Raw genomic sequence first — 72,089 nt, 5'->3', positions numbered from 1 at the left:
TGGGGGCACAAATTTTGACGTAAATGAAGGAATTGACTGAGTAGATGTGGATGCAAAAGACATAGCTGCTAATTTGTTGGGCACATAGCCTTCGTGTCCTCTACCTCTAAAAATCAACAACAAGAACAATAAAAGTGATAAAAAGAAATCAATTTGTTGCTCGCAAACTAATGAAAACTACTACTATATTGGCTCATTTTGTCAGACAATGAAATGAAACACATTCAATGAAAACAGCTACAAACAATAAACTGTATCCTCAAGGCTAATATATGTGAAGCAGCAAATCAAATAAACTGTATCAATAGCTACAAACAATGAAAACAGCTGAGATGTGCACTAAAGCAAAAGATACTTTAATAATAGCAAATTACAAGAGGGGAAAAGGAAGACTAGGAAGGATTAAGCGATGAAACATTCTTGAAAATGAAGGGGTCTCATGGGGACTTGTTACATATTATTAATAGTATACGCATCGAGCAATAAACCATTGATGTGACACCAGAAATGATATAATTATGTTCAACACATACAAAACATTGAAACATTTCCTTACCAAATGGAATACATAAACAAAAGGCCTAATCAGAAAGTTTTGGACAATCTCAAGAGAAACATGCTCCAATTTACAATTACAGTTCAATTCTCATAAAGCAAATTGAATATCAAATGTTCAAAAAAAAATGATAAATGCAATATTAAAACAAAGAAAAAGAAGATGGAAAATAAGTTGATGACCCATACAAGACTGAAATAAGACAAAATTAAGGCTAGCCCAAAATGAACAACTGTATTGGAACTCATTCAGAGTCAGAGAATAAAGTAAAATTCTCCCCCAAAATAGAAACATAAAAAACATGCATAAACATATATATCCTGTCGTACCATCTATCAACCATTTTGAGCCTGAATATGATATAAACAATTCAATTCCATAATTGCCTATTTTCTTTGGAACATTTCAGTTTTTATTCATTATTCAAAACCCAAACCTCCAGTCAAGTACCCCATGCAATCACTCAGCTCATTAAAACACACATGCACAAACAAAATCCAAACCACTTCCCAAATTTTCTCAACGACCAAACAAAACCCAAAATTATATTTACAGATATTCAAAACAATCTCTAATAAGCTAAAAATAGAACACAAACCTGAGCTCAATCCAATAAAAGATCAGCAGATTGAAATGAACCAAACAAATTTTTTTTTTTGTAAAAAAAAAAAAAAATCAACAAAACCCAGCAAAAACCATCAGATCAACATGGAAATAGCTGATACATTTTCGATCAGAATGCCCAAACATATACATACACTGTACGAGGATCGAAAGATGGATTGTGAGAGACTTACGAGTTCGTTCATTCTACTCCGAAGATCTAAATATCCCTAGAGATGTGAAGATTCTGATATAACAGTCCTCTCTCTCTCTCTCTCTCGCTCTAGGGTTCTTGTATTATTTCATAGTCCCCTAATTAACTCGAACCACACAATTTCACAAATACATACACGTGTAAACTCAATAGATATCGTTATACAGAATTCAAGAAATGAACGACACTAGAATGGAATTAGGAATTCTGGGTTACCTGAAATCAAATGAGATGTGAAGTGAAGTGAAGTGAAAGCCCAACTGACACCAATTGTATTCTAAGAAAGGAATTGCAGAGAGCAGATTACAAATGAACTTTACATTTTCAACTCTACATTTTCATGCTCTATTTTCCATAAGTTATTTACATAAGTTATTTAGTTCATGGTGAGAGCCTCATTGTCATGACTCACCAAACAGAAAATGATAAAGTCAATTTGTGTTCTTAGTGAAGATGATAAACTTAATACGCCAATCAAAACTTCACAAATTGAGGCATTTTTTTTTCCCTGCCATACCTTTCGTGGTGAAGTTTTTCTGCCATAGGATCCAGTGGCACTTCCTTCACAACTTCAAGAATTTTTCCCTTCTGTACACTCGCTTTTGCATTTGTCTTCTTGACGACCTTTTCTGCAGTAGCTGCAGGTACAGGTGCCTGAACATATCACATGAAAAACAACAAAAGACAAGTGAGGATAATAAATAACAAAATAGCAAAAAAATTGGGTCAGATTACAATGCCATCAACAAATAATACATACAATGCCATTACAATTCATATGAATTTTGAAATGCAGAAAACAACAACAGACCCATTTATTTTCTTAGGTCATCAACTGTTGTTGGCTACAAGTACATCTTTCAATTGGCCTTTAACTATTCACATTTCACATATTTAACGAAATGAACATTTCAGCAATGCAGAACACCTTTTTACTAAAGATTGAACCATTAAACATTCAAATTAAGAACAGAAGACAAAAAATGACACCAGTGAAGAAATTGCAAAATAGTCTAAATATGACACCAGTGAAAGAATTGCAGAAATTACTAAGATTCCTTATTAATATATAATAAGGAATGATGCTTATTGATAGTACCTTTGCAGCAACAGATTCTGTTTCACGCTTCCTCTATAGATCAGCTTTCCGAGTTTCAAATTCCTCTCTGCTCATGATGGGGGGTCCAGGATTGATGCCCATCCTAAAATCCGCAAGAAAATTAGTCAAATTTAATTATAAAAAAAGAAAAAAATATGACTTCAAATTTAATTAAAATTATTTTTTGGTTGTTTAATTCAAACAGCAGCATCAAAAACAAGATTTGGATTCTTTGTAAGAAAAAAATCCTGTTGAAGAGAAATTCTAAGCATTTCTCTTGCTGGGTGCCTGCATTATCTTTTCCGGCCAAATTGGTGTTCTACCAAATTGTTGATCGTAACCCACCACCAAGAGTACCTGCTGCAATACATATAGATAATGAAAAATAAATAAATTTAGACAACAAAAAACATACTTATTTTGATTTCAACAAAGAAACATCGCCACTGCTGCTCACTTCTCTACTGAATTCCTGATCTTTAGATAACTCCCTGCCGCAAGAGGAAGAAGTTGAACTCGTCAATCAAATAAAATACCAAATGGGTAATTCAGCTTGAATACACAATACAGGCCAAATGATCATACATCATAACAATTATTGAACCATAAAAGCTTCAAATGATTCATAAACACAGAACTTGGTTAAAGGCTCTTCCAATATAACTAAAAACTTTTGGAGTACACTATCAGCCACAACCAAACAAAATATGATAACGTTGGAAACAAGACAAAGTATTAAAATGAAATAAGCAACAAAACAAAGCACACTTTTTTTGACAAGAAAACTTGAAATAGAAATAAGCAATAGCAATCATAAATCTTACATGACGTTAAAATGGAAATCATTTGGAAACAAGACAAAATATTCATCGATAGATATAATCTTCATCAATTTCATCTTCCGGATCACTATCATCATCAATCATATCATCATCAACTTGATCATCCATGTTAGTGTCATCATCATCCGCATTATTATCATTAATGAGCACTTCATCATCAACTTCAAGTTCCTCCTCATGAAATTCGCCAGTAATATCAACACATATCATTTCCATGTCTTCTTTGCATAATTCTATGGGTTGATCATCAATGTGCACCACATCCCCAAGTCCATACGACTCAAATTGTTGGTATGGTTCATCTTTGTCTTTGTCTTCCTCTTCCGCTTCCTCTTCATCCTCTTTCACTAAGATGTCATAAATAGCCCATGGTAATACTCTTTGTACAACTCAATAATTATTGCCCCACTTGGTATCTTTCAAATAAAACACTTGTTCCGGTTGGCATGCTAACACAAATGGTTCATCTTTGTACCAAGTCTTTGTAACATTTACACTAATGTAGTTAAACTCATCAACTTGTATTCCAATTTTTTCGTTACCAACATCCCATCAATCATACTTAAAAAGAAACACACTATTCCCACCTAGATATTTCAACTCAATTATCTCTCTAATAACACCATGAAAATCAATAGGTTTCCCTTTATGATCTCCCTTCACAACCACGCCACTATTTTGAGTTTTTCGGTACATGTCACAATCTTGAGTGCAAAACCGAATTTCGTTGATGATACAACCATTGTAGCATGTCACTCGGTAATCGGGACCTCGAGCTAAGTTCATAAGTTGACTGGAAGCATCCATTGTCCCTTCAACTTACAGCTTTGTGACCTAATTCCATTGTTAATATGAAATGCATTAGCATACACTTAAATTCATTATTTCAATACACAAATAATGTTCAAAAATTATAACTCTTAGGTATTTTAGAAACCATGTATGGAACTCTGATTCTAGCCTCTCTTGCATATTTGTCAAACCTTGTCCTTCAAGTTCATCCATGTATTGCCTATAAATTATAACAACATTATTCGACACAAATGGTTGTGAAAATAATATAATTCAAAAAGTAAAATATTCTAGTGAATATAATCATATGGTAGTTTACTTACAGCATATATGGTCGAACTTCATCACAATTATTCAACACGTACCATTGAACTTTTTTCAAATCCGCTAAATTCAACACATCATTAATTGCAGCTCCTAATCCATGAACTTTTTGCCTAAATACAAACAAGTTTCCATCTTGTGCTGCCTCAATAGGCCCACCATAGTTTCGTTCAGGTCTATTAAATCTTGTCTCACCTTCATGGAAGTACATAGAGCAAAAAGTGAGAGCCTCATTGTCAATGTAACCTTCAGCAATAGATCCTTCTGGATGAGCTTTGTTGCGCACATAACCCTTAAGAATATGCATGTACCTTTAAAATCCATACATCCACCGGTATTGCACCGGTCCTGCAAGGATTGCTTCACGCGATAAGTGAACGGATAAATGAATCATAAAAGATGGTGGAAATATCTTCTCGAGCTTGCACAAAATTAAAACAATATCTTTCTCAAGTTGTTCTAAGACATCAACTCTCAATGTCTTTGACGATAACTCCTTAAAGAACAAGCTAAACTCAATTAATGCCTTGCTCACATCCTTTTTCAAACATCCACGTAGAGCAATAGGAAACAATCTTTGCAAGATAACATGGCAATCATGGCTTTTCAACCCCGTAATTCGACAATCACTAGTGTTCACACAATGTGATATGTTTGATGCATAGCCATCTGGCAATTTAATTGAACTCAAGAATTCACAAAAGTTCCTCTTTTCAGTTGGAGACAACATGAAGCAAGCAGGAGGTAGGAATTTTGGCGATGTACTTCCCTTGGATGTAATTCAGGCCTTATACCCATATCCATTAGATCAAGACAAGCCTTGTATGTGTCCTTGGTTTTTCCATCAATGTTCATCAATGTTCCTAGAACACTATCACATACATTTTTTTCAATGTGCATAACATCAAGGTTGTGACGAACTTTGAGGGTTTTCCCATAAGGTAAATCAAACAAAATGCTCCTCCTTGTCCAATTTAAATATTGAGGAGAACGTTTTCGCTTCTTCCCACGTTGATCTATTTTCCCAAATAATGATGGGTCTATATGCCCTAATTGTCGCAAAACCTCCTCTCCTGACAACAACTTAGGTTCTAACCTAAGCTCTGGCTCACCATTGAATGACTTGCTTGTTCGCAAAAAATGATCATGAGGCAAAAAACGATGATGTCCCATGTAACAAGTTTTTCTACAATGATGCAAGTGTTGGTGAGATGCATTCTCATTGCATGACGGACAAGCCAATTTGCCTTTGGTGCTCCAACCGGATAAATTACCATACGCAGGAAAGTCATTGATAGTCCATAATAATGCCGCACGTAATTGAAAATTAGAGCCACTTGATGCATCGTAGGTCTCTACCCCTACCTCCCATAACTCATTTAGCTCATCTATTAGCAGTTATAAAAACACATCAATGTCAAATCCAGGAGCTCTACGCCTAGGAATAAGCAAAGGCATCATAAAAAATAGATCTTTCATGCATTTCTAGGGTGGCAAATTGTACGGGACAATAAAAATTGGCCATATCCTATATGAGGTACTCATATTCCCAAATGGATTGAAGCCGTCACTTGCTAATCCGAGCCTAACATTTCGAGGATCTTTGGCAAATGATTCATGCTTTTTGTCAAAGTCTTTCCATGCTTCAGAGTCTGCCGGATGGCGCATTACATTTTTCCCCTCTACGCGTTTATCTTTGTGCCACCTCATATCAGTAGCTGTCTTCCTTCATATAAGTAACCTTTATAGCCTTGGTTTTAAAGGAAAGTACTGCAAAACCTTGTGAGGGATCTTTTTACCTTTACCTTCACCTTTATGAAATTTGTATCTAGGCTCCTTGCAAGTAGGGCATTTATCTTCATTTTCATACTCCTTCCAAAAAAGTACACAATCGTTCTTGCATACATGTATTTTTTGATAATCAAGGCCCAAATCTCGAAGTATTTGTTTAACTTCATTGTATGAGCATGAGAGTGTTTCACCAATGGGAAGTGCATCCTTCAACAGTTCTAGCATCATCGTGAGTGATTTGTTGCTCCATTTATTGAGCACCTTTATATGTAGCAGCTTAACAATGAATGATAATTTGGAATATCGCTGGCAATTCGGATACAATTCTTATTCTGCATCCCTCATTAATCTTGCAAATATATTTCCTTCACTACTATGAGCACCAAACAAGTCAGGATTATGACTAATAGATGCTTCCCCAGTATAAGCAAATGTGGCTGGTCCACTATGTATGTCATGGACAATTCTCGCACCTCAGTATTGGGAGAATTTGATTTCTCTATCACATCATTGAAATATTCGTCATTTTCATTTTCCGAGGGATCACTGTCATTCAACTCAAAATCTTCCCCATGATACACCCACCTAGTGTAAGTCGTGACAACCCCATATGCAAACAAATGAATTTCAACTTCATCTATGATTTTTTGGATACGGTTGTTGCATCTATTACACGGACACCAAATCTTACTCATCCCTGATTTCATATGATCACGAGCAAACATGATATATTCTTTTACCCTATCAATGTATTGATGTAACCTTCTATTATGAAGTTGCATCCAACTCATATCCATCCCAAAATCCTTATTACAAAGTACACAAAGACATTATCCTTCAATTCCAATATCTTGTTACTTTCTATATGTGGTCTTAAAGGAGGAACACAACTAAATTCTTGAAGAAGTTTCACTAATATGTATATCTACTTTTGACTATGTGATTCATATCTATCTTTTGACAAACAAAAATTCAGGGATGTATTGCCAAGGCACACCACATAAAACAAAAGCAAAAACAAAAGCAAAAGCAAAACATTAGGACACATAATAACATTGATAACAATCATATCCCAACTTTAAAAAATAAATAAATAAATAATCGCAATGTTAAGTTAAATAAGGTCATAAATCAAATAAGGTCAAACCCTATAAAGAGAAGAAAGGTTTGGCAATGTTAAGTCCAAGTGTAATGGCTATAGCATACCAAATGGCTTTCTATAGGAGGCTGGTGATTACGGCAGTAAAATCCAACAAGTAAAGAAAGAAAAACAAAACATAAATTGCAAACATGCATACATACACTAGAAACAAGTAGAGAAAGAAAAACATAACATAAAGCTGAAGGAGAAGAGTAAGAGTGCTTTTGGGAGCTGTGATTTGGGTATGTTGGGCAAAACGTGCTTAAGATCTCGAACAATACCATTTCGGCTAGTTGGGATTGAAGATGTTGAATCTAAGCGTGTTTTGATTGAATTGCCTGGAGTCTTAAGGGATAAGAAGCAACATGAGGAATTTAAGACGAATTCGGGGTGTTTTGATTAATTAGGTTTAAAAACCTCATAACTATAAAAGTTTCTTCCTCTCTAAACATTATTCAATACTTTCATATATACCACGGTATTATATTTTTTACTAATAAAAATCTTTGTTTTGTTAAATATTTTTGATTGGTTGATTTTTTTCTACATAAACAATACCCAAAAAAAAAAAAAAAAAAAAAAAAAAAAACGTAACCACCCTTCCAAAAAAATTAATTAATTAATTAATTAACTAAGAAAATTATTAAAAAAAAAACTAAAAAAATATTTAATTTTTTGACACATCCCTACATATAACCAACCACCCTTCAAAAAAAAAAACCAAACACAGCCCAACAAATAAAAAAAAAAAAACAACAACCAAACCAACACAACCTGACAAATAGAAAAGAAAAGAAAAAAAAAACAATTGGAGGCATTCGAGCCTCGATTTGTCAAAGGCGCCAAGCGTTAGTCTTAGTGGAAAGTCCAATTCTGTTTTTGATTTTAACTTGTCAAACACAAACTCAACCTCCCATCTAAGAAAGAACAAAACACAAACTTAACCTAAATAGCTACAACTATTACTCTGATGATATTGTTATTGTAGCATGAATTTATAAGAGTTAAGTGTTTGAACTTGTGGTGATATATTGGCCTCTTTGAAATTAGAACTCAATGATCATTTATTTTTAAAATCTATCAACTGAATATCTTTTCAAATTAGTAAAATGCTTCAGTTTTTAGATTTCAAAACAATCCTACATCCTCCAATCTTATTTCTTTAAACAAACTATCGCTTGTTGATGTATGTACCACAACTTCTAATGTATAGATAGATAGATAGATAGATAGATAGACAGATAGATAGATAGATAGATAGATCACGTTTGACAAACCTTGCTAAAACTGAATTTAGTTCAAAAGATCAAAACTTACAACCATTGCGATTTGGTACAACATGAGAAGAAGAACCGGAATGCATATATTACAACTAGTGATGAATTTGTATTGATCTCACAAAAGATCAGATGAGATCACAAGATGGTGCAAGGATGTGTGCATGGCTCGTAAATTGGCTGGTAAAAAGTAGTATAGAACGGTGGCAGTGTATTAGGGTAGTTGTGAATATATGGATTATCTCCTTCCTACAGGCTTTCTAGTTTGGGATGGCGGTAGATTAGGCTTTCACAAGATGGGAGAGTCCTTGTGTGGACTATGGCGAATGAAGGGGATCAATGGGATGGTAAGGTTTTAAAGGATTTTCAGACCCCTGTTTGGGATGGTAAGGTTCTGATTTCTTAAATGATCTGTTTGTTTGGCACAATAATCTATTATAATGCAATTCTGTTTGACGCGTAGATTTCATTATTGATTTATAACAAAAATGGTAAAAATAATCAAAGAATAGATGATATTCTTGTGTCCTTTTTCTCTTACGCATCCCCAATTCTTCATCTCCAACACGCAATAGATTAGACATACATATATACATACACACAAGTTCAATATATGTAAAGAATTGTTCAATTCCAACAAGCATGTTTGTTTGATGGGCATGTTATTATTATGAGAGCAGTTTGTTTGATGGGTATGTTATTATTAATTTTAAAATTTATGATAGATTGATTTTTTTTGAAAATATTATATGATTTTTCTTGTAAACCAATTATGTAATTAATGGTTCCAAATTGAACCGAACCATATTTAAATAATTTAGTTTGGATTGGTTCCATAATATTAATGGTTTGATTTGATTCCAATTTTTATGAAATCGCAGATAATGGACTTAGTTTTATTCCAAACTGATCCAAATCGGACCATATTCACTCTTACTCTTCACTCTTACTCGAGATTTGAGCCTTATAAAAAAATAAATTCTAAGATTTTTTCCTCAGACACCATTGTCAGGTAATTGTTATTTTTGTCAAATTAATTTTCGGCAAAATTCGCTTTCCCTCTTGTGGTTTGGGACTAGAGCATTTTAGCCCCTTTTTTTTTTTTTTTTTTTTTTTTTTTGATAAGTCAGGCATCCCCAACCCTCCGATTTAAGCCCTTATAGTTCAAATGTAGAAAAAGAATCCCCTTTGATTTTGGGTTAAATTGCAACAGTTACCCTTTCTATCCAAATTAACAGAAATTGTAACACAGTCTCCAATTTTGAGAGTGAATTTCTCTTTTTGTTTAAAATAAAATGAAATTAAAATACAAAACTACAATTATACCCTAATCATCATCTTCTTCCCTTTCTAAACCCTAAAAACCCTAACCAGTCACTTTCTCTCTCATCTCAATAACCCCAACCCATCTTTTTCTTGCAAATTCTTTCGGTCTCCGTCTGTTCATTCCAACCATTGCGACCTCCTTTTACTTCTAGATCATCACAGCAACCTTTTCTTCCTTCTTCGAACACCACCGTCGAGGTCTCTCCTCTCTCTAAACACGATCGTAACCCTAGCTCTCTTCTTTGAACACCATCGCTACCCGTTTTCCTTTCACTAAACATAGACCCTCTCCCTTTACCCCTTTGCAAAAATTGTCGAAATTGAAGGATTTATAATTGAAATGTGAGGATTTCATGGTTTATATTAGGAATTTTGAGATTCCCGGGGAGGAGATGCCGGGGTTGCCACCGTTGAATTTTGATGATTTGCCCAGGTTTTTAAAGTCGCCGTGGTGTTGGGTTGCCCCTGTTACGTATTCCTATACATATATGTATGTATGGGATGTATATATCATATATATATATATATATATATTATATGTATGTCTAATTTAAAAAGAGAGAAATTAAAATAAATGAGATATTTATGAAATTTTTTGGGTGAAGCACCAATAAATCTCAAAATATGATCTTATGAACTGTTTAGCCCTCCTTTTTTTTTTTTTATGAACCCAAAGGTTCCATTAAAGTGAAAATTATATAAAAATGTAGTCATTTACATATTTGGGTTTATTTTTTTAGGGATAAAAGTAGAGTTCTCTAGATGTAAAATTACACATGTGGGCAATCTACAATATAGATGATTTGGATTTTCCGTCCTAGAACAAATCTCACATTACAAACAAAAATGTCACACTCCAATAACGTAACACTCTAATGTAACACATTAAAAAACTCATTGGTACACTTTTCTCAAACGTAACAACATAACACTTCAAAAAAACATATTAGTGTACTTTTTCCAAATGTAACACTCTAATGCAACATACAAAAAAAACTCCTTAGTATATTTTTCCTGAACATAACACTCCAATCAATGTAATCCCAAACGTAACACTCCAATATAATACATACAAAAATACTAAAAAATTCCTTAATGTAATTTTTCCAAACGTAACACTCATAATTTGAAATTGTACATTGCTCAAAGTTTACTAAAGAATTTTATACTCTTTTTGGAATGGTTTGAAGAATTTCACATCCTTTTGAAATGGTTTGAAGAATTTCACATCCTTTTGAAATGGTTTGAAGAATCCAATAATTCTTTTTGGACTGTTACATTGGAGTATTATGTTTGGAAAAAATACACTGATGAATTTTATTTATTTATTTATTTATTTATTTGTGTTACATTGGAGTTGTATTGCCCTCAAAATATGATATAAATCAACCATTCATATAATCTATAGACATAATAGAAATGTTATATTCTCATTCATCAAAGTCTATAGTACAAAAGATATTACATGCATTGCACTTTCATCAATGTTCATCTTGAAACTATAGCATGTAACTCTAATTGTTAACAACAAAAATAAGTGCCCTGCGGGCTTATATCTTTCCAAGTTATCACTTGGTTACAACAAAAGAAGAGTCTTAACTCTATACATATAAAGCCCTCTGCTTGAATGTACATTAAACACAAAATGGAGTCTTCAACCCCTGAACCTTCCAAGCTATGTCCTTGGAGGCGACATGTCACCTGTACCTGAAAATTATTTCCCAAGTAGTGTGAGCCAAAGCCCAGTAGAGATATGCTAAACAATATATGAGAATTAACTAAGCTATCAGCATCAGATAAATGTTCAATACTAGTAGACCAACTTATACCTTTTTCATGACCAATCAATATCAACATCCGTATTTCAGTCCATTTTTATTCCTTTACCCAAATCAATTCATTGATATAGTTCATTGTTATCTAAACAATTCAAAACGAGACTACAACTCATTTATTAACACTTCAATAATAAACATTATTCACCACTTCCATTTTCTTGCCATTTTACGGAATCACATCCAAGGGAACTGGCACCCATAAATATATAAGATTTCGGGACTTTCACCCTGGACACTCTGGCCAACTTAATTCTTAATGGAGTCCATCCCTTATCTCCTCCCACACAATGGAGTGCAGCCCCTATCTTCTCCCAAACAATGATATATGTACAATGTATTTAAAAGCATGTCATCTACAATGACTACCAAAATTCACATATTCAACAATTTAATCAATCTATCATATTCAATGACAATATTCATATTACTAGTTCCAATTTACCTAGTCCTCATGCAATTTCTACAACAATCATAGCTATCCTCCACCGATAGCCCAAAACAGATATTTTCTAAACAGATAAACAAATCTATCAACAGATAAATTATCAACTTTTTCATAGGTGTGTGATTTATTAAACCACACTACACCATTCAATCACATATTCCCTAATTTCATAATTCCCAAACCAATTTCATTATTTACACAAATAGTTATTTCAACTTAACTTAGGGCAATTTTTTCCCTATTCCAAAACATCAACCCATAGGTCCAAATCTCACCATTTCAACAATAAAAAACCTCATACACAAACCCCCAAGGTTACTTTGTAAAACAACATGAAAACCTCTATTTAGTTTAGAGCCCAAACCTTAACTTTTACCCAAATCACTCCTAAATCCATCCATTTATACAAATGACAAATATCTAGGTTAAAACCCATATCAAAAAGTAGAATATCCCTACTTCAAAGTTAAGAGACCAATGGAGATGATGAAGAGCTTCAAGAATGCCCCAAATTCAGTCTTGCTCGGATCAAAGGAAAGCCCTTGAGATGCTCTAACACTTTAACAAAGGGACTAGGGTTAAGAGGTGCTTAGATCTAGGGTTATTTGTAGAGAGAGTGTGTGTTTTGGAGAGAGAGACAGCCGATCTAGGGTTTTTAGGAGAAAAGAGATCGAAAAGTGAAGTAAAATCACTCTGCTGCGAACTGATATATGTGACCTTCGCTCGAGCGAAGGAGTTGTCGCTCGAGTAACCAGACACAACAAGTATCCTCGCTCAAGCGCAAGAAGCGTTGTTCGAGCACAGAATGCAAAGCTTCAGGTCTACCATAGACGCAGACGCATGCTCGAGCGCAAGAAGTCTCGCTCGAGTGAAGAAACAATTCCACAAAGCTCATTCGAGCACAAGAAGCCTCGCTCGAGCGAAACACTTTAACTTTCCAAAAAAGCTGCGTCTGGGAAACAAACCTAAAGACCTTCAATCCTCACTTAAGCGCAAGAATCCTCGCTCGAGCGAAGAAGCAAACTACTCAGGGCTCGCTCGAGCGAAGAGACCAAAATCTGGGCAACAACTATTTATACCAACTAACAACCAACCTGTTCCAAACTCACCCAACAAGTCCCAAAACTCAATTTCAAGGAATTAAAGGGAAGAAACAAGACATAGACAACAACATAGAATCATGGGGTCCAAGTCCGGAACACAACAAAGGTCGGGATAAAACCGGGATCGCTATAACCTCCCCTCCTTAAAGAATTTTGTCCCCAAAATTTTAGCACAAGTTTCAAAATCATGATTATCCCATTTTCAAAATGATTACCATTCCACTCTCATCGCCATGGCCCACCCACCAGTCATACAATCTCTTCACAAGAGAGTAAATCCATGATATATAGCTCAACATATATTTACTAATATGCATCTTCCAAAATTTAGCTAATTTTAACACATACATCTCATGTTTTCCAAAACATATTCAATGTTTATGACAAGTTTACATTTTTTCCAAAACATAAGCAACATATACAATGTTCTCATTAAACTTGCATTTCCGAAACACATTTAACCTTTACAATACTTTCATAATCCAAAACATATATAATGTTTTTTTTTTATAGTTCATAAACAAAGCTAAAATTCCAACATACATTCAAACATCAATAAATAAGTCCAGATATTTCTCTCGAACTTCCAATTCACGCTCCCACGTTGCTTCCTCAACCCCATGATATTTTCACAGTACTTTGACCAAGGGAATTGTCTTGCCTCGCAAGACTTGGCCCCGTCTATCCAAGACTCTCGCCGATCTCTCTTCATACGAGACATCCTTATCTACCTCTAAGTCAGTCCAATCCAACACATGTGATGGATCCGGCTTATATTTCTGAAGCATACTAATATGAAACACGTCATGCACTCCGGAAAGTTGCGGAGGCAATGCTAAATGGTATGCAACCTCCCCAATCCGCTCAAGGATCTCAAAAGGACCAATAAACCGAGGGGATAACTTTACACTCTTCCCAAATCTCATCAAACCCCATATAGGTGATATTTTCAAAAAGACATGATCACCCACCTCGAATGACAAAGGTCTCCTCCTACGGTCGGCATAACTCTTTTGGCAACTCTAGGCTATAACCAACCTCTTACAAATAAGTGCCACCTTATCCGTCGTTTCTCAAACCAACTCTGGACCTAACAAAGGTGCATCACCCACCTCGGCCCAACACACTGGAGATTTATACGGTCGGCCATACAAGGCCTCAAACGATGCCATGCCAATACTCGACTGGAAACTGTTATTGTAGGCAAACTCCACTAAGGGTAAGTGTCTCTCCCACGACCTTTTAAAGTTGAGGACACAGCCTTGAAGCATATCCTCAAAAATTTGAATGGTACGCTCGGACTGTCCGTCAGTCTGAGGATGGTAAGCTGTGCTAAAAGTCAATATAGTGCCCAAAGCACTCTACAAACTCTGCCACAACCGAGCAGTGAAACGCGGATCTCTATCCAAAACGATCGTCACAGGGACCCCGTGCAACCTCACTATGTCCCGAATATACAAGTCAGCAAGGTAATCTATTGAATCTCTCACGCGCCTAGAAATAAAATGCGCTGACTTGGTTAACCGGTCAACTACCACCCAAATGGCATCACTACCTCGTTGAGTCCTCAGAAGACCCACAACAAAGTCCATCGTGACATGCTCTCATTTTTACTCGGCTATAGGCAAGGATTACAACAAACCCCCTAGCCTCTGATGTTCGGCCTTCACTTGCTAACAAGTAAGGCACTTCGATACAAACACTGCCACATCATTTTTCATATCCCTCCACTAAAACTGGTGACTCAGATCATGATACATCTTTGTGCCTCCCAGACGCACCGCAAGGTGTGAATAGTGAAACTCTCAGAGTACTTCCTATCGGCAAGACTCCGGTACAAACAAGCGGTCACGGTGTCTCACACTCAGGTCAGGATACACAGTTAATCCCTTCTGTATCTTCCCACTGGAGATCTTCTCCTGGAGGGATTCTACCTCTAAGTCACCCTTCTGTGCCTTTAACACTCGGTTCACAAGTGTAGGTTGAGCAACTACAGAAAACAAGGCTACAGACTCAACAAACTCGCTCAAATGCAAGTCAAACTCGTCAAGAGCACCCAACATCTCCCATTCCCGGATAGCTATACAAGCTACACTATACAAGGGCATCAACCACCACGTTGGCCTTTCCTAGGTGATAATGCAACTCAAAATCATAATCCTCTATGAACTCCATCCACCTTCTCTGCCTCAAATTCAAGTCCTTCTATGTAAACAGATACTTCAGACTCTTATGATCAAAAAATACCTCAAATCTCTCACCATACAGATAGTGTCTCCAAATCTTCAAGGAAAAAATTACAGTTGCTAACTCTAAATCATGAGTAGGGTAGTTCCTATCGTGTGTTTTCAATTGCCGTGAGCCATAGGCTACTACTTTCCCTTCTTGCATCAATACACAACCCAAACCCTCTCGCGAGGCATTATAATACACTGAATAGTCCAAATCCCTCTCCAGAATAATCAAGAGTGGAGCAGTGGTAAGTATAACTTTAAGTTCTTGGAACGACTTTTCACAAGTCTCACTCCACACAAATTTGACCCCTTTCTGCGTCAATCTAGTCAAAGGCAAAGCTAGTTTGAAGAAATCTTTCACAAACCGATGGTAATACCCAGCCAATCTTAGAAAACTACGGATCTCAAAGGCATTCTTAGGCTGTGCCCAATCTTGCACTACCTCTATTTTGGATGAATCTATAATCACCCCTTCCCCGAATAATACATGGCCTAAGAACTCAACCTCCTCCAGCCAGAACTCGCACTTCCCGAACTTAGCATACAGCTTATGGGCTCTAAGAAACTCAAGCACCACTCGTAAGTCTTCCTCGTGCTCCTCCTTAGAGGTTGGGTAAATCAAAATGTCATCTACAAAGACGACTACAAAATGGTCTAAGAACTCTTGAAAGATTCGGTTCATCAAGTCCATAAACACAGCTGGTGCATTGGTTAGCCCAAAAGGCATCACCAGAAACTCAGATTGGCCGTACCGCGTATAGAATGCCATATTCGAGATATTCTCCTCCCTTACCCTCAACTGGTGGTAACTCGATCTAAAGTCTATCTTAGAGAAACAACGGGATCCTTTCAACCAGTCAAACAGATCATCTATACGAGGCATAGGATACTTGTTCTTAATCGTAACCTGGTTCAACTTTAGGTAATCGATACAAAGTCTCGAGGCCCCATCTTTCTTTTTAGCAAAGAGGGTCGGTGCTCCCCAAGGCGAAATACTAGGGCGAATAAAGCCCTTATCTAGTAGTTCTTGGAGCTAAACCTTTAACTCACTCAACTCAACTAGCGCAAAACGATATAGTGCCATGGAAATCGATGTCGTGTCAGGCACTAAATCAATGGAGAACTCGATCTCTTGGTGAGGTGGTAAACTAATAAGATCCTCGGGAAAGATGTCTGAGTACTCACAAACCACTCTTGGCAATTCAACCCGGGCCTCATCACACTCACTACTTATAAAGCTAGCAAGAAGACAACTAAGTTCGTTCCGCCCACGTGAATCATATACCAGCGATAAGACTCTATCCACCCGGTCCCCCAAAAAATAAAAGCAATCACCGCTCAAGGTACATAGAGTAGCCCTCTGACGGTAGCAATCTATAACAGCCCAGTATGACGATAACCAGTCCATACCCAAAATAACATCAAAACCAGACATATCCATCAATACAAAAGAAAAAGAAAGCCGACGATCGGCAACCTCTATATCACAACCCTAACACCCCTGTTTTTAAAACCATCTCGCCCCTAATAGGTGATACTACACAAATAGGAGATGCTAACTGTGCCAACTCCGACCCCAAAATAGATGCAAATGCAGACGAAATAAATGAATGGGATGCACCCGTATCAATCAACACATTAGCAACCGAGTTGCAAAACAAAAAGGTACCTCTCACAACTAATGGAACAGGTACAAGATTTGGTGCTGTAACAGCATACACGCGCCCAGCCTCTGATCAACCTTCTCCCCTCTCGGAGCATAAGAATGCTGTACAGACTGACCCAAAGAGGCTCCCTGATTGGCTCTCTAGGCCTGTACTGACTAAGCTAGCTGGTGACTCTATGTCTGCCTCGAACTAAACGCACCAAGTGTGCCACCCAACTACGGGCAAAACCTCTTCAAATGCCCCGCCTGCCCACACTGATAATAAGTGAGCGGTGGCCTCTGCTCAAACTCTGGCCCTGAGAACGAGCCGAAGATAAAGCTACTCGTTACCCTCCTCTCCTTTGCGGGCAAGTTGGAGATTTGTGGCCCAACTGACCATATTTGAAACAAGTAACGTCTCCCTGACCGCCTCTCCCAGAACCCGAGCTCGGCACTGGAAAGGTAGATCTAGAATGCGCTTCTTGAGACTGCTGAGGGTTAGGACCCCTCTGCCTCTTACTGTCCCTCTGACCATCCTAACTCCTCCTGGAGCCCCTCATTATCTCCTCATCTGCATGCATAATAGTCTCAAGATGGGCTGTAGCCTCCACAAGGTGCCCATACTCCCTAATCATGGACCCGGCTACTCGAAACATGAGTCCGGTCTGCAACCTCTTCTCAAACTCCAAACATCGGCGTTCCGTAGTCGCTACTGACTCTAGTGTAAATCTAGAGAGGCTAGTAAAGGTGGCCCCAAACTCAGCCACTAGGGTGTTCAGCTATACCAACTTGGAGAATTGATCCCTCAACTTTTCCCTCACTGTAGCAGGTAAGTACTTGTCTTGGAAAGCTTCAACAAAGGCCTCCCAAGTTCCTCCAATGCGCCCCCGCACATACTTCCACCACTGACCGGCGTCTCCTTTTAGCTGGAAGGACGCCAAGGTCACTCTCAGAACTCCGTCTTCGATGCCAAGCATCTCAAACGTCTTCGATGTCGAGCATCTCAAACGTCTTTGTCATCTGTTCAAGCCACTCATCAGCCTTCAGTGGCTTCTTAGGGTCACCCAAAAACTCGTCCGGATTCGACCGGAAGAACTCCCTCTTCAGAAAAGACAGCCCAACTTCAGTTACTTGGGCCTGGACTTGATTCTCAGCCCTGAGAATGTCCAGAGATTCCCATTTCTAAGAATGTCCATAGATTCTCTCAATGCTCCGGCCATTTCACGGGCTAAGGCACTCATGGCCTGCTGACCTACTGGCACGGCCACGTTAGCCTAACCCACTCATTCCTCCTGCACTGGAATCTCATCCGGTATAGGCGTCTCATGCCTCATAGGCCTACCATGCCTACCGCCACGACCTCGTCCTAACATCCTAATGAAGGTAACAAAGAGATTAGCACATTTGCAAATGTGCTGAAGTTAGCGTCCTAATACGATGGACAACTGTAATTCACTCTACATAAGCACATAATCACATAAACACATACGAATTTCATTTTTGGATAATGACTGTCCCGTGGCGTCGCTAGAGTTCCAGTTAGAAACGGCAGTGATCAAATGCCTTTCCAACAGGACTCCCAGAAACCCATAGACCTGATCAACATCCTAGAAATTAAATCTCATACCCATATAGTCACATAAACATGTTATCATATAAGCACATAACATCATACTTAAGCCTCTAACAAGCGAGACAAACCAATTGTGGTAATAACCACTTCCTATGTACCCAAAGTATTCAAACCCAGTACGCTCTAATACCAAGTTGTAACGCCCTCAACATAAACTTAAGTTGAGACCCTCTCTCTCTCTCTCTTTCTCTCTCTCTCTCTCTCTCTCTCTCTCTCTCTCTCTCTCTCTCTTTATTTTTACCTACTTCTAGTGATTTTCTCACCCTAATCCCTTTGATAAAAAGGTAGACCAACACAAGATCTCCATTTTGATCCGAATAGAGTTGGACTTGGGCATCTTTGAAGTTTCACTCTTGCTTGGCTCATCTTCTCTCATTGAGGTAAGGATTTTCTACACATTCATATTGTGACACCCCAAAAATCGTGTACTTCAGAGAATATATTGTCAATTAAATACAGGGTTTATCTAAGGTTAGGAGTCTAGGAAACAGCACTAATGAGTCCTATGGCCAATAACCGAGTAAGATCCCAGATCGCCGGAAGAGTCAAGTTAGCCTCCCTTCTAAGTCCAGCTTTCTGAGGTAGCGCACTACCCTTTTGACAGATCTTAAAAGGCATTGACACAAGGTCTCATAAGAAACGCAAAGATAGGCATAGGATTACAAGATAAATAATAATTACAATGTCTCAAATTTTAAATTTACAAAACGAGTTCTATTACTATTACAATCCAAAAAGAATAAATAAAGGCACAATTGGACTAATGAGCAAAATGGTTCCAAACTTTCTCTAAGGAAAACTTACATCTTCAAATACCTTTGACTCTTCGTTGGCTTCGTACGTTTCTTCGATACCTGGCACGAAACGCCATGAGCTTTGAATGCCTAGTAAACACACACACACTCCATCCGTTTTTCCAAATCCAATACACCATCACAATTATAACAAACAAGTAATGAAGCATGATAATCATTCAATAATAAGGGATTATAAGGTTAGATGTTAGAAATCTAGAAATCCCCCAAAGAGACTTCGTCCTCCCAACCACAAGAATCGGATGCGGATTATTCGGTATGCTCCCTCTTTTGCTACTTTGTTGCAGAACTAACCTCAGATGCCTACCAACGGTTATATACCGCGTAGCGCCAACCGCAGGGCCTCAAAAGAAACGGTAATAATGGGCCTTGCCCAAATCCCTCCTTACACCAAATACCTAGGGTCCGAATACAACCGCTCCATTCAAGGGTTCTGAAAACCACTTGCGCAAGATTTTAACTTCCAAATAGGGAACGCAACCTGTCAACCAATCAATATCTTAGTAATCTTGTCCAAAAATTCGCAACCCATTACCACCTATCAAGTTTCCCGTTTGAGTTAGATAATTTAAGTCAGAGTTAGGACATACTCTTGAAACAACATCTATTGCGCAAGTATGAACAACTAAATAGTACAAATAGAAGGAAATACAGTTACAACACATGAGATCCACATATGAAGATAGGCACAAGTAACTCTAGTCATATTCATGAAGTCATGGGGATAACTTCGCACAAGAATATAATTTCCAGATTTGCGTAAGTGTGAGCACTATCGAAGGATTAAAATAAAATACATAAACCTTATGGCACGTGTAATATCATACCGAGACATGATCATAAATTAATAAGTATATTCATAAACACAAGAGCATAAAACACCAATGAAAACAAAATTTCCAGATTCAGTACTACCGAAAGATTATACACAAAAGGGCTATTTCAGATTTTTTTCAGAGCCCAGCCTTCCTATGGTTCGTAGGGAATTTTATCTAATTTTCAGAACATTTTTCGGAAATGGAATAGCTTTTCCAGATTTGTAGTTATTTCAGAAATACTCTAGGTCTGTCTAGATTCATCGATCGTTATGAAAATCAAATTTTCTCACAAACCGCTCACTCGTTTTCAATGAAACCAATTTTCATTGAAAGAAAACTCCTTAATAAAGATTTTGACATAAAATGGAGGTCTAGAATATTTTTATACATTTTTCTACAATTTTTGTAAGGTGGCTGCAAAATAGATTTTTCTGGCACAATTCTTGAAAATAGAAAGTTGGTGAGAAAAGAGGTCAGCTAAGAAAAATTTTCCACTTATCTTGTGATGAAAACATGATAAATAATATGTATTAAACTCAGAAATTTAAGGTGAAGGTGTGCCTTTGAAAATTTTGAGAGATTGATAGGGAAAAATATAGTCTTATACCATTTAAGAGAAATAGAAGAATGGTAAAATCAAGGCTCAACTCCTTTCATTTTTGATACAAGAATACCATTATAACACATCTGAAAATACCATTTTAAACTTTTAATAACATGTATTTGAAAAAGGAAAATGGAAGAGAGAGTTGTGTTGTGGCTTACTTGAGAGTTGTTGGAATTGCTAGCAAACTTCTTCTCCTATCTTCCACCAAGCTCAACCTCCTCCCTCTCTTCTCTCACTTGAATATAGTGCGGGTGTGTTTGTGGGTGTGGATATGTGCTCAACAAATGTGAGTGGTATATTTATAGAGAATTTGGTGTGAAAAGTCCCAAATGTCCATTGGTTCCAATTCAATTGAATAGTGCCTCGATTTAGTTTAAATGTAATGGAATGAGGGAGGATTAGAATCTTAATTATGTATTTAATTATGATCTAGTTAGGTTTAGGGCTAATTTAAATACCTTCTAGTTAGAAGTATACACATATATATAGCAAATATTTACAGATACCAAAGTCATTATTGCTCCAAGATTTCAAGGGATTTGTTTGTACTAAAGTACAATGATTATAGCCTAGGAGGTATAATGACTAACCATGTGATGATGAATTGATGGACTTGTTTTATATTTTTTATTTATTTATTTATTGTGTGTACAAATCGTGGAAATTGTAAAATATAATGTTAAAAAAAGATTTTAGGGTACAAGTGTATATATAAATATATAATGGTACTTGTTTGGGGTCAATTTGATATTTAATAAAAATGTCAAGGCATGGGCTCAATTAAAGTATCTATTTCAAGTGTAGAGTTAATAAATTAGTTTTAGGAAAAATAATTCAGTTTGTATTATCTTGTTTTGAATTTAAAGGTAAATAACCAAACGAAGACTGTGAAAACCGGAAGTTAAGGTTTAGAGAGATTAATCTAAAATTTGAGAGTTTAATATTAGAATGTTAGAAATGATTTCTAAGCTTCCAGGGTCGATTAGGGTTTGTTTGGGTTTGTCCATGATGCGTTTTCGGTTCTAGGGTTTAATTTGCGAACAATCAACGAATTAAGGACTTTATTATAATAACTCAAAATTTAGCAACCTAATAAGGTTTACCAAAGTTAGGGGTCTCACACATATGGTTTTTAGCTTAGTTATTTGTCATTGTGTAACAATTATGGGATTTGGGAGTAGTTTGAACCAACCTAGGGTTTGGGTGTGACATAAAAAGAGAGATTTTTGGTAAATGTGAAATAATGGGTATGGAGTTTGAATATGAGATTATATTGTGTCCAAATTGTTAATTTTGGTACCTGGGTTGAAGTTTGAAAAATTGGGAGTTTTGCCGTAATTGGATTAAATTGTTATTTCAGATAAATAATTGAAATTAACATCGGAAATGTGTAATTGGATGATTTTTGATGTAAATGGTGGAGTTGGACACGTGTTATCCCTCACCTATGGAAATTTTGAATGATTTATCTATTGAGAAGATTGTATATCTGTTTAGAAATATCTGTATTAGGCTATCGGTGGAGGATAGCTATAATTGTTGTAGAAATTGCATGAGGATTAGGTAAATTGAAACTAATCTAATGTTGATTGTCATTGAATGTGACTATGCCTTAAATATATTGTATATGTATGATGTTTGGGAGGAGAAAATGGATGTTTGTTTGGGAGGAGATAGGGGATGGACACCATTGAAATTAAGTTGGCCGGAGTGTCCAGGGTGAATGTCCCGAAATCTTATATATACATAAGTGCCAATCTCGCGGACGAAGTTTTCATAAAATGGCAGATTTAAGTGTTTGTTTGGTAATTGTGTTGATTAGATAACCACTGAGGTGTAGTCTCAATTGGGTTGTTGAAAGATAATGAAATTAGCTCATGAATTGCAATGAATTGAAGGAAAGTGGAAAAAAATATGAACTTGGTAATTCATGATAATATAAAAATGAGAATGTTTCGTCATAGGCATTGTATGTGCACATTGTACTTATATCTTTGTTAAATCTCATATACTATGTTAGGTTATTTCTATTGGGATTTGGCTCACCCTATTTGGGAAAAATCATTTTCAGGTGTTGGTGATATGCTTCCGCCAAGGCAATAGCTTGGAGGGACTTTTGGGAAACAAGAGCTCTTTATTTTGTTGTATTTTTTGTATAGCCAAGGGCTTTAAATTGCATTGAGCTAGGCTCATTTTGTTGTAACCAAGCAACAACTTGGAAAGATGTAAGCTGATAGGGTATATTGTTACCTGTTTCATTTTCAATTCTCCTATCATTGTAACACATGCTGTAGATTCAAGATGAACATTTGTGAATGTATATTGCACGTGTTATCTTTCGTATACGAATTCTGATGAATGAAAGCACATTATTTTTATTATCTTTCCGCTTATGGGTTGTATTTATTGTAATATTTTGGGGGCATTACAACTTGGTATCAAAGCATACCGGGTTTGAATACTTTAGGTATGTGGGAAGTGGTTATTACCACAATGGGTTTGTCTTGTTTAGCTGAGACGTTAGTATGCGTTGTATGCTTATATGATAACATGCTTATATGATTATATGGGTACGGGATTTAGTTCCTAAGATATTGGTTGGGTCTACGGGTTTCTGGAAGTCCTATTAAAAGAGCACTTGATCACTAGTGTTTCTAATTGGAACTCTAGCAACGGCGCGGGATGGTCATTATCTAGGAACGAAATTCGTATGTGATTATGTGCTTATATGGAATGATTTACTGTTGTCCATCACATTAAGACATGAGTGAGTGAGCTTCAGCACATTTGTAAATGTTCTAATACCTTTTGTTACCTTTATTAGGATGTGAGGACGTGGATGTGGTGGTGGTAGGCGTGGTAGGCCTAGGAGGCATGAGATGTCTCTATTGGATGATATTCCGACATAGGAAGAAGGGATTGGTCAGGCCAATGTGCCTGAACCGGTTACTCCATAAGCCATAGGCGCCATGGCCCGCGAAATAACCGGAGCTTTATGGGAATCTACGGATATTCTCAGGGCTGAGAATCAAGTTCAAGCCCAAGTTGTTGAGGTAGGGCCATCTTTTTTGAAGAGGGAGTTTTTTCGGTCAAATCCAGATGAGTTTTGGGGTGACCCCAAGGAGCCACTGAAAGTGGATGAGTGGCTAGAGCAGATGGTGAAGACATTTTAGATGCTTTGCATTGAAGATGAGATTTTGATAGTGACTTCAGCATCCTTCTAGCTGAAGGGAGACGCAGGTCAATGGTGGAAGTATGCGTGAGGGCGCATTGAAGGGACTTGGGAGGCTTTTGTTGACACCTTCCAGGACAAGTTTTTGCCTCCCACTATTAGGAAGAGGTTGAGAGGCCAGTTTTCTAAATTTGTGCAGCTGAATACACCAATGGCCGAGTTTGAGGCCATATTCACCAGTTTGTCAAGGTTTGCATGGGAACTCGTGATGACTGAGAAGCGCCGTTGTCTGGAGTTCAAGAAACGGTTAAGGACCGGGTTCACATTCAGAGTGGTCGGGTCCATGATTAGGGAGTATGGGCTCCTTGTGGAGGCGGTGGCCCATCTTGAGACTACCATGCAGGTGGAGAAGGAGAGGATGAGGGGCTCCAGGTGGAGTTAGGATAATCAGGGGGATAGTAAGAGGCAGAGGGGTTATAACCCTCAATCGTCCCAAGGACCTTAGTCAAGGTCCATTTTTTCAGTGCCAAGTTCGGGTTCTGGGAGGGGTGATCAGGGAGATATCATTTGTTTCAAATGTGATCAGTTGAGCCACAAGTCTTCAGCTTGCCCGAAGAGAGGAGGAGGGTAGCGAGCGACATCGTCTTAGGCTCATTCTCAGAGCCAGAGACAAGGGAGAGGCCAGCCGCTCACTTGTTACCAGTGTGAGCAAGCGGGGCACATGAAGAGGTTTTGCCCTCAGTTGGATGGCACATTTGATGCGTTTGGTTCGTGACAGACATAGAGCCATTAACCTGCACAGTCAGCGCAGGCCTCGAGGGCCAATCAAGAAGCCTCTTTGGCTCAGTCAGTGCATCAGGCATATACTCCGAGGGGTGAGCAGGTTGAGCAGAGACCTATGGGGCATGTGTATGTTGTTACAGCACCGGATCTAGTACCAGAGCCTTTTGTAGTGAGAGGTACATTCTTGCTTTGCAATTCAGTTGCCAATGTGTTAATTGATACGAGTGCGTCCCATTCTTTTATCTCCTCTGCATTTGCATCAATTTTGGGGTTGGAGTTGGCACAGTTAGCATCTCTTATTTATGTAGAGTCACCTATTGGTGGTGAAGTTATCCTGAAACAGAGGTGTTGGAGTTGTGACATCGAGGTTGTCGGTCGTCAATTACCTTTTGCATTTGTATTGCTTGATATGTCTAGTTTTGATGTCATTTTAGGTATGAACTGGTTTTCCTCATACCGGGCTATTATAGATTGCTACCGTCAGAAGGTTTCTGTATGTACCTCGAGCGGTAATTGTTTTTATTTCTTGGGGGACCGAGTGGATAGAGTTTTATCACCGGTATTTGATCCACGTGGGCGGGGTGAACTTAGATATTGTCTTTCTAGCTTCTTGAGTAGTGAGTGTGATGAGGTCCAAGTTAAGTTGCCAATGGTGGTTTGTGAATACCCGAATGTCTTTCCAGACGATCTCACTAGTTTGCCACCTCACCGAGAGATCAAGTTCTTTATTTACTTAGTGCCTGGTACGGCACCGATTTCTATGGCACCGTATCGGTTTGCACCCACCGAGTTGTGTGAGTTGAAGATTCAACTCTAGGAATTGTTAAATAAAGGTTTTATCTGCCCTAGAACTTCACCTTAGGTTGCACCGACCCTCTTTTCTAAAAAGAAAGATGGAGCGTTGCGACTTTGTATAGATTACAGGAAGTTGAGTAGGGTAACTTTTAAGAACAAGTACCTAATGCCTCGTATAGATGACCTGTTTGACCAATTGAAGGGGTCTTGTTGCTTCTCTAAGAAAGACCTAAGATCGGGTTATCACCAGTTGAGGGTAAGGGAGGAGGATATCCCAAAGACAGCATTTCGTATGCGGTGTGGCCATTACGAGTTTCTAGTGATGCCTTTTGGGCTAACCAATGCACCGGCTGTATTTATGGATTTGATGAACCGGATCTTCCGTGAGCTCCTAGATTGTTTTGTTGTCGTCTTTGTGGACGAAATTTTGATTTACTCACCCTCTGAGGAGGAGCACGAGGAACACTTGTGAATGGTACTTGAATTACTTAGAGCCCATAAACTATATGCTAAATTTGGGAAATGTGAGTTTTGGCTCAGGGAAGTTAAATTTTTGGGCCATGTTGTATTCAAGGAAACGGTGACTGTAGATTCATCCAAGATAGAGGCAATACAAGATTGGGCACAACCTAAGAGTGCTTTTGAGATCCGTAGTTTCCTGGGATTGGCTGGTTATTATCGGTGGTTTGTGAAGGATTTCTCTAGGCTAGCCTCACTATTAACTAGATTAATGAGGAAAGGGGTCAAGTTTGTGTGGAATGAGACTTGTGAAAAGTCATTTCAAGAGCTTAAGGTTAGACTTACCACTACTCCAGTCTTGATTACTTCGGAGAGGGGTTTGGGTTATTCAGTTTATTGTGATGCTTCACGGGAAGGTTTGGGTGGGTTATGTTTTGATGCAAGAGAAGAAGGTAGTAGCCTATGTGTAAACACCCCATTTTTTATGGCCCTTACGACTTGGACGTCCTCGCATGCACACCCGATGATGAGTTTATATGCTCGCCAAGTGCTCGAAGTCCTCAACAAAATACCACAACTTTGAGCCTTTCAAACCCTATACCTCTGTTGTCCCAATTTTGGACCAAGCCTAGCTTTTCTAGCCTCCAGCCTCTATTGGCCTACCGGCTGGCCAGCCACCAGTGTTTTTTGTAGATATTTTATACCAGCTATGCCAGCTATTTGCACAAATGCATGCATCTATCCCCACATGTAGGGCTGGATCTCCTTGAAGGAATTTCATGTTTTCTATATATAAGAGGCCCCTCTCTCATGTTTTAAGATTAGAAAATTTTGAAATCAAAAATTTTCCTCTCTCTCTACACCAAATCTCTACACTTTTGCCTACAATTCTTCAACTTTTGCCTATACACCCTTAACCAAATCTCACCATCTTTGAGCTGAGGTGTCTTTGAGCTTGGTTTAAGCTCTAGAGGGTGTGTTTACTTGGTTTTGTTTCTCGGAATTGCTTCTTCTCTTCAAGAGGTATAAGACTTTGCTTGTAGCTTTGTTTTATTTGCTATTATTCCTACTATTTTTCCATTGTTTTGGGCCGTCAAAACTCTGTATTTTTTTGGGCTGAAGCTTGGGTTTAAGGCCATTAAAAGTTGAGGGGTTGATAGCCCTTCTTTATACCTTGTTTTGGAGGCCTTTACCCTTATGTTTCCCCCTTTTTTACTATCTTTTTCCAAGCTTTTAAACACTGTTTTTCAAAAAAAATTCAGTGACCAAAATCATGTTTTGAAGTCCAAATTTGGAGGGCTTAACTTCCCCTCCTTGTGTCTTGCTTACTAGCCTAGTTGGTGCCATGATTCAGCATTTTAATCTAGCTACTTTTAGCTTAATTCCAACATGTTTTAGGACTTATTTTAGACTATTTTAGCACTGTTTTGGGCTGTTGTTTGCATTTGAGCTTTGTTTTGCATGCTTATAGTGTAATAGTCCTCATGAGTTTGGTGTTCTAGGCCTTAGACACCATCTTGTTTGAGTTGATAGCATTTATTTATGATTTTCTCACTCCTTTTCAGCACTTAATCATCTCTGCAATCTCCTTCCTTTCTTGGCTTTTTATTTTTCTTTGGAAGTGGTTCAAACTCTTTGTTTGTTTAAAGCATGAGATTGAGATGTCATGCTTAATGGTTTAATCCATCAGGGGGTTCATTACCAACGGTATGATGTCTCTTTCATGCCTACAACAACTTTTGGTTTAAGTTCTCTTTCCATTAGAGGACTTAATCTCACCCTTTGGACTTAACTGGATTAAAGAATGTTTGGTAAACTAAAATGAGTAACTAAAATTGGGACTGAAAAATGGTGCAAGATAATAATTTATTGTGTTCAATCGGACGTTAATTGAACACATGGAAACTTGAACCATTTCATACTCATTAGTGATGAAATGATTCAAGGTTCCAAGGTCACCACTTCCCTTGATCATTCATGAAAGGGAGGAGGTTCATGTCTTGTTTTGCATTTATTGAAACTTACACACTTGGTTTCACAAGCCATCGTGCAATGAAATTGCATCCATTAATGGTTTGTTAACCAAACTTGTTTCTCCTTTGATTTGCTCATGAAAATGAGGGGTAAGTTGTGCAAACAAACCCTTGAAATAACCTTTATATGCTCTGTTTGTCCTCTATTGCAGCAAGATGAACCTGTGCAGCAATGGCAGATTGGCCATGTTTCATGGCCGGCAGGTGGCCGGCCAGCCATCACAGGTGGCCGGCATTTCTCATCACTGGTCGGCTGGCCACTGGTGCAAAATTAAGCAGTAAGTTTGTAAGGCAGAGCAAAGTGAGCAGCAATGTTGGTGTTCAACTGTGCAAATAGAGGCATTCAAAAGTAAAACAGTGGCTTTTCGGGTGGAACCGAGTGTGATATCCCTATTCCGTAGTATGTTAATTGGTCCTTAATATGAGTGTGATTATGTGTCTAATATGATTTTGTGTTCCATTATGTGAAAATATGTGGTTTTGAATTTCTATCTATTCACCGTAGGAATATCTATTTGACTATTTACTTTGGGAATTAAATTGAAGGCCTTATCAGCCACAGAACCCGAAATTGATTACGCCATTGTGATTGGCATAATTTTCAGAGCCTACGGTGAAATTTAATTGAAAAATGGATTCGGACCAGATTAAATTGTTGAATTAGTGCCCAATTATTTATTATTATTAAATTGAATTAGTGGGATTTGTTGTATAAGGGCACTACACCCTCAATTCTCCTCCTTGGTTACATTTTGGCAAATCATAAACTCAAAGGAAAGGAGAGGGTCGGCTAGAGAGAGAGAGGGTGAAGGAAATTTGAGTTTTGGCCTCAAAGCTTGGTGATTTTGAAGACACACTCAAGAATTTACCATAAATTGTAAGGATTACGCTCCTAGGTGAGTAATCACCCCTTGGTTCATAAGTTTGAGCTTGTGATTTTGTGTATTCAAGCTAGTTGGGTGATCAAGAGTAAGAGTTAACATGATTTGAGTTGGTTTTGTTGATTTGGTAGTCCATATGCACATGCATGAGAAGAATTGTTTTGAAATTGCATGTTTGAGCACAAATTGTATAATCCATGGGAAATTTTGATTAAAGCTCTTATTTTGACCTTCTCTTCATCATCTAAGCTGAGAATGAGAGTAATTTGCCACATGCATGTGCAATTCATGAGAATATGCGCTTGAATGCATGAATTTGTCATGTTAGAATGAGTTTGATGAAAGATTGGGACATGCATGTGATTTATTTGTGAAATTGAGCTTCATTGGCTTGTAATTTGGGGTTTATACCATGTTAGTACAAGTGTATTTGAAGTTTGAGCTACTATATGCAAGAAATGTTGGTTGAATGTCGAATTGGAGCTAAAGAACATGTTCTGGAAAACCCATAAAATTCGATGTCCGCTCGAGCATGGAAACCGCCGCTCGAGCATGAATTTCGTGCTCCCAGTATTTTTGCAGACATGGATGTTCGCTCGAGCGGGGAAGTTCATGCTCGAGCAGGGACCCATGTAGGGAGGCCTTCCACTCGAGTGCCTGAGTGCACGATCGAGCATAAATTTGACCTAACCAACACTTTTGCAGGCCTCAAGGGTCCGCTCGAGCGGGGAAGTCCACGCTCGAGCGGGGACCCTATTTCCTGAAATTTTGAAAAGACATTATGTGTTTCATTTTCTGTTCTCTTTCACTTCCAAGTACTCTTAGGCATGGATTGAGCATTTTAATTAAGTAAAAGAGATAAGAATGAAGCCTAAAGAGGAAAATGTGAATTTCGAACGGATTGAATTGTTTGTGACCCTTTTGTGTTCATGGAATGTGTAGGGTCGAGCTCCAGGGAAAACCAACCAACCGATCACTGTGAGTAATATCTTAACAGAGATATTTGAAATATGTTGTTGTCCAATTGCTTACTTCTATGTAAGTTTTATAAGTTCATTGATTTGATTGGTGGACAATGTTTGCTATACCAAATGATTGATTTGATTGGTGGACAATGTTTGCTATACCAAATGATTGGGCCAGAGGCCGTTTTGACAAGAATGAATGGATGGGCCGAAGGCCGTTTTGACATGAATGAATGGGCCGAAGGCCGTTTTGACATGAATGGATGGGCCGAAGGCCGTTTCAACATGAATGAATAGGCCGAAGGCCGTTTTGACACAAATGAGAATTTGAATGGGCCAAAGGCCAATTTGTCAGGAATCGCAGTCACACGACTTAAATTGTGTATAAATGCTAAATAAAAATATGAGTTTGGGCCCAAGGCCGTTTGAAGCTTGTTGTTCTATATATCGTTTGTATAACTTCTGTATTTGATATTATTCACTGGGCTATCGCTCACACTCATTCATGTATTTGTAGGTGAGCCAAGAGAGGTCCAGACCCAGCCTCAGTGAAGCCTGTGTGGAATAACCCAAGTTTTTGGAGAGTCAGCCCTTGCGTCTCACGCACGAGACCCATCTTTGCCTTTTTGTCATTTTGTTTTATGTTGTCATGATGGCGACGTCTTTGAACATGTCTGTATATAGTTTTCATGGGTTGACTTAGTTTTTGATGATCTTGTCTGTACAGAACTTTATGGTACTGTACTTCTGTTGTGAGTTATTAATGTACATATGTTTGGTTTATTTGATATGCCATGTAAGCACAGCTCTATGGACAAAGTTTTAAATTTTGCTTCCGTTTGGCCCCTTTACTCTGATGAGTTATGTCTGTTTTGGTTGAGGCCATAGGTAATCTCAAGATTACTGGCCGGTTATGTCCTTAACCCATAGGGACAAGTTCGGGTCATGACAGAGTGGTATTAGAGCACGAGTTGATAACTCACACACTGTCCAAAAGAGCAATAAGCGTCTAGAAAAGACCTAGGATGCATTCATGTGATAAGTATGAATCTGAAAGCATCAAGAATACGCTCAACAGTTAAATGTGAACACCTGTGTGTTATAAGTTTGTGAACTGCTTGCATTTCAAATTATTTGCTTATGTATGCTCTTTAGTATATGCATACCTGTGTACCTTTTGTATAAAGTATAATGCAAGTTTAATCAGATGGTGAGAACAAGAGGTGATGAGATAGAGGAATCTTCTACTGCCAAACTAGCTAGAATGGAAAGACTGATTTAGGAAATGGCAGAGACATTGAGGCAACAACAGGAATGGCAACAATAGTGGCAGCAGCCACATCCTCCACCTCCGCCTCTGGCACCTCCTGTGCCAGATAATCAGAATGATGACCGAATCATAGCTCTCACCAAAGAGTTCAAGAAAATGAAACCACCACAGTTCCATGGTGGATTAGATCCTTTGAAAGCCGAAGCTTGGGTTCTCGGTATCGAGAAACTGTTTGAAGTGTTCCCTTGCTCGGAGACTCAGAAAGTGTTTCCAGCCACTTTTATGCTAGAAAACGAGGCAAAAAGATGGTGGATACTAATGTGAGAAAATCACAGGGATGTTGATTGGGCGAAATTTTGGGAATTTTCTCTGACAAGTACTTCCTGCAGTGCGTTCGAGACAAGAAAGTAGAAGAGTTCATGGAACTAAGGCAAGGCAGTATGACTGTAGCTGAGTATGAGGCCAAATTCACCAAATTGGCCAGGTTTGCACCACATGTAATTGATACTAACTATAAGAAGGCGAGACACTTTGAAGGTGGGCTCCAAAGTGACATTTTAGAAAGGGTGAATGTCTTGAAGCTGGAGACTTACATTGGGGTGCTAGACAGGGCTATCATATCAGAGGCTAACATAGCTAGACAGACTAAGTTAACACCTGACTGGAAAAGTAACAAAAGGCAAGGCTTCTTCTCAAAGAAGAAATTTTTGAAAAAGCAAAATACGGGCTCCTCAAATACTTTAAATTCTTCTCGAGACACAGCTCCCATGTGCAATATTTGTAGCAGAAGGCACCGTGGAGTCTGTTACCGTGTGTCAGGAGCCTGTTTCAAGTGTGGGAAACAAGGGCATATGGCCCGAGATTGTAACCAGAACAGTGGGAAACTAGCTGCTAGCTCAACTGTATCGATCCTGAAGCCGGGAAATACTTTGAGACCTGCTACCACCAGGGATACCGTGAGATAGGGGAGAGTTTTTGCACTTGTTCCGGGTGATACACGGAATGCCAACAAAGTTGTCTCAGGTACTATTTCTATATGTAATCAGGATGCTTTTGTGTTAATTGACTCCAGATCCACACACTCTTTTGTGACATATGCATTTGCATCTAGACTGAATAGACCCTTAGAATTACTGCCATATCTGCTATGTGTGCCTGCTCCATCTGGGGAATCTGTATTGTGTGAATCTATATACCGGTTTTGTGATATGCGTGTTGAGGGTGCTATCCTATATGTAGATTTGTTGCCCTTGGACTTTGGCATTTTGATGTAATTTTGGGCATAGATTGGTTGACCAAGTATTGTGCCACCATTGATTGTGTGACAAAACGGGTTGTGTTTAAACCACCAGAACAGAAAGAGATTGTGTTTGTGGGTAATAGGGTAGTGCCTCCACCTTATTTGATATCTACAATGAAAGCATGTAAACTGATCAGGAAAGGGTGCCAGGGTTATTTGTGCTATGTGTTGTCTGAACAATCTATGAATGTTGAATTGAATGATATTCCTATTGTTAGAGAATTTCCAGATGTGTTTCCAAATGAATTACCAGGGGAATTGGTAGACAGAGAGATAGAGTTTACTATTGAAACTGTGCCAGGCACCCAACTCATTTCTAAAACTCCCTACAGAATGGCTACTGCCGAAATGAAAGAATTGAAAGAACAATTGCAAGACCTGCTTGACAAGGAGTTTATTCGACCTAGCACTTCGCCTTGGGGTGCGCCAGTATTATTTGTGAAAAAGAAGGATGGAACCGTACGCCTGTGTATCGATTATCGGGAATTGAACAAGGTAACAATAAAGAACAAATATCCCCTACCTCGTATTGATGACTTATTTGACCAGTTGCAGGGATCACAGGTGTTTTCTAAGATTGACTTGAGGTCCGGGTATCATTAGTTGAAAGTTAAGGCAGAAGATGTTGAGAAAACCGCATTCAGAACGAGGCATGGACATTATGAATTTCTTGTTATGCCATTTGGGGTGACTAATGCTCCGGCAGCGTTTATGGACTTAATGAACCGAATTTTCAAAACCTACCTTGATGAATTTGTTGTGGTTTTTACTGATGATATTTTGATATATTCTAAAGATAGACTTAAACACGAACATCATTTGAGGACTGTCCTACAAATACTTCGGGAAAGGAAATTATTTGCTAAACTAAAGAAATGTGAATTTTGGTTGGATGAAGTTGTTTTCTTAGGGCACGTGATCAACAAGGAAGGAATTTCAATGGACCCACAGAAATAGAGGCAATTGTGAATTGGCCTACACCGAAAAACGTGACAGAAGTTCGCAGTTTCATGGGCTTAGCTGGTTATTACAGAAGGTTTGTGAAAAACTTTTTGAAATTAGCTATGCCCCTTACCCAATTGACACGAAAAAGGCAACCGTTTGAATGGAACGACGAAAGAGAAGCTGCCTTTCATGAACTGAAAACAAGATTGACCACTGCACCAATTTTGACACTACCTTCAGGTACGGAGAATTTTGTAATTTTCAGTGATGCATCTTATAAGGGTTTGGGTTGTGTGTTAATGCAGAGTGGGAAGGTTATTGTTTATGCCTCCCGACAGTTGAGACCACACGAGAAGAATTATCCAACACATGACCTAGAATTGGCTGCAGTTGTTTTTGCTTTGAAAATCTGGCGGCATTATCTGTATGGAGCAAAGTGTGAAGTCTACATGGATCACAAAAGTCTGAAATACTTCTTCACGCAGAAGGAGTTGAATATGCGACATAGGAGATAGCTGGAACTGATAAAGGATTATGATTTAGAGATTCAGTATCACCCCGGGAAAGCTAACACAGTTGCTGATGCCTTGAGCAGAAAATCAACGGGAAGTATGGCTTGTCTGCTTACCGAATAGAAAGAAATCTTGCAAGATTTTGAGAAGTCTGAAATTGAAGTGGTATTGAGTGAACAGGGCGGATTGATAGTCGCTATCTCAGCTGAACCAGCAATCATTGAAGAAATTAAACAGAAACAGAAATAGGATGAATTCCTAAAGAAGGTGATAGATGAGTTTAAGACAAGTCCGAAAGCAGAGTTTGGCATTGAGAATGAAGTGTTGAGATTTCGAAATAGAATGTGTGTCCCAGATATTCCGGAACTAAAGAAGAGGGTTTTAGATGAAACCCACAGATCCATATTTGCTATGCATCCGGGTAATAATAAAATGTATCGGGATTTGAAACAAACCTATTGGTGGCCTAAAATGAAGAAAGAGATTGCAGAATATGTGTCCAAGTGTCTTCAATGTCAGCAAGTCAAAGCTGAACATTAGAAACCAGGCGGTCTACTTCAACCTCTCCATATTCCTGAATGGAAGTGGGAACATGTGACTATGGATTTCGTTGTTGGCATACCTCGGACTTCTCGAGGTATGGATTCTATTTGGATTGTAGTTGATAGACTAACTAAATCTGCACATTTTCTACCTGTTAGAACTACATTTAATGCTTATAGATTGGCTACTATATATGTTGATGAGATTGTCCGTTTACACGGAGTTCTAGTATCTATTGTGTCGGATAGAGATCCGAAATTTATATCTAGATTGTGAAAAAGTTTGCAGGAAGCTATGGGAACAGAACTGAGATTTAGTACTGCATTCCACCCACAGACAGATGGGCAATCAGAACAGACCATACAGACTTTGGAAGATATGCTAAGAATGTGTGCTTTAGATTTTCAGGGGAGTTTGGAAGAATATTTGCCACTGGCAGAGTTTGCGTACAATAACAGCTTCCACTCCAGCATCGGTATGGCACCATACGAGGCTTTGTATGGTAGAAGGTGTAGATCACCAATTTGTTGGACAGAAGTCGGGGATAGAGCTTTACTTGGGCCTGAAATTGTACAAGATACTTCTGAGAAAATCAATATTATTCGGCAAAGGCTCAAAACAGCTCAAGACCGACAAAAGAATTATGCAGACGTTCGAAGAAGACCTCTCGAGTATGAGGTCGGTGATCACGTGTTTATCCGTGTGTCCCCAATGAAAGGCCAAGTCAGGTTTGGAAAGAAGGGCAAGTTGTCGCCCCGTTACATCGGGCCGTTTCAGATTCTGGAAAGGCTTGGTCCAGTTGCTTATAGAGTTGCTTTGCCACCGAGATTCGAACAAATCCATAACGTGTTTCATGTGTCGATGTTGAGGGGTTACCTCCGAGACCCGTTTCATGTGATTGATTATCACCGGGTAGCTATTGATGAAAATATGGAGTATGCCGAATGGCCGAAACGAATCATTGACCGGCAAGTGAGACAGTTGAGAAGCAAGTCCATCCCAATGGTGAAAGTGGAATGGAAAGAACACTATGGGACGGATACTACATGGAAAAAAGAGAAGGAAATGCAACTACGCTATCCACATTTATTTCCCAATGAAGGAAAAATAAGTTTGGAGGACCAAACTTCCTAAAGGGGGAAGACTGTGATATCCCTGTTCCGTAGTATGTTAATTGGTCCTTAATATGAGTATGATTATGTGTCTAATATGATTTTGTGTTCCATTATGTGAAAATATGTGGTTTTGAATTTCTATCTGTTCACCGTAGGAATATCTGTTTGACTATTTACTTTGGGAATTAAATTGAAGGCCTTATCAGCCACAGAACCCGAAATTGATTACGCCATTGTGATTGGCATAATTTTCAGAGCCTACGGTGAAATTTAATTGAAAAATGGATTCGGACCAGATTAAATTGTTGAATTAGTGCCCAATTATTTATTATTATTAAATTGAATTAGTGGGATTTGTTGTATAAGGGCACTACACCCTCAATTCTCCTCCTTGGTTACATTTTGGCTGATCATAAACTCAAAGGAAAGGAGAGGGTCGGCTAGAGAGAGAGAGGGTGAAGGAAATTTGAGTTTTGGCCTCAAAGCTTGGTGATTTTGAAGACACACTCAAGAATTTACCATAAATTGTAAGGATTAAGCTCCTAGGTGAGTAATCACCCCTTGGTTCATAAGTTTGAGCTTGTGATTTTGTGTATTCAAGCTAGTTGGGTGATCAAGAGTAAGAGTTAACATGATTTGAGTTGGTTTTGTTGATTTGGTAGTCCATATGCACATGCATGAGAAGAATTGTTTTGAAATTGCATGTTTGAGCACAAATTGTATAATCCATGGGAAATTTTGATTAAAGCTCTTATTTTGACCTTCTCTTCATCATCTAAGCTGAGAATGAGAGTAATTTGCCACATGCATGTACAATTCATGAGAATATGCGCTTGAATGCATGAATTTGTTATGTTAGAATGAGTTTGATGAAAGATTGGGACATGCATGTGATTTATTTGTGAAATTGAGCTTCATTGGATTGTAATTTGGGGTTTACACCATGTTAGTACAAGTGTATTTGAAGTTTGAGCTACTGCATGCAAGAAATGTTGGTTGAATGTCGAATTGGAGCTCAAGAACATGTTCTGGAAGACCCATAAAATTCGATGTCCGCTCGAGCGGGGAAACCGCCGCTCAAGCGTGAATTTTGTGCTCCCAGTATTTTTGCAGACATGGATGTCCGCTCGAGCGGGGAAGTTCACGCTCGAGCGGGGACCTATGTAGGGAGGCCTTCCGCTTTTCTTCTGATCGGCCAGCTAGTTTTTCTAGTCGACAGGCAAAATTCTGCTTTCCAAGTCCAATTTCAAATGGCCATAACTCCTTCATCTGGACTCTTTTTCAGGTCATTCTTGTGTCCAAATTGAAGCCCCGAAAGTAAGCTTCCAATGGTGGAAGCCTTGCATCAAAATTCCAATTGTGAAAAAATTTATGCCTGTTTTGGTGAAACCGCTCAGTTTTGATCCTTTCCGGATTCATGCCGAACTTCTCCTCAACTAGTTTTCTTCCCTCTCCTCTTCTTTTCTTCAACTCCAAACCCCTAAGCAAGGTGTTTTGAAATATTTTTCAAAGATTTCATCTCTCTTTCATTCATTTTCACTTTGTCCTTGCTCGGTTTACCGAAAAACGCAACATTTAACGAAATGCAAGCGTCAGAACATCGTAGGAACTTTAATTCCAAAACATTTTGAAAGAGAGGGTTTCAAGGTCTAAAATCTTTTGATTAAGATTGTTTTGGTCCAAAAGGGGTATGAAGTTGGGATTTGACTCTCCTCTTGCCGAAGAAATTGAACCTTTGCATAGCATAGCCTGCATCACTAAGTAAGCCATCGTAGTGCCCAAGTCTTAAAGGCGGTCAAAAATGGGGTGTCTACACTCAGGACCCATATGCATAATATAGTCATTGGATTCTATATAGCTATAATTATCAGCTTCAATCAATACTCTTCTTTTGAGAAAAGCTGCTGATATATATATATATATATATATATCTATATTGATTCCCTCAGTCACATGCCTCTTCAAAAAGCAATGAATAGTGAAAAAAGTCAAATTTACTGTTCACTATTCATCAAAAGGTCAACATTACTATTCATCATTCATCATCATTCATCCCACCGACAAATTCAGAACAATCAAAGGCAGCCATCAACTTTAGTCACACACCCAAAGTTGCAAACAGCTCCCATGTGCTTCTATCAACGTCAGATTCCTTCACAAGGCTCACAGTAGCTCTTCACAAGGCTCACAGTAATTCTTTTCATCTATAAAAGAGCCTCTTCAGTCAAGAATACGGCAGAGTTAGAAAAAATTGAGAGTGCTCATTCCTTAAGAAAAATAGCTGTCACGATCCGAACCCGCCCCTATGGGTTAAGGCCATAACCGGCCAATAATCACAAGATTACCTACGACCTCAAACTACTAAAACAAAACTCATCAGAGTAAAGGGGCCAAACGGAAGCAAATTTAAAACTTTATCCATAGAGCTGTGCTTATATGCACACCATCACATTCTAAACATTTATGTATTAATAACTCACATCAAAATATATACCAACACAGAACATTGTGCATACAGGATCATACAAGTTTACGTCCGTCGAACCCAAGACTTATATACAAAAGTAGTCCAATGCTTTCGCTAACATAACAAAAACTATAAACAAAGGACAAAAGGCGAAGACAGTCTCGCGCGTGAGACGTTTGGGTTGACTCTTCAAAACTCTGACTGTTTCTCACAATTTCACCCAGGCTGGTTCTGGACGTCCCTTGGCTCACCTACATGTACATGAATGAGCGTAAGCGAAAGCCCAGTGAATAATATCAAATAAGGTAGATACCTAAGCAATCTTTGAAATAGTTACAGCAGACAGCCTTTGGCCCAATTATTTATGCCAATCGGCCTTCGGCCCAATCATTCGTGTCCATCGGCCTTTGGCCCAATCATTCATGTCAATCGGCCTTCGGCCCAATCATTCATGTCAATCGGCCTTCGGCCCAATCATTCATATCAATCGGCCTTCGGCCCAATCAGTCATGTCAATCGGCCTTCGGCCCAATCATTCATATAAATTAGCCTTCGACCCAATCATTCATGTCAATCGGCCTTCGGCCCAATCGTTCATATCAATCGGTGTCCACTATTCAAATTAATGAACTTACAAAATTTACATAGAAGTAAACAATTGGACAACAGTATATTTTAAATATCTTGTTAGGATATTACTCACAGTGATCGGTTTGTGGATTTGCCCTGGAGCTTGACCCTACACATTCCATGAACACAAAAAGGGTCATAAACAATTTGATCCGTTCTAAATTCACATTTTCCTCTTTAGGCTTCATTCTTGTCTCATTAACTCAATTACAATGCTTAATGCATGCCTAAGAGTGCTTGCAAGTGAAAGAGAACGGAAAACGAAACACAGAACGATCATACAAAATCTTCAGAAATAGGGTCCCCGCTCGAGCGTGGACTTCCCCACTTGAGCGAACCCATGAGGTCTGCAAAAGTACTGGTTATGTCATTTTTACGCTCGAGCGTGGAACTTGGATGCTCGAGCGGAAGTCCATCTTACATAGCTCCCCGCTCGAGCGTGGACTTCCCCTCTCAAGCAGATATCATGGTCTGCAGAAAATACTGGGAGCACGAAATTCAAGCTTGAGCGGCGATTTCCCCGCTCGAGCGAACATCAAATTTCTGGGTTTTCCAGAATGTGTTCTTGAGCTCAAAACGACCTCCAAAGGTTCCAAACTTATAATCTCAGCTCAAACTTCACATATTCGTGTACTAACATGGTACAAACATTAAATTACAACATAATGGAGCTCAATTTCACAAAATAATCACATGCATGGCTCAAATTACACCAAACTCATTTTCATCATAACACATTCATGTATTCAAAGCTCCTATCCTCATAAATTGTACATACATGTGATGTATTATTCTCATTCTCAACTTAGATGATACAAATGGTGATCATAACATGAGCTTTAACCAAAACTCTACATGAATCATGTATTTCAAGCTCAAACATGCAAATTCAAAATAATTTCTTACATGCATGCACATATTGGCTCTCAATTCAACAAAACCAATTCAATTACACTTCAATCCTTGCTCTTGATCATTAATCCACTTTGAATACATAAAATTACACATTAAACTCATGGATTCACTTACCTAGAGGCTCAATTCTTCCAATCTATAGCAAATTCTTGAGTAATCTTCCAAAATCTCCAGGCCTCAAGACCAAAACCTCAATCTCCTACACTCTCTCTCTCTCTCTCTCTCTAAGCCGACCCTCTCTTCTTTCTTTGAGTTTATGATCAGCCAAAATGCAACAAAGGAGAAGAAATGAGGATGTAGTGCCCTTATACAACAATTTCCACTAATTCCATTATAATAATATTAAAGTAATTGGACACAAGTTCCTTAATTAAATCAATTTAATCTGATCCGAATCAATTTTCAATTAAATTTCACCGTAGGCTCTAAAAATTATGTCAATCACAATAGCACAATCAATTTTGGTTTCGATGCCCGATAAGGCCTTCAATTTAATTTCGAAAGCAGATAATCAAACAGATATTCCTACGGCAAACAGATAGAAATTCAAAGCCACATATTTTCACATGCTTGCATACAAAATCTTATTAAACACATAATCATATTCATATTAAGGACCAATTAGCACAAAACGGAACAGGGTTATCACAATAGCTATCTCTGTAATTTTATTTTCAAGTTTGTTTTCAAGTTATGTATTTTTAAGAACTGTTTGTTTCATTCCAGTAAACAATTGTAAGTTTTATTTATGTTTATTTAAACTATGTTTATTTAAACTGTTTTATTATTATTTATGTTAATTTAAACTGTTTTATTTTTATTATGTTTATTTAAACTGTTTTATTTTAATACTGTTTCCTCCTTCCTGCTTTCGTGTCCCTTTTGGTATCAGAGTCAAAAGAGACACAGAAGCATGAAGGAGGAAACAGCACTAAAATAAAACAGTTTAAATAAACACAAATAATAATAACATAGTTTAGGAAAAAAATGTACTGAATTCTTGTATTTTTTTTTTATATTTTTGATATTTAGTGACTTTTTAAAAGTTTTTTTCACGTTTTTTTACTCTTTAGGTATATTTATGTTAGGTATGTCTAAAAAGTAAAAAATAAATAAATAAATTGCTTAAAATATTTAAAAAATTCGGTAAAAACAAAAAAAAAAAAACACGAAAAAGAAGGCCCGCCAAATAGATTTTTAGTAGCATTTTTTTCCTAAAGTGCTACTATATATTTTTTTATAGTGGCGGTTTGACCTCAAACGTTACAAAAAGCCAAGGAAAATAAGAAGGCCCGCCAAATAGATTTCTGATTTTGCGCAAAATTGAATGTTTTAATTTTTGGACTGAAATTCTGATATGTTAAAGAAAAAAAAAAAAAAAAAAAAAGAAAGTTCATCTCCTTCTCCTTGATTACAATTCGTGCCCTAGTCTATCAAAACTCCTTTTTGCGAAGTATCAGAGCCTTCGTTCATCCTCCACCGCGGCGTGTTGACGACATCAAGCTTCCTCACCACTGTGATTTCAAGGTTAGTCCACTCTCTCTATTTCTCTTTCTCTATCCCCCTCTTTCTTCTGTCTCTCAATTTCTTTCTATACCCCTCTTTCTTTCTTCTACTGTCTCAGTTTTTCTTTCTCCCTCACTGTCTTCTTCCTCCCTCATCCTCTGTTTCAAATTACACCCCACTTCATGTTCTTTACCCGTTCCATACCAATTAGCAAAACCCTTTCACTTTGCTTTGTTCGATTTAACTCTGTTATCTACTGTCATTTCCCAAACACTATACCCATGAAACAATCATGAAGATGAAGAATCCCATAAAAACATAAAGCAACTTCGAACAAGTTTGGGTCCATGGAATTCATTGTTAAGATCTCCAAAACTCCTCTACTCTGAAGTATTTCATGAACATTTTGAATGATTTTGATTTGGGAAAATAATTTATAAAATAGATTGATTAACATGTTTTGCATTCTGATTATGATATTCACACACACACATATATATTTGATAATCTATGATATTCATATTTTAACAAATGTAATTAGTGAAGTGAATGGATTGTTGTTGATACTACACAGTAAAATCTCTTGCTTGAGAAATCATTAATTATGCTAGATATTTGATAAAATGCCACAATGGAGTAATAGTGTCTACCCTTCTGTTTATTTTTGTTCTGTTTGTTCTATATTTTTTATTTTTTATTTTTTTGGAGAAAATTGTTGTCAATGAATTTAGTGCACAGTTTGTAATGTTTTGTTGGCTTAATAATGTGATTAGAGAAAATTGTTGCCTCTTTTTATTGTCATTGCTTTTATGAAAGTGTGCATAAATTGAACCATGAGATAAATAAATAAAGATGCAAGTTTTCTGGTTGCAAGTTTCCTGCTTGTTTGACTAATGCATTCCTTCATTGATTTTTTACTTTCGTTTTTTTTTTATTTAAAAAGACTTTTTTTTTTACTTTCACAACAATACGTCTTTCTTTATTTAAAAAGAAACAAATATCTTCACGTCTTAGGGTTGTCAATAACAAAAGGTGGGGTAAGTTTATGACTCTAGATGAAGGCATCGACACTTGTAAAGTTTCTAGAATTATTCATCAAAAGATCCAACTTCAATATTTCAGTTGAGATGTTTGCTCGCTAAACATGGTGTGATATTGCAAAGGAGACTATGAGAATGTACAAATCTAATGTTGATGATGTGGGATACAGACTGGTGGCACTGTATACTCCTGTAAGAGAGGATGGAGTTGAGGGCCAACTTGTTTCTGTATCGACGGAGTCAATTGCAGGTGGTAAATTATGAATTGAATCTCATTGTTATGGCTTTATTCCCTCTTTACTCTTATTGTTCTTGTATGTTTTGTTGTTTTCATATTGTTTGTAGAAACTCTGTTATATTTTTACTTAACACCATTACACAAGAACAACAATTTCTTTTGTGATTTTACTTTTCACTAATATTCTTTGCTATTTATTTGATTTTGTCATAGTAAAAATAGATTGCTAGTAACTCCTCAAGCAATGGTAATGTTTCTTCTGGCTAGTGCTATGTTGACAATTGCTAATATGGCTATTATATGAATTCTTTTGGAGCCCCCCTCCCCGACACGATGGGGCACTTAATAGTCAGGCCCAAGGCAACTTGGGCAGTGGGCTTTTGGCATATCTATTCAGTTAGAGCCTAATTTTAGACATAGAAACAATGTTATTGAATTGGCCATTGTACTGTGCAATTATTTTTAGTGTGCAAACCTGGTTCCATTTACCCAAACACAAATTTCATTCACTTTTTTTTTAATCTAAATATTTTGTGCTTTAAAAAAAACAAGGGAAAAAAAAAGAAGAGAAGGAGATACATTGGTCAATATTTGTATTACCTTCTGCATGTTAGAGACTTGATAAACACTGACAACAAGCTGGGGTGTACATGTAGTTCTCCACCCCCACCTTGATATAAGTGGTTTGCCGAAATGAGGGCCTCAATACCTGCCCTTAATAGCAATGTTGCTTTCCAACTCTGAAGCTTAGTTTGGATTGTAATTAAATTCTCTCTTTCTCTATCTCTTTGGAGACTAATCTTTGATATTTTGGTTTTAGGTATTTTTTTTTTTTCCTATTTTTTATTAATTTGTCAGACCCTAAGTATTATTTCCATAAAAATTTTGGCCATCATTTTGATATTCTAATGCAAGATAGGTAAAAAATAACATTTAACCTGGTCCGTATAGGATGAACTTATGACTAACATCTAGACTTCAAATTGAGCTCTCGCTGACATAGCTGGCCCAGCTAGGAATATTTTTGTCTAATGGGTATCCTTTATTTATCTTATTCTAAATGGGATTGTACAAATTTATTTATTGTTGTAAATTGTAGAATGAGTTAAGATGAAGATGTCAATATTTATATAATAATGCTACAATGATGGTATTTGTATACAATAAGGGTGTGTTTGATTGGGGGGATTAGGAGGGGGGATTATCCACTATTTGGATTGTAATCCAAATAGTTCTCCTTATCCGTCGTTTGATTTTTTTTTAGTCCGGCGGACTCCATGTCCGGCCGGACTCCATGTCCCCCATATGGGGGACTATCCTGTCCTGGGGGGGGTGGGACAGAAAGTGGGGGACTAATCACTGTTTGGATTATATGCGAAAATGACCATTTTGACCCTCTACAATTTAATTATGTATTATATTTAATAAAATTCAATAAAATTTAAATGTCTCAATTTAAAAATAAAATAATTTTATTTAACTTTTTATTAATGTTTTATTTATTTAATTTTTTAAAATAATTTTTTATAGATATTTTATTGATGTTTTATTTTAAAATTTTGTTTATGTTTTATTTAATTTCATTGTTTAAATTTAATAGATGTTTTAATAGATGTTTTATTTAAACAATTAAATGTTTAATTTCAACAATAAATAATTTCATTTATTTAAATTATGTTTTATTTAAACATTTAAACATTTGTGCATCAACATGTTTATTAAATTATTTCAACATCTGTACATCAACATGTATATTACTATTAAATTATGTTTTAATACGTCAACATTTTATTACATCTACATTTGTTAATTGTTAATTACATCAACATTTGTTAATTGTTTAAACATAATCTATACATCAACATTTATTTAATTGTTAATTGTTTAAACATAATATGTACATCAAAATAATTTCAATGTTAATTGTTTAAATAAAAATTTAAACATTTAACCATTAGTATGTTTAATTTCAACAATAAATTTTTATTTGTTTAAATAAAAATAATCTATACTAGTCAAATTTTTTTATCAATATTAGTATGTTTAAATATCTTTAAACAAAATTTAACCATTAGTATGTTTAATGTTTACTAAAAATAATTAAAATATTAAAGATATGTTTAATATTGCTATTACATAGTAAACAATTGAAAAAGGGTAAAATAGTCTTTTGTTCATTTATCCTATCCAGTCCGTCCAACCAAACGTTGGATTCACTGAAAATAGTCCTATCCAGACATCTAATCCCATGAAAAAACAAACACAGGATACATATCCAATCCGACCAAATAGTCCGGGGGATTCACAGTCCCAGGACTCAAGTCCGATGGATTCTAATCCCCCATTTTCCAGTCCGTCCAATCAAACACACCCTAAGTGCTTACCATATGTGTCATCATTGCATGGGTTTAAAGGGGCCACCACTCATGTTTGTTACCAATACAATGCAGTGGTGACAAATGAGATGGTAAGCACTGCAAGGTATACAAATGTGGTCATTATAGAATTATTGGTATTTATAACCAAACTGTATGACGAGTAATTGTAGGTGCATTATGGTGTTGTTGGGCCCATTTCTGAATAGCCTAAGCTTTTGGGACAATTGGTGACTTAACATATACATTATCCGAGAATATATGGGCACACAAATCTTTGTCAACCGTAGACAATTAAATGTAATATGTTATGTGGGTCTGGCTTTTCTGTAATTATTTGCATTGATATCTCCTACTTTCTTCCTTCTCTTTCTGATGTTTCTCTTCTTTTAAACAAAATAAATAATTTATATTGCAAGATTTGCAGAAAAATAGTGTTTGTTAGTTCACAATTTTACTTTCACATCTGATTTGGCATTTCAGAGCCTGGTATTCTTATGGTGTGTTTGGTTGAGGGATTTGGGGAGGGATTTGGAAAGGGAAAGGGAAAAGGTGTGTGAAACTATGTGAAATATAGGCATGATTTATTCACATTTCACCTACCTTTTCCATTTCCCTTTCCAAATCCCTCTCCAAATCCCCCAACCAAACACAGAAGTGAAGTAAAAGCTTGATCTTGGATCTGTGAAATTTGAGGTATGATAGCATTTTTTTCTTTTAAATCTGTTCTGGATTTCTTTCTAATATGTATAACTTTTACAGTAGTTGTTTTCTACTCATAAATATTGAGGTTATTGTATGGACTGATATATCTTTTCCATTTCTTTCAGACAAGGAAAGCACAAACTCTACTCTCTCTTTTTTGAGATTCATCAAAGTTCTATACTTAGGAGTAATAGCAGAGGCAAGGTGGGCACATATTTAGATATAATTTCCTAGACATTAATAATTGTTAGTTGCTTACTTACATGTTCTAAGCCCTTTAGATGTCTTCACCCATATCTAATCTTAGAAATCAATTCGCAATGCTTAAAGAACAACAAGAACTAACTACACAAATTGAGAACAATTTGTTTCTTAAATCTTTAGCCACCTTACATTTCTGCATTACTATATTTTTTTTCTCCATTTGTTGTTGATTTCTCTCTTAATGGCTGATCTATCTTAATATGTAAATATGATCTTCAACTTCATTGTAATCTTTATTTTTTGATATGTAAACCACATACTTACAAAAAAAAAATAAGACTTGTAGGAGAATTATTTATAGTCTAAACTTTTTTTATAGATTTTGAAATTGAAAATGATACTTATGCTCATTCAATCATTTTTATTGCAGGAAATAAGACAATATGAAGTATCAAACAATGGACATCATTTCTCGATTTGAACATTTTTTATGAAGGTCTTTATAAAATGGCGTCATGAGTAATATTTTTGAGTACTATTGTCATGTGACAAGTTTATATGTACCTTTTAGATTATGGTGTGGGCTATTAGTTTGCTAGAAATATTGGATCTATTTTGTGTTACAGGATTATATAATGAACCTTTTAATTGAGATGTTTTGGATATTTTGGGATTATAAAAATGCAGACTCTCTTACCTTTTACAATTATTGAGTATTGAGCCATTAGAATAAAATAGTGTTTTTATAGATATATAATGTGAGTAGAGATAAATGAGAGACAACCATTAATGGTTAGTAAATCATTGAAAATTTCAAGCTATATATTATTGGTAATTGAATAGTAAACATAGCCTATAATCGCGGTTAACAACCGTCGCTGTAAATAAAATTCAAAAAGAATACTATAGCTATAGCGACAGCATAAAACTGATGGAATAAAGTCAAAATATAGCAGCAGTTCACAAAATGTCGCAAAAGTGAAGAATATAGCAGCAGTCGACCCGTCGCTATAAGTTAGCAAGTAATAGGTAAATTTAAGATATAGCGACATTTATAACTGTCACTACATTGATCGTCGCAATAAAAATAACTATACCAGTGTTTGAGGAAAACGTCACTATAAGGATATGTCGACGAGGCTATTGCGGCGGTTTGGCCGTCGCTATTTCAACCGCGGGTAAAGGTCTTCTAGTTTTTAGCGACGTTTTTTCCTGGTTTTAGGGACAGTTTTGACCGCTGCTAAAAGTGAATTTTTTTGTAGTGTTAGCGAGAAAATTTTGAAAATATCACTAATAAATAGACTTTTAGGGACGAAAATGGTTTATTTTTTAAGACAAAAAAATTGGTCCCAAAAAGATAATAATTCATCACTAATGTCTAATTTTTGTTGCTAAATATATAATAACGACATTTTTCGCAACAAAAATATTTAGTCCCTAAAAAATAATTTTGTTCCTAAATTTTGATCTCTAAATCTTAATTTTTTGTAGTGACTCAATTATATGAGACTCACCATCTTTGTTACGTCATTGTGAATGCATTTGTGGGTGCAAAATGCGAATTTTAATGTTTGTACATTGTATTATTGATTTGAAAATATACACTAAAATGTAATTTTTCCGAAATATTTTTAATGAGATGGTTAAATTTATATATTAAAATATGTGTTATTTATATTTTAAAATTGGTAAAAGGAAGACTAAAGTGACTGTTTGGGTTGTTAAGAAAAAAAAATTAAATTTCAATAAATTATTTTTCACCAGCCGAAAAAGTTAAATATCGCATTAATTTTTTTTTAAAAAAAAATTATTTATTAACAACTTTCTAAACACATCAATTTTTTTAATTTATAAAAAAAATTAAACAGTCAAAAAATCACCAAAAAAATCAACCATAATCCTAAACCCACCCATTTTGTTTTTCTAATTAATTATTTATTAATTTAGAAAGTGAATGATTACTCGAAAAGTGTAATTAAAATGTGTAATGTATATACATATACATACAACAAAGCAGCTCCTAGACAACCCATCATACTATTTGAATTGTTCATTTTGTGGAGCTCGTTAAACACATTATTCATTCAAAAAATCAAGTTGATCGAATATTATTGGTAGCCATTTGATTTGATTATATTTGTTTGGAAAAATAAAAATAACATAAACGGACTATCTTCAAAATTATACAATTTGTTTATTTTTTGTAGACAAATATGATATGATCAAATGACTAAATCAACTTACTTTTTTAGTATAAATAATGTGCACAATAAACTTAACAAGATGAACTATTCAAATTATTGAATTTATAATGAGCCGAATTAGACCTTTCTAGTTCAATAACATATGCGAGAGAAGTTGCTTCCCATATATTTAATATAACCTTTTTTTTATTATAAAAAAAAAAAAAAAAAACATATAGTTGACCCAAATCTAAGCCAATAAGTAGATTTTCTTACTTCAAAGAGAGAGTCTATGCATCCAAAAATATGGATCAGAAATTGACCTAGAATAGTGATGCATGGTTGAGATCTATTTTTTATATAGTGGGATAATTAATCTTAACTGTAAAATGTATTTTTCGGATTTTTTTTAGGACTATAGAACTTTACATATATATATATATATATATGCACCTGAGCAATAGTGTAGAAGGTTTGGTTTGCCACAGTAGAGCAACTAGCATTTACAACTTCAAGTCCTTCCTTGAGAACACTCAAAACTTCATGTAACTTGAATTTCTTGTCCAACCCAGTACTCAAATTGTCATGACTCGAACCCGTTCCTATAGATTAAGGTCATAATCGGCCAGTAATCATGAGATTACCTACGGCTTCAAACCTGATATCAATTAATAATTAATAATATGGGGCCAGATGCGGAAACAAACTTAAAAATTTTGTCCAATGAGCTATACTTACATGGCATATCAAAACATTTCGCATATACTTAGTAATAACTCACACCACATATCAGTAGTTAATATCTTGTATACCCAAGATCATTCAAACACATAGTCAGCTAAACCAAAAGCTTATATACATAAACGGTCTATCATGACCAATAAACTAGCAAAAAAAATACAAAAGATCACAAACAAAGCCTCTTGCGTAAGGCACCTAGGCTGACTTCACAAAACTCGGGTTCCTTTCTTAAATTCCACTAAGGCTGGAGTTGAACGTCCCTTTACTCACCTACATACATATAAATAAGAGTGAGCTAACGCCCAGTGAATAATATCAAAATAAAGAGGTTAATGAATGAGATTCGTTCATAAATGAGTCATACTTATAATGTAAACATTTGAACCACTATTCTCATTCACATCAGATTTACAAATCTTAACAAAGCAAAACGATCTCGGGTCCAACACATCATATCCATATGCAAAGCGACCTCAGGTCCAGTTCTTATATAAAACAAAACGACCTTTGGTCCAATTCAAACATATCAAACGGTCTTGGGCCCATTCTCTTTATATTTATATCTATGTGTATTTCATATTCATGATCATGATCCCTTTTCATTCAAACGGCCATTGGCCCATTACGCTCATGTTCAAATGGCCTTTGGCTCATTACGGTATTCAAACGGCCTTTGGCATATCTTTATATTCAAACATTTCAAATGGAAAACGGCCTTAGGCCCAATTCGGACATATCAAATGGACAACGGTCTTAGGCCCAATTCAAATATATCAAACTTATCAAACGACCTTATACAAAATTAGGCATATAGAATACTCATTCATATTTCAAATCAACGAATTCATGAAGCTTATACCGAAGTAGCATTTGGAAAGAAACATATTTGAAAATATCTTTACAAAGATATTACTCACAGTGTTCCGCCGATGGATTTGCCCTTGTGCTTGACCCTACACAATATATAATACATATTGGGTCAACAGCTATTCAATCAGCTCTTAATTTACATATTCCTCTTAGGCCTCTTTCTTATCTCTTTAACTCACTTATAATGTTCAATGTATGCCTAAGAGTGCTTAGAAATGAAAGAGAACGGAAAATGAAATGCAAAACATCTTTTCAAAATTTCAGAAATAGGGCTCCCCGCTCAAGCGTGGTTTTCGCCGCTCGAGCGGACCCCTTTGTTCGGCAAAAGTACTGGTTCCCTCATTTTTACGCTTGAGTGTGAATTCAGACGCTCGAGCTGAGAGTCGACACGTGTGACTTACGTTCGAGCGTGACTCTCCCCGCTTGAGCGGACATCAAAGTCTACAAAAGTTCTAGAAACTAATATTTCACGCTCGAGCGGCGCTTTCCCCGCTCGAGCGGACATGGCAAATTTTGAAATTTCCAGAACCGTTCTTGAAGCTCAAACTTAACATTCAAAGGCCCAGAACTCAAGTTTTTGGCTCAAAAATGTGGAAACACATTATATATCATGAGGGCATAAACAACATGAGGCCAATTGTTCAAAATCATGGTATATTCACAAAATCATCTTGAGTTCCCTTCATAAGTTTCAAAACTCATGCATTTAACTTCATTCAATTCATATCTCCATGGATCATTCATGCATGTCAGTTATTGACTCTAATTCCATTTTAAATAGCACAAATGATGTTAAAAAAACATGGAATCTATTAGGAATATGCATGCATGTATGATTTGGTGCTCAATTCATCATGTTCAACATACCTCATGCTTGATTATGCAAGAATCATGGCAATTCTAAACATGCATGTGCATATAAACTTCAATCTCATCATAATCAACTCAATTCACGTTCTTGATTACCATTTAACCTTGAATTCACAAAATCACAAACTCGTACTCATGAATTTACTCACCTAGGAGCTCCAATTCTTCAAACTTTAGCTAATCCTTGAGTTAATGCACTTAATTCTCCAATTTCCATGCAAAATCTACATTGTTAGCCCTTTTCTCTCTCTAAATCCGCCCCCCCCCCCCTCTCTCTCTCTAGAGTGTAGTTTTCATATTTTGAGCTCAAAAGTGGTGAGTTTAAGTGTGTATGGGGCCTATTTATAGGCTTATCTAATTGGACTTGATTAAGGCTAATTAATTGTACCCAATTCAATCAATTTAGTCTAATTATTTTGATCCAATTTAATTTCTAATTAAATTTCACCGTAAACTCCAAAAATTACGCCAATCACAATGACGTAGTCAATTTCGGTTTCTGTGACCGACAAAGCCTTCAATTTTCAGTTCAAAGCATAGATTCTAACCGATTTTCCTGCGGTGAACAGATGCAAAGCCAAAATCATATATAATCATGTAATTAGCACCCAAATTCAAATTAAATACAAAATTACAAACATAATCATGATTAATTAACATAGTACAGGACAGGATTGTTACACAAATTCACCTCCAAAGTTGAACCCATGTGTCGTACTATCAAGACCGGAAACCTCTCGTCCTTAGAACCACCCTCATCGCCTTTGAGGGCCGCCTTCCTCTGCTTCAGCTCCTCCACATTCTGTTTCAGCTCCACCACATACTTGGTGGCTTGCTCCAACATATCACGTAATGGCAGTCCTTTCTATCCAAAAAAAAAAAAATTCATATTAAGTTTGATGATATGTCAAAAATATATTACGTTACAAGTAAATATTAGATATAATAATAATTAATCCCGATTATTTTCATTATTTTCATATTTGTAATAGTCCGAAAAGAAGACCCAGCTCTGAGGATCAACTAGGAAAAAAAGTCTATTTTCAGACCAAGGCCATAAAGGCCGGTAAACTGCGGTTGTAACTTTAACAGTGAAGCTTAGGTTTCGAATAAGAAATTATTGAATAGTGACAATAATATTGATGTTTTTTTTAAATAAAAAAAAAAAAAGAGACTGAAATGAAGATGCAAACTACCTGCACCGGGAGGCAACAATGGAGAATTTTTTGCAATGGAAAAAAGCGTCACGAGTCAACGCTGCGTAGATAACTTTTTGTAAAAGCAAGTCAAAAAAATATATATACAGTGGGGCTTTAGTTGCTCTGCTTGGATTGGCATCATAGTTCACCATGCATGAAGTGTATTATCAAATTGAAAGTTGTATATATTTTCTCCATGGAGGGAGAGAGAGAGAGAGAGAGTACCTCTGAGGCTTGGTTAGGGATGAGAGAACCAAGCTTGGAATAGAGATCTTTGAGTTGCAATCTTCGGCTTTTCTCAATTTTATTTCGATCAAGTTTTGATGAGCTACCACTCTCCCTTGGCTGCATTTTGTATCTTCTCAATCTGAGCTCTCTCTTTCTCCACAAAAGCAACCAAAGATGCTATATATATATATATATATATAGAGAGAGAGAGAGAGAGAGAGAGAGAGCGAGTCCCAGATGCGTTGACAACATGTACGTGTATGTGCATGAACACGTGTGCTCTAATTTTTTTTTAGAGAGAGCTTGGTTTTAGAGAATACATCAACCTATACAAAACAACATATTTATACAAGTGTCACATCATTGTCATTTGCTTTTGGACAGAATGTAACATCTAATGGAGTCCAGATCCTCGGCAGCTCATTCCAACGGCCGTTGCTGCGGCATCTCCAAAATGACGTCGTTTTGGGAGAAATTTTAATTAAAAGAAAAAGAACAGAACAAGAATAGAACCAGTTGAAACCCCCCAAAAAAAAAAAAACAAAGAGAATCAAAGAAGAGGGAGGGAGATTCACCAACCAACCTGATTCAAACATATCTACAAATCTAATTCAGAAAGATTACCATAGCTGTGTTGAAAATGATTACCATAGCTGTAAAATCAAATCTGGTTTTTCTTACAAATCTAACTTCTGAAAGATTACCCAATCTACACAGATTTCCAATATTATTTTTTCAAATCTAGAAAAAGCCAAATAGAAATGTTAAAATATATACATATATATGTGTGTGGGAAATTTTCCGACCACACTGCCAACTCAGTAATTCAGCTGGAGAGCACTGGCAGAATAGATAGCACCTGACTGACCTGCAATAGAAATATAAGAATCTCGCGGTGGTTCGTCCACCCGAGGGCACTCCGACGATCAAGCCAGTATATCTCTCAAAGATAATCAATTATTCAACTTACAAGCTTGAGCCTAAAAAGCATACCTTAAACCCATGAGAGTGCCTCTCTTTTATAGCCAACATAAACCTAGTCCCAATAGAAGCCTAACTTCTATGGACTCAGCATTACTGCTAATCTTGGACTCCCAGTAAGATTAGGATAAACTCTATAAGAGTCTTATCTTAATACAAACTGAAATCTTTTCTCATTCTAGGATTCTTGTCCCTCATCCAGGTTGAGTTCCCTTTTCATTCTAGGACTCTTGTCCCTTATCCACTTATCTCGGATTCCGGTATCTTCGGAGATAACCTCGGCCTTGCCGAGATCACCTCGGCGTCACGACCAGGACACGTGGCACCTCGACTGACACGTCGGTGTCACCTTGCCACGTGTTGGTACGCAGAAAATATATCCCCACAACTGCCCCCTAGGTTCTATTACCTCGGCATTCTGAGGTGATGGAACCTACTCTGTTCGTTCATCTGTGCCCTTCTATCCGAGATCAAACTCGCTGACCTCAAAGTTCCCTGGACTTTACTGTCCACTGGTGTCAAGAATCAAGTTTCATGCTTTCCAAGCTGCTTGAAATCGCACCTCCTAGCCGAGGTTCTGGTTCCATTAATTCGCAAACTCCAAGAGCTTTGCAACTGCTCCACTCACACTCTCTGGTGAGTTCCCGATTTCCAGTCATCTATTTGACTCCGGCGATTTTCATATCGGCGTTCATTTCACTTTGTAGGTTCATAAACTCTTTACTTGCTATTAAGCTCAATCTTTCATAACTCTTCTGAATCTATTTACTTGCCATCTGTTGCCTTCTATTTTCGTCTGTCTTCAAGTTTTGAATTGTTTGAATGCCTGGCACTGTTCTTGTCATATTCGCTTTCTGTTGCTAGCAGCGTGTCTGGGTCATTACTTTCATGTTCTTCACATACTTACTTAGTGCCTATGCACTTGGCTTTATTCTTGAACTTTGTCGTCTTCTTGACTATTTTTCTCTTTTTTTCATTCAATCCTCAGGCTTTTTCTCTTTCTAGCTCTTTTGCTTAAATCCGTCATTGTTCCAAGCTTTCAAGCTTCTGCAACTGTCTTCGTTCCTCTCCTCCGGTGAAGCTTACGTCATTCTGTCATTGTCGTCAGACTTCGACAATTCTCATTCCGGCTTCCCTTTTTCTGGTAAGCCACTGTTCCTCTTGGTTTTATTTCTTGTTGCTTTCCAAGAAACTCTGCCTCATTGTTAATCACCATTGTTGTTTTACCCGTTGTTTCCAAATCATCTTCTTGAATACACACTGTTCACACATCTATTGATTTCTACCACTGTTCTTGGCTTGACACACTTGTGCAATCTTTTTGTCTTGATTTCTTGATAGCTTCATCACCATTCTTGATTACGAATTACATTCTTGTTTCTGTTTTCTGTGTCTTTTTCCAGATTCTTGCTTTCAATCCTTACCTTCAAACTCCGAGGTACCAATCGCCGAGAAGAGCCTTGATCAAACTCTTCGGGAGATCGATACTGAGCTCGAGGCCGAGAAGGCTGCTGAGAAGTCTTTCCAACTGTCTTCTATATCCTGCCATTGATGCCGAGTAGTTTTGTTTCCTTCTTTTACTCCTTGTACCTTGTACCTTGTACTTTGTCCGTCTTTGTATGCTTTTAATCCGGCCGACGTGCCATTTTTGTAGTCTGAATAATTTATTTTTCAATATTCAGGCCGAAGTGCCTTCTTTCTTCTTTAAACGCATTTCTCTAATTTCTTCTTTGAATGTATGTCTTCTTTTTTCTGCTCTTGTATGATTCTATACTTAGAATAATTTGCATGTCTTCAAAGTACACCTTGACTGTGCAATCTCTTCGAGTAAAATACCTCTGTCACAACTTCTAATCTTGCTCATCTCGGCCTTGTCTTAACACTTGAAAATATTGTAACAAATATTTTCACAAGTGTTGCTTAGGACTTGTCACTTTCTCAATGTCTTTTATCAAGACTTCAGTTTTCCATATTTTAAGTTTTGACAACCTGGTAGTCTCGGCAAGTACGCAGATATTGCTTGAACTTGACTTTAACTTGTAAATTTTTCTCAAAAATTTCAACAAGTGTTTAACCATCATCCTTTATCATAACCTCGGCTTAACTTCAACTTGTAAATTCACACAGAATTTCAAAAAGTGTTAAATATCACATCGGTTTAACTTCAACTTGTAAATTCACACAGAATTTCAACAAGTGTTAAACATGACCTCGGTTTAACTTCAACTTGTAAATTCACACAGAATTTCAACAAGTGTTAAACATCATCTCGGTTTAACTTCAACTTGTAAATTCACACAGAATTTCAACAAGTGTTTAAATATCACATCGGTTTAACTTCAACTTGTAAATTCACACAGAATTTCAACAAGTGTTAAATATCACATCAGTTTAACTTCAACTTCTAAATTCACACAGAATTTCAACAAGTGTTAAACATCATCTCGGTTTAACTTCAACTTGTAAATTCACACAGAATTTCAACAAGTGTTAAATATCACATCGGTTTAACTTCAAGTTGTAAATTCACACAGAATTTCAACAAGTGTTAAACATAACCTCGGTTTAACTTCAACTTGTAAATTCACACAGAATTTCAACAAGTATTAAGCATCATCTCGGTTTAACTTCAACTTGTAAATTCACACAGAATTTCAACAAGTGTTAAGCATCATCTCGGTTTAACTTCAACTTGTAAATTCACACAGAATTTCAACAAGTGTTTAAATATCACATCGGTTTAACTTCAACTTGTAAATTCACACAGAATTTCAACAAGTGTTAAATATCACATCGGTTTAACTTCAACTTGTAAATTCACACAGAATTTCAACAAGTGTTAAACATCATCTCGGTTTAACTTCAACTTGTAAATTCACACAGAATTTCAACAAGTATTAAGCATCATCTCGGTTTAACTTCAACTTGTAAATTCACACAGAATTTCAACAAGTGTTAAGCATCATCTCGGTTTAATTTCAACTTGTAAATTCACACAGAATTTCAACAAGTGTTAAATATCACATCAGTTTAACTTCAACTTGTAAATTCACACAGAATTTCAACAAGTGTTAAACATCATCTCGGTTTAACTTCAACTTGTAAATTCACACAAAATTTCAACAAGTGTTAAATATCACATCGGTTTAACTTCAGCTTGTAAATTCACACAGAATTTCAACAAGTGGTAAACATCATATCGATTTAACCAACTTTTAAATTGCTACAAATTTCAACAAGTGGTGAACATATTCTTCTTCTCTCTGCCCCCTACATGGCTTCCACATACTCCTTTGCGAACCTTATAAAAGGTCTTCAACCTGGCTAACTGCAGTCCAACCTTGTGTGTTTTCTTTTTTGTCTTCCGGGATCTGAGATTTGCTCACTAAGCTCTTCTCTTTTCGGACTTAAGTGCCGAGATCTTGTCTGCTAGAATCTTGGATCTGCTCACTCAGGTTGAGCTCTTCTCTTCTCGGACCTACTCATCTAGGCCGAGATCATGTCTTCTAGGATCCGGGATCTGGAATCCGGGATCTGCTCACTTAGATTGAGCTCTCGTCTTCTCGGGCCTACTCATCTAAGCCGAGATCATGTCTTCTAGGATCCGGGATCTGGAATTTTAGGTTGAGCTCTCGTCTTCTCGGGCCTACTTATCTAGGCCGAGATCATGTTTTCTAGGATCCGGGATCTAGAATTCGGGATCTGCTCACTTAGGTTGAGCTCTCGTCTTCTTGGGCCTACTTGTCTAGGCTGAGATCATGTCTTCTCGGATCCGAGATCCAGGATCTGAAATTTGGGATCTGCTCACTCAGGATGAGTTCTTTTATACTTGAATGTTACCTCCTTGGGAGCGCTCATGCCCCCTGTCTTTGCATCTCTTTTGGAAGGGTCTTCGTTCTTCCGCAGGTATCTATCCTTCCATACTTGGAGGTCATCTTCGTTGTAGTATCCGCTTCGATCTGTTGTCTTTGGTGCATCACCTTCCTGGCCGGTGTCTTTCACTCCGTGACTCTGGTCACGAGTTTCTGTGTTGCTATTGTCCCCTTCAACATCGAGGTTGATAGATCTCCCATTCCCAACATGAGCGTTGCCTCCAGTCTGATCCTTCTGTCCATCATTGGCCATCTATTCTTCTTTCTTTCCTACAGACGGCGCCAAATTGTGTGGGAAATTTTTCGACCACACTGCCAACTCAGCAATTCAGCTGGAGAGCATTGGTAGAATAAATGGCACCTGACTGACCTGCAACAGAAATATAAGAATCCCGTGGTGGTTCGTCCACCCGGGGGCACTCCGACGATCAAGTCAGTATATCTCTCAAAGATAATCAATTATTCAACTTACAAGCTTGAGCCTAAAAAGCATACCTTAGACCCATGGGTGTGCCTCTCTTTTATAGCCAACATAAACCTTGTCCCAACAGAAGCCTAACTTCTATGGACTCAGCATTACTGCTAATCTTGGACTCCCAGTAAGATTAGGATAAACTCTCTAAGAATCTTATCTTAATACAAACGGAAGTCTTCTCTCATTCTAGGACTCTTGTCCCTCATCCAGATTGAGTTTCCTTTTCATTCTAGGACTCTTGTCCCTTATCTACTTATCTCGGATTCCGATATCTTCGGAGATAACCTCGGCCTTGCCGAGATCACCTCGGCGTCACGACCAGGACACGTGGCACCTCGGCTGACATGTCGGTGTCACCTTGCCACGTATTGGTACTCAGAAAATATATCCCCACAATATATATATATATATATATATATATATATATATTCTGAAAGATTTGCAACTCAAGTCAAAGAAATTTAGTGGTGATATTACAGCCCAAATTCCCGTCAAATTAAAAAAAAAAAAAAAAAAAAAAAAGAAGAAGAAAATGAAGCACACAGCAATAGTCAGATCGTCGGTGAAACAGGAGGGCGAGAGGAGAGAGATGAAACATGTGGGTGAGAGGAGAGGTGGTTAGATCGTCGATGGTGATCGTCGGTAGTGGTCGGTGGTGATCGATGGTGTTCGTCGATGGATAGTCGTTTGACAAGAAGAGAGTGTGTTTGTCATTTTGCAAAAAATGTAGAGAGAGAGAGATCAGGGTTTTGGGTTTTTTTTTTGCAAAAATATAATTAATAGTAATGTGTGTTTTTTTTTTTTGGCAAAAAAAGTGTGTTTGCCATTTTGCAAAAAGTGTGTTTGCCATTTTGTTTTTTTTTTTTTTTAATTGAAATTTCTCTCAAAATGACGTCGTTTTGCGATGTCGCAAGAACGGCCGCTGGAATGGACTGCCAAGGATCCGGACTCTATCTAATGGAGTTGTGCTTCAGGCCCAGTCTCCAACCACCCCCCAACACGTGGGGATTGGTAAAAAAATAAACAGATCAATCACACCCTACCGGGCCCTAGAGGTCACCCTAAGGGTCACTCTCAGTGGGAGTCTGAGCATTGACCCGTCTAATGTAAGCACTTGGGCAAATGATGGAGCCGAAGCAGTAATCAACCCTCTATAATTTTAAAAACGTTATCCATTGGAATTTATGTGTAAATTTTAATAGATAGATTTATTATTTAATAGATTTTATGATAATTAATAATATTTTTTTATTAAATATTATTAAAAAGTATTACTAATTAATTATTAATTTTTAGTAATAATTTAAAAATTTTATCACAAAAATTTTAGTAATTATAAATTTTAGCAATAGTTTTAAAAAATTGTTATAAAAAGTCACTAATTTTCAAATTTCAAAGACAATTTAAAAAATTAGTCACAGAAAAATGTCACTAATTTTTAGTTTTAGCGACAATTTATAAAAATAATGATAAAAAAAACTAATTATCAATTCTTAGTGACATGCAAAAAATTATACTTTTTGATTTAAAAATCAAAAACTTACTTAAAAAAATCAAAAAACCAACTTATATTAAAATGTCAAAATTTTCTTTTTCTCTTTATTTTTTACAAATCTTTTTATAAAAAATTAAAAAATTATTCTAGATATATTAATTTTTTTATTTTATATTTTAATAAAAAATTAAAAAAATATTAAAATAATACGTTGTCAAACCAGGTAATGATCCATTTATATGTTGTCAATCCGATCGAAGACCACTGCCCACTCCAAAATATGCAATGATCCATTTAATTTCGGCGCTAGGTTTGGAAGCCACCGCACGTCGACCCTCTTTTTCTCGGTAAAATATAAGGAAATGTCAAGAAAAGCACTTTAGAATCTATTTGGTTACAACATCTCTAATCTTTTATGAGATACTTTATTAAATTTAAATAAAAAAGTTGATATAATACAATTTATTGTAATAATAAATTTAAATTTTTTTATCAAATTTTGTTAGAAACACAATTGTTTGGAAGGACATCCGCAATAAGTATGATTGTCCAGGAAAACGTTCGGGTGGACACTTGAACATGAATAAAATTTGGCACTCAGATTAAAAAAGTTCGATTGTCCGGAAGGATGTCTAGGCGGACGATCGGCCCAATGACCACCTACAAAAAAGTTCGATTGTCCAGAAGAATGTCTAGGTGGAGACCACCTACAAAAAAGTTTGATTGTCCGAAAGGATGTCTAGGCGGACGATCGGCCCAATGACCACCTACAAAATTTAACTCCCCTCCATTTAATATCAATTTAATCAAATAATTAGAGTATCGTTTTAACAAATTTTTTATCAAATTTAAATTTGATAAAACATTCGATGAAGGATTAGAGATAGCCTTAGAAAGCAAAATTAATAAAGTAAAAGAGAAGAAAAAAAAAAGTTCAAAAGAAAAGAAAAATATATTTTTCCTGTAAGTATTTGATTAGGATAATGAAATTTTGTATAAAAAAAATTAGAAAAATTTAAAATTTTAATTATAGATAATTATTACATGGTCAAATTTAAATTTAATTTGTTTCCTTATTTTTTTAACAAGAAATTATAAAGTTAGTTGCAATGCTAATCTATATATTATATAAAGAAGATTGGGTTTTAGTGAGAAATTTTGTGAGAGTTTCAATATCTCATATTAATTTTCTTGATTTTCTTAATTTTAAATAATTAAGAAAATCTTCATTGGTTAACTTTTATTTGATAATCCCATATCGGGAAAAAAATGCATTGTTTTACTTATATAAAGTGAAACTCACACTCCCATTTCATTTAATATTGTAGTGTTGTACATGTTTCAATTCAATATAATTTAAATTTTAAAAGTTTTAATAAATTAATTATGACCTAACTAATTAGGCTAAATCATTTTTTATTTGATCGATTCATTAGTTTAACCGCGATTTTAGCGATTTTATCAAAATATATTGGTTAAATTTGAAATAAATTAATTTATGTAAGCGAAATGAGATTTTTAGTGGGAAACTCTATGATCAATATCTCATACTCATTTTTTTGATTTTCTTAATTTTAAACAATTAAGAAAATCATTTTTGGCTAGCTTCCATTTAACTTTTATTTTATAATTTCACATAGACGTTTTGATTTTAAAAATAATTTTGTATGAGATTTTGAAACTCTCATAATATTTAATTTTAAAATAATTACAATCTTAAACCGAGAAAAGAAAGAAAAAATGAATTGTTTCACTTATATAAAATGTTCTAATCCCACATTGAAAAAAAAAAAAAAAAAAGAATTTGCTTCACCTATATAAAGTGAATCTTATAAAAGGGGGTTTGAAGGAGAAATCTTCTAGAAGTTTCAAACCCTCATTCTAAAATTATTAAATTTTCTTAATTTTAAACAATTAAGAAAATTCTTATTGGTTAGCTTCCATTTACCTTTTATTTTAAAATCTAACATCAAAAAAAAAAAAAAAAAAAAAGGAAACAGTAAATTGTTTCATTTACATAAAATGAATCTTATGCTCCAATTTATATATATTATTGAATTTTTTTAATTTTAAACAATCAAGAAAATCTCGATTGACTAACTTCCATTTAATTTTTATTTTACAATCCCACATTAGGGAGAAAAAAAAGAAAAAAAATTAATTGTTTCACTTATATAAAGTGAATCTTATACTCCTATTTTTATGAGAAAGATGAGATTTTTAGAGAGAAGACCTATAATCAATATCATTTTTTTTTATTTTCTTAATTTTAAACAATTAAGAAAATATACATTAGTTAGCTTCCATTTAACTTTTATTTTACAATTCCACATAAAGATTTTGATTTTAAAAATAATTTTGTGTGAGATTTTGAAACTCTCATAATATTTAATTTTAAAATAATTACAATCTTACATTGAGAAAAGAAAGAAAAAAATGAGTTGTTTCACTTATATAAAGTGAACCTTATACTCTCATTTAATATTATAATATTGTGCATGTTTCAGTTCAAAATAGTTTTAATTTTAAAATAAAATTTAAAAGTTTTAATTAATTACTTTTGTTGTAAATTGGTTAGTCTTTTGACTGAGCCAATTAGGCTGAATCGTTTTCAGTTTGATTGATTCACTAGTTTAACCATGATTTTAACCGTTTTATCAAAATATATTACTTACATTTCATTGATTTGAAATAAATTAAGATTGACCATATTAAAAATTAAACTACTGAGATTGCTTAATTAGAAATAAACTTCTCGTTCAAACAACTGTTAACTTTTATTTTACAATCACACATCAAGAAAAGAAAGAAAAAATGGGTTGTTTTACTATATAAACTTAATGCTACCATTTAATATTGTAGTGTTGTATATGTTTCAGTTCAAGACAGTTTAAATTTTAAAATTAAAATAAATTTTAAAAATTTTAATTAATTAATTTTTGTATAATCTATATATTATATAAGGAAAATGAAGTTTTTAGTGAGGAGCTTTATGAGAACTTCAATATCTCATACTAATTTTCTTAATTTTCTTAATTTTAAATAATTAAGAAAATCTCCTTTGACTAACTTTTATTTGATAATCCCACATTGTGAAAAGAATGAAAAAAATGAGTTGTTATACTCATATAAAGTAAATCTTATACTCCCATCCCATTTAGTGGGGAGTTTTGTGAGAGTTTTAATATTTCATACTAATTTTCTTGATTTTATTAATTTTAAAAAAATTAAGAAAATCTTTATTAATTAGCTTTTATTTGATAATCCCACATCAGAAAAATAAAAAAAAAATGAGTTGTTTTACTCACATAAAGTAAATCTTATACTCTCATCCCATTTAATATTGTAGTATTATGCATGTTTCAATTCAATATAGTTTAAATTTTAAAAATTTTAATTAATTAATTATGATCTAGCCGATTAGGCTAAATCATTTTTTATTTGATTGATTCGTTGGTTTAACCATGATTTTTGTGATTTTATCAAAATATATGTGTTAGGTTTTATTTTTGGCAATCCCGTTTGACAAAACTCCTTTTAGTTGTATTTATTTTCGCACTTTTATTTCAGTGAGGCTATGAGTGTTTAGATGCAAATCTAACCCGAATTGTGCCTTTCAGAGAAGTTTGTGATGCTAATGCTTTCAAGATTGCCACTTCGCTGATTATGACGGGGATCGAGCTGCCCGGTCAGCTCGCGGGGGTCCAGGGGGCAGCGCTCCTTGGCGGGTCCGGGGCAGCGCCACGGCGGGGTCGAGGGACAGCACCCCGAAACAAAATGCAAAAATGCATTTCAAGTTGCCTATCCGCTCGAGCGGACATACTCGCGCTCAAGCGGAGAATGCTGGGTTTCAGAGGTTTGTCAGGTCTGTAAAAATACTGGAAGGTGTGATTTCGCGCTCGAGCGGGTTCTCCAACGCTCGAGCGGACCTCTGTTATATCACGCGTAGATTTTACTGAAGACGCTCGAGCGGGATGTTGGGCGCTCAAGCGGACCGCGCGAACACAGTTTTCCGAATTTCAATAAGGATTGGGTTTTCTTCCAAATTTAGGATTACTTCTTGGTTTTCTATAAGTAGTTGGTTTTCTCCCAAAAACTAGACTACTTTTGAAGTCCTCCAGATCTTCTTTTTGGTTCTTAAGGTTTATATCTGAGGATATTTTGTTAGTTTTTCTTTGATGTTTTATTGAGTATTCAACTCATGGTTTAAAGAGAGTGCATCAAAGGTTTTGTTTGCTATACAAAAGAGAGAGTTGTTCTTCGGTAGATTCTGAAGAATTCGAGCCTGAAACTTTGGTGGATTCTGGAGTGGCTCATTGTAAAGACAATTCCGAGGTGAAGACGGGTTGGAAGAGGCACATAGAGGTTGGTTCAATTAGGCGTGAATTCGCTAGGTAATTGAGAGTATACCTGTGTAATTCCTTTAAATCTTCTTAGTGGATTGTTTTGTGGCTGTTGCCCGTGGTTTTTTGATCACAGTTGGAGGTGTCCAAATGTGGTTTTTTTCACGTAAAATCGTTGTATCTCTTTGTCTTGATTGTTTGTTTGGGATTATTATATTCTACTTAAAATTGATACATAATCACAAATCAACATCTAGGGGATTTCTAGATTTTTCAATATGGATAAAATTCGAAACAAATTAATTTATATAAGTGAAAAAAAGATTTTAGTGAGAAACTCTATGATCAATATCTCATACTCATTTTTTTGATTTTCTTAATTTTAAACAATTAAGAAAATCCTCATTAGTTAACTTCCATTTAATTTTTATTTTATAATCTGATATAGACGTTTTGATCTTAAAAATAATTTTGTTTGAGATTTTGAAACTCTCATAATATTTAACTTTAAAATAATTACAATCTTACATTGAGAGAAAAAAAAAAAAAAAAAAAAAAAAAAAAAAAAAAACCTGAGTTGTTTCACTTATATAAACTGAATCTTATAAAAGGAGTTTTGAGGAAGAAGCCTCCTAGAAGCTCCAAACCCTCATTCTAAAATTATTAAATTTTTTTTAATTTTAAATAATTAAGAAAATTCTCATTGACTAGCTTTCATTTACCTTTTATTTTACAATCTCACATATGCTCCAATTTATATAAATTATCAAATTTTCTTAATTTTAAACAATTAAGAAAATCTCTATCGATTTTTTCAGTGAGTTTTTAGCTTTTAAGCTAAAAAGTGATGTTGCCAAACGATACTTAAATGGATCATCATTTCTCAAAGTGGGATATATAGGTAAATTTTCCAAATATTTTTAGAAGACAGTTTCATAATATACATGATTTGGATGCATGTGTTTACTCATATTCAAGTATTAAATTACACTGGTTTTAAATTTTTAATTAAAGTACTTCTGGGCAATTAGTTAGAAATTTTGTAATAGGGAAAAGAGAGAAAAATAAGAGAAAGGGCCAAAAAAAAAAAAAAAAAAAAAAACAAAGAATCAGAGGGGTGTTAAGGTCAATTCACGCATAATGTTAACAAAGTTAGAGTTGCAATTTAATTCAAAATCGCCAGGGAATTCTTTGCCTATATTTGAATTATATGGGGTACAGTGTTCCAGTCCCAAACCACAAAGAAGAAAGTGAATTTTGCCACTTAATTTTTCATCCATGTAGTTTCACTCAAATTTTATAGTAATCCATATAGATTTGATTTGAATAATTTGCTCTTTACAATTTAAGTCTAGTTTTAATTTAGTCATTTTGTTTAAATTGAAAGTTAAAATTAATAATTTTAGGATATTTGTCAATTTTTTTTAAGTTTGATTATGAGTTTTGAATTTTTAATAGAGTTTTGAGTTGTGAGTTTTGAATTTTTAATGTTAAAAAGAGTTTGGTTATGAGTCATAACTTTTTGAATTAAGTTTTGAAAATTCTTTTTAAACCTCATAACTAAGGACGATTTTGGAAAGATGATTATAATCAACTTTTTGATTAAAAAATGTTTTAAGTAATTTTTTTTTTTGAGAAAGGAAGTGGGTTATAATCCGAGAAGTGGATTATAACCCACTTTCCAAAAGGGGCCTAAATAAATTTTTTTATTTCACATGTCACATCAAATTTTCAAAATTCAATTCAACATTCAAAATTCAATTCAACACTCAACTCAAAATTCAATTTAAAATTTTTTTCAAAACTCATAACCAAATAAATTTTTTATATTTAAATCATAATTTTAAAACTCATAAATTTAAAACATAACTTTATTTTTAAATTATATTTTTAAAATTCTACCACACGTTATCTTTATTTTATTTTTATTTTTTTCCTTGGAAAGAGGACAAGGCACATCACACGACGAAGACGACATTCAAAGGTTCAACGTGCATGATTAATCTAATTTCGGAACTAGTCCGCATTCAGACCACATTCAAAGGTTCAACGTGCATGATTAATCTCATTTCGGAACTAGCCGCCATGAAGACCACATTCAAAGGTTCAACGTGCATGATTAATCTCATTTCGGAACCAATAATGCTAGGTGGTCATAATTTTTGTGACTACAATAACTCAAAATTATTAAAACGACGTCGTTTTGGGTACAAAATATGTCAAAACGGCATCATTTTAACAATTTTAAACCATTGTAACTACAAAAATTGTGACCCTCAAACATTTTCCTTTCGAAACTAGTCTGAATGGAACAACAAATTGTACAAGTATATTTCCTTAGATAGTACCACCGTCTTTATTTCCTCAGGGGACAATTACTTAAAACAGAGACAACAATATTTTGGGTTTGTTTAAGATGTGAATTGATTTTTTCAGTTATTTTAATTTAGAGTTAAAAAGTTAAGATATTTATCAATAAATTTTATTTCATAAATAAATACTTTAAATAGTTTTAAATTTTTTCTATTGATCTATTAAGTATTATAAGCGGAGAGTTTAGTCCTATATTTTTTTTTTTTTGGGTAGTATTTTGGTAGATCGCTATACTTTTTTATTAATATGAGAGGTATGATGTGGTATTGCAACGTGGCAAATATGAATGTGACACTTTAACGATGTGACAATCCAAAAAAAATTAAAAACCCTTTATTGTATTTTTTAATTTTTTTAAATGTGATAACGTAACGGGTATGATGTGACACTTTAAAAAAAATTATTTATTGTACTTTACTCAAATGTGACAACGTGACGGCTATGATGTGACACTCTAAAAAAATAAAAACTCCTTAGAGTTCTTTTTCCAAACGTGACAACGTGACGGGTATGATGTGACACTTTAAAAAAAATATAAAAAAAATTAGTGTATTTTTCTCAAACGTGACAACGTGTGACGAGTATGATATGACACTCTAAAAAAAATTTAAAACTCCTTAGTATATTTTTCTCAAACGTGACAACATGATTGGTATGATGTAACACTCTAAAATAAAATAAAAACTTCCTAATTTCTCAAATATGACAATGTGACGGAAATGATGTGACACTTCAAAAAAATAAAAATTTCTTATTGTACTTTTCTCTGACTTGACAACGTGGTGGATATAATGTGACACTCTAAAAAAAAAAAAACTAAAAACTTCTTAGTGTATTTTTCCTAAACGTGACATGTGACATTCCAATGTGGCGAGTATGACGTGACATTTTAAAAAAAATTAAAAACTCTTTACTAGTGTATTTTTTTTAAATGTGGCACTCTAACGTGGCGGGTATGATGTGACACTAAAAGTTCTTTAGTGTGTGCGTTTTTTTTTTTTCAAATGTGACACTTTAATGTGGTAAGCTAATGAGTCATTAACTTGAATGTTTAATATTAATAATTTTGGAACATTTATCAATTTTTAAAGATATACACATCGACAAAATTAATAAAAATTTAGATGGAAGAATCAAATTGAAGCTAAACTTTAAAGTGTAAGGATCAAATTATTCAAATTAAAATGATAGAAATTAAAGTCAAATTTGAGTCAAACTATATATCGGTGAAAAGTGTAATTTACCCTTTAAAAAAAAAATACCCTCAAAAAAAATAAAACTATATAAAAATGCTTTTCATTGTTTTCATTTTTTCACAAAATTAATATTTAGATTTTTAAAAAAAATATATGAAACAAGAGTTGAAAACCAAACCATGACCTCTATTAATTCATAACTCGGATCAAGAAATACAAATATGTAGTCAAAATTTAATTGGTGGATTATATGATTTATTTACAATAAAAAAAAAAGTGTCACATTGAATGTTTTTAAATAAAATTTTGAGTAAGAGTTCTATGTATGTAACACTTGTTTTCATTTTTCAAAAAACACTTTTCAGAAAATTCTACTCTCTTATTTTTCGTGTTTTTTTGTTTTTATTGAATTTTTTTTAATATTTTAAACAATTTTTTTTACTTTTTAGACACACCTAACATAAATACACCTAAAAAGTAAAAAAAATTGTAAAAAAAAACCTTTTAAAAATTCACTAAATACCAAAAGTACAAAAAAAAAAAAAAAAAAATTCAGTACATTTTTTGTATTTTTATGTATTTATTAATTTTTTAAAATAATTTTTTACAAAGTTTTTTACTTTTTAGATACATCGAAGTAAGATGCATCTAAAAAAGTAAAAAAAAAAAAATTAAAATTTTTAAAATATTCACTAAAAACAAAAAAACACAAAAATCAAAAAACTTAATTTTCAAAAAATTTAATCCAAAAAACTCAAACCAAACACACTCATATTTGCCACGTTGCTTTATAAAATTTTGAGTAAAAATTCTATATATGTAACAGGAAAATGCATTGGACCCCCAGTGGGGGTGCTGGGGTCCTTGCTGATTGGTGCAAAACAGTTTTTTTTTTTTTTTTTTTTTTTTGGAGTTCAGCCAATCACAAGCTGCCACGTCACTAGGGTGCCACTGGTGTCAGAAGCAATGCCCATATGTAACATTGTTGTAGTTGTGAAGTGAGGCTGTAGACGCGCCCGCGGAGGGCCTCATGCTACAGTTCGGACTCGATTTGTGTCTCGGTTCTTAATCTGAACCAAAGAGTCCAAATCTGGCAAATCGTTTTGAGAAACTGATTTTTGAAAAAGTAGTGCCAAACATGGACTGCTTTGCCAGATACAGAGTCGCCACCTAAATATTTTAAAATGGGGGAATTTAGGAAACCCTGACTCGGTGCCGAAGGCCACATGTCCGTCATCACCGGAGTTGTCTCGGCTCGGGAGCTTGAGTACGATCGGGGAAGGTCAGCTATGAGCACCCCCTTTCGCCCGGTCCGAAGACCGGCCTCTACTAACCGTGATATCTGATTTTGAAAACGTTATGTGTTCTTATTCCTTTTATTAGCCTATAATTACTATGTTATGCGCGCAGCAAACAAGTATAGACTAGATTGCCTAATTTGGGAATAAACATTGCATATTCGTTTGTTTTGAAAATGCTTTGAAATTCGCTACTTGCAAGTAGGCTAAAACACGGATTTCAATGAGTTTTTCCAACTCAAACAATCCAACCTCCACCCACAGGCATTCAAGCAGTTTATAACACATAAGCATCTAGCCACATGTTAAGCATGCTGTCATGGCAACATTCACACTCATGCGATATGCTAAAGCGGAAATACTTACATCGTACTCCGTGCCAAAACAAAGAACTTGTTAGCAAACATGCGTGATCCAAGTCCATGTTGAGTGTCTAATGCATCGCATACAAAATGTTGCTAGAATAGGCTCGGCTACCCTAAACATAACATGTGAAAATGCACAATTATCACGTATTCAGTTTGGGAATTGAAGTATTGATGCAGTTAGCGTGATGTACCGAGCCTAATGCATGCAATACAGATGCATGGATACACACATGCATAGCATGAGGTATGCTAAATTAAACGTGCCCTAATCTACCATCGTAAGCAGGTAAATAAAAGGGAAGAAAGACGTGAGGTTGGAAGACATACACACACTCACGCACACTTATTACATATTTACCCTCGCTCGGAGGGACCAAATAAATATTACAAATTAATTAACTACGCAAGCTAATTAATATTACAAATTAACTAATTTAATTAACAAATTAAATAAATTAATTAAAACAGGAAAACGCCTCGGGAAAGGCGCCACCATGCATGGGCTGCCTCTGTTTTCCTTCTTTTCCTCCTCTGGAGGCTGTCAAAGCCTCAGGACTGATCCCTTGGACAGAGAGGATCACCACCGGCTGATTGAGATTGCCACCGGCAGTGTGGTATGGCCATCGGCACAAAATTGAATCTGTCGGCAGAGAAATTGTTGCCGGTCGGCACATTTCACTGCCGGTCGGCAGAGTATTCCTGCAGAACCTGCAACTCACAGCAACAGAGGGCAAGGCAAAGCATGGCAACACAATTCAAAGCATGTATGCACCAACCATGTCTCTTATCATTGTAATGACTCAAAGGGACATGTGCCTTGGTTCTCGGACCACCAATCACGCATTTCCATGCATGATGGCCCAAAGAACCAAGTATGCAGCTTTGATTTCAAATGTATGCAAACCAATCAAACAAAATTCCCAATCCCTATCACCCAAGTCAAGAGACAAGGAATGCATGCAAGATGCAATGCAACCTAGGCATACAAGCTAAGGATGCAACATGGCATGGCAAGGCACTTATGCAAGCATACAAGCATACATATGGCAATGCAAATGGATGGCAAGATGGACTTATACATGAATTAGGCAACTCTAAAAAGGGCCTAAAACAGTGGCCAAAGTGCTATAAAATGAGGGCTAAATGGCATGCACACACACATGCACATAAGGACCAACACTTAAGCGCAAATCAAACAACATTCAAGCACACTTGAAAGGGACAAACAAGAGTAATTAGCATGCAACATAAGCATTGAAATCATGTCATAAAATGATGCCAAATCATATCAAGCAAGACAAGCAAATGTATGTAAGCATGGTCTAAGTACTTTAGGCAAGTCATGAAGCTTTGAAGCATGTTTATCACAACAAACATGGCATGCATTAAACAACCTAAAACAGGTTTTTATCTCATAACATAAGGCCCAAAAGACCACTTAGATGGCATCTAGATGGCTCAAAAAACAAAGGCATGCAAAGGCACCAAAACATGGAGCAATGCTACACAAGCTTCCAAAGCATTAAAGAGGCATGCAAGGCAATCAAACAAGCATGGAAATGGGACTGAAATGGCATGTAGAATGATTCCAAATCACCAAAACAATGCAAAGATGGCATGCTACACATGCACATACTCAAGGCCAACAAGCCCAAATACAAAGGAGCTATATAATGCATGCTAAAATCGACCCAAACACTTATGGACAGACTTAGAACATGGCAAAATAAGCACATAATCTTCACAAGACTAAGCCTAAAACATGCTCCAACAAAGGCTAACAACCTAAGGCACATTAAGGCACAAACATGGCATTACATGGCAACTATGCTAAGCATGCATGGAGTTCCAAGACCAACCTAAAATCATGTTATACTATGGATATATAAGCATGAAAAACAAACCAAACATGCTCAACACACACTCAAGCATAGGCTTCCTTAAGAGGCCAAAATATGTCCTTTTCAAGGACAACAAGGAGAGGGGGTGGCCCTCTCCTTCTTGGGACTTTAAAGCATCATCTTCACCACTGAAATCCCTCAAGATTTCAGTGGTGAAGAGGCCTCAACACCAAAATCCCGGAGCTAGCACAAAATGGCTCAAAATGAGGCCTTTTGAGGCCTAAGGGTGGTCAACAACCCTCAAACAACAAAACACTCTTAATAAACAATAAAGAGGGCCTAAAAACAGAACTTTTTTATGTCATACAATAAGCACAAAAACAGCTCTAAGATAGGTATAAAATCAATGCAAGAATGGGGAAAAAAAGGACTAGAATCTCACCTTTGAAGACCCCTTTACAAATGGATGCTCCAATGGCCTCCTTGAGCTTGAATCCAACACCAAAATCTCAAAACAAACTCTTTAGAACCTCAGCTCCAAGAGGAAGGTGAAACACTAGGTGTTTGTGTGCAATAGTGAGACACAAAACACCTAGTGTACAAATAAGAGGGAAAGAGAGATAGATTGTGTATCTAACACTAACCCTAGGACCAGAGCTCAACAATGGCTGTTCTTGCTCTCCAAAAATATCTAACTCTCCTCTTTTTTGCCTTAGAGAGAGCTTCTCTCTATATTGTCTTGTAAAGCTTACAAGACAAGCTTTACAAGAGGGAGATCCCTCCATACACGTGTATGGAGGGATGCAAAAGCAAGACAGCTGTCTAAAAATATCTGCAAAAGCAGATGAACAGCAATCGGCCGGCCAAAAATGCTATCTTGGCCAAAAAGAGTGCCGACCGGCACAAAAAAGTGCTGACCGGCAACAAATAGTGCCGGCCGGCAAACTATATTGCCGGTGGCAGCAAACACCAGCCGGTGGCATCTAGCCACTGCCGGTGATGGGTAGGGATGGTCTACAAGCCCCACCCTGCCTCTCAAGGGCAAGATGCAAGTGTTTGGTGCAAAACCAGACACTAAACGGTCGAGTTCGGAGATCCTGAGGCAAGGCACGCGAGCCGAGGCCTCCGGGAACTCTAAACCAACACAAACATGGAAGATCACCATGTGTTCAAACGGTGACGTCCAAGTCTTGAGGACGGTCAAAAATGGGGTGTCTACAGAGGCATATCTCTAGATATGCTAATAGTAGGCAGATTTGAGATCGAAAGTTCAGGATATTCTTCTGGCGTCCGGATCCTCTAGAGTGATCCTTCATGGAGCGACACGTGTCCCATTAACGGGATCAATGGCTGAGATGATGCCTAGACAAAACGACGTCGTTTTGGTATTTAAAAAAAAAAAATTCAGAATTTGCAGATCGAGAGAGAGGATGAGGAAGAGGAAAGTGGGATTTGAGAGAAACTGGGTTTGATGAGAAAATTAGTGTATTTACAGAGAAAATGAGTTTGAGAGATGAAGAAGAAAATGGGTTTGAGAGAAAATAGGTGTATTTGCGGAGAAAATGGATTTGAGAGATGAAGAAAAAAAATGGGTTTGAGAGATGAAGAAGAAAATGAAACTTCCTGGGTATTTGCAGAGATTGGTGGCGTGAGCAAGAATCCATCAGAGGCGGATGAGGAAGAAGAAAGTGGAATCCATCAGGAACCCCAAAAAAAAAAAAAATCAGATTTTGCAGATCGAGAGAGAGGATGAGGAAGAAGAAAGTGGATTTGAGAGAAACTGGGTTTGAATGAAAATTG

The 72,089-nt window shown here is 36.0% G+C and overlaps 1 protein-coding gene and 1 long non-coding RNA gene across 2 annotated transcripts; one reads left to right on the top strand and one right to left on the bottom strand.

Annotated features, from left to right (window-relative positions):
• Positions 1 to 45,545: 45,545 nt before the first annotated feature.
• On the top strand, positions 45,546 to 46,638 carry LOC114282124 (uncharacterized). Its single transcript, XR_014343438.1, has 3 exons — positions 45,546 to 45,743; positions 45,878 to 45,956; positions 46,387 to 46,638. It is a non-coding gene; the product is annotated as an uncharacterized LOC114282124 (long non-coding RNA).
• Positions 46,639 to 51,269: 4,631 nt separating this feature from the next.
• Positions 51,270 to 52,170, bottom strand: LOC114282130 (transcription factor bHLH162-like). The gene is made up of 2 exons (XM_028224778.1): positions 52,045 to 52,170; positions 51,270 to 51,485 (listed from the first exon to the last, which is right to left on the bottom strand). The coding sequence occupies exons 1-2, from the start codon at positions 52,168 to 52,170 to the stop codon at positions 51,270 to 51,272; spliced, it is 342 nt and encodes a 113-aa protein (XP_028080579.1).
• Between the last annotated feature and the right edge of the window lie 19,919 nt (positions 52,171 to 72,089).

The sequence above is a fragment of the Camellia sinensis genome, chromosome 10 (genome assembly GCF_055761805.1).
Source record: "Camellia sinensis isolate YWXY chromosome 10, ASM5576180v1, whole genome shotgun sequence".
NCBI classification, from domain to species: domain Eukaryota; kingdom Viridiplantae; phylum Streptophyta; class Magnoliopsida; order Ericales; family Theaceae; genus Camellia; species Camellia sinensis.
This window is presented reverse-complemented; position numbering and strand designations above follow the sequence as displayed.

Bases quoted from the DNA above. Each gene is read 5' to 3' on its own strand.
- LOC114282130 (XM_028224778.1), bottom strand. From the start codon at position 52,170: ATGCAGCCAAGGGAGAGTGGTAGCTCATCAAAACTTGATCGAAATAAA. The intron at 51,486-52,044 runs GTACTCTCTCTC...TTTTTTGGATAG, and splicing joins TCCCTAACCAAGCCTCAGAG to AAAGGACTGCCATTACGTGA.